The sequence below is a fragment of the Nuphar pumila genome, chromosome 15, assembly GCF_984573655.1.
Source record: "Nuphar pumila chromosome 15, dmNupPumi1.hap1.1, whole genome shotgun sequence".
Taxonomy (NCBI): Eukaryota; Viridiplantae; Streptophyta; class Magnoliopsida; order Nymphaeales; family Nymphaeaceae; genus Nuphar; species Nuphar pumila.
This window is the reverse complement of record NC_143263.1, coordinates 89,511,646-89,583,734: the sequence shown is the minus strand read 5'-3', so window position 1 is coordinate 89,583,734 and position 72,089 is coordinate 89,511,646. Positions and strand designations below refer to the sequence as shown.

Sequence of the window (72,089 nt, the reverse complement as noted above, 5' to 3'; positions counted from 1 at the left end):
TATAAAGAGAAGGGGTGCCCTAATTGGTGGGCCCCACTATCCACTCATTCCCATGGGCTCTCATATGCATGAAACCCATGTGACGGCTTCCATTGTGGGTCAAACCTAACACATTTCTCAATGGGTTGGTCCATTTAATTCACATTTCGAAAAGAGATGCAAGTGGGATTTTCTCCCAAGTGGATCCACTTGAACTGGGTCCAAAAACCCAAACTGTGTGGGTTGGCCATTTGGGGTCTCCACTAAGGTTTAGAACCAAAACCTTGTAAATCCAATTTGATTTTTAATCACTTGTGGATACTCATTTAAATTTATTATTTAATCTAAAAATAATTTAAGTGCTAATTAACCATAGTTTGCCAATTAATTATTAAATAACTAAAATTCACTAATATGGACCAAAAATAAGTAAATTCCACCATATTTCATTTAAATATTGCTCTGAAATTTACGAATATTACATTTTGTGATTAGACTCCATCAAGCTAGCTGCATCTATAAGTTATACAAAAGTATCATATTTTTTAGTAGAAAGGAGTCCCTTTAACGACTGGTTGAAGTTATTTATGATTAGAGTGATAGCATGTGACTTGGAAATTAGATCCTTCATACGATGGTTTATGGATTTCCATCGATTTATGAAGTCTTGTGCATCTTCATCCTTCTTTTGCCTAAGATCATATAGTTGATTGATCGTCGATAGAGCATCCACTTTGAATTTAAATCTTTCGATAAAGAGATTCATTAGAGTATGAAATTATCGGATTTGGTGGACATTCATGGTAGAGAACCAGGACAAAACTTCTCCTTCTAAACTTCTTGATAACCATCAAATCATAACTCAGTCATTGTTGGGACAATATGAGCAAGCATTCAAGAACAAGGTGATATGGGTCGGGGGGTTCCTAGTCCCATTGAATTTCATAAACTTTTGGGAGATCAGACCCATAGGTTTAGTGTCTTTAGGACAAAGTCATGAATCTTGTAGGTTTTTGCTCAATTTTGGTTCCATGCATTTGATGAGTCATATTTTTTTGCTCTTCTTTAATATTATGGACTCACTCCTCATACTCATTCGGTAGAAAATTTGTTTTCCTAGCAACTGGAATCACTGACAGTTTTGAGATTCAAATTGATTGAACCTTCATGGTCAACATCTGCAATTTGGCTATGTTTTTCAAGAATTGTTGCTATAGCCCCTGCATTATGGCCTTCAAAGCTGCATTGAAAATTTTAACTTCTCCCAAGATGGATTGATCCAAGAACTCTTCTACTATACCTTTTCTCTTATCTGTCGCTTCACCCTGGATATCTTCCTTGTCATCATCATCTTCTTTTGGTTTTGACTTGATGAGTTCGTTGATGGATATTCCACCAAATAGAAGTGCGCCCATATCTTGAAGCGGGACCCCGACTAACAAGGCTCTTAACTCCCGAGTGCTTCTAAGTAGTTTTCCCAGATTCCTGGATCGATTTTGGATCCCGGACTTAGTTTGATCAAGCGGGTTAGGGTTCATAAAAACTGCCCCAACTCAAATGTGAATTGGTTCCTTGAAGGATCTGTAGAATCCTTTTGTGAAGCTATGGTTTCAGATCTAAGACAAACAAAAGTCCAAACAAGTCAAGAAATACACAAATCAAGATTTTGAAAACAGGTTTCTTAATTCTCCTCCAATGCTCAACGAATATGTGAAGTATGCTCTAAATAAGATCTAATAGGACAAGCTTTTCTATGTGCCAGACCTTTCACAATATACTTGAACTAAGGTTTCTAGTATAATGATGGGGTTATTGGTCTCCTTGGTCTACAACCGATATACTCAAGCTGAAGGCTTATGGTACCAGTGGGGGGATCTGAAGATCCAAAATGATAGGTAGGTTGGGTTTTTTAAAAATTCAGAAAAAAAAGATTAGAGTCTCTACAATCAATGTCCTAAGAGAGATCATATAGAATTAAGAACATAGACGAACCATTAATTGTTTTTCAATCAAAGTGTTTTTCTAACTTGTTGGGGATTCAACATTTTCCTAGGAAAATCTAGATGACATGTAATTTTCCAACAAGTTTTTTCTATGTTATTTTTCTAAACTAAAGAAAAATTAAACACTTAGTCCACCTAGTGTTTTACCAAAGAAAAAAAAAGAAAAACACACAAGAAAATGCCAAGGTTTTATATCCAAAACAAATTTTTACGTGAAAAAATAAAAATGGATTAGATCTTTGGATTCAGGTATGGACCTTATCCAAAAGGTATATGATAATGCATGAAATACATGATAGTTTAGGCATTATATGCATGCATTTATCCATGTTTCTATAGTTTACAACCCATGTTTATGTTGTTCTAGATGTTAAGGAGCTATGTTTCAAATTTTGTCCAATTCAGAGTTAAAAGGGTGAAATTATAAATGCTTTCGTGTAACAGAGCAAATCCAGGAAAGATTCAGATCCAGACCCACCTAAACATTATCAAATCATGGATCGTGGACTAGACTAGAGGATGAAATCCAATCCAAGCTTCAAGACCCATCCTCAGTTGCAAGGGGGCGCCTAGGGCCTGTGAGCAAATTAGAGGAGTGTTTGAGATTCTTTGCAAATAATTTTGTAATAAGAGTATTTTTATAAATAAAATAATATTGAATAAAGAAATAGGGGACGTCCCCTAGGCGGAAGCTTTTGTCCAAGGTTGAGAGTTCTCCATTGTCATCTTCTTCCTCAAGCTCACACATTCTAGTCATCACACCCAGGAGTTTTCCAGGTGTTTTCCCATCGTGGAGTTTTTTGGGCTTCTTCCATCTTCTTCTCCCTTCCATCTTCTTAGTGTTTTGTCTTATTTTTGTGTCTAAGCTTCACTTGGTGATTGTATTTTTGCAGAAAACCAACAAGCTGTTGGGGAGGTTTCAATCGTGCCATAGAGTTTTACGGCATTTCTTTTTCTTTTATCTGTTATTTTCCCTTCCACCTTCTTGCTTCTCTAAGGCTGCTGGACGTGCAAGGATACATCCATCAAGGTGAAAGACGTGGGAGCATCCTCGAACCGTGGACCATCTTCGGACTGACCGGTAGGTCCGTTTCTTCCTTTTTTTTCTCTTTTTCTCTATCTTTAGTTTAGATCGAGTCCAGTTGGCATTAGATTTTATTTTTGCATTTCCGGACTTCATAGGTCTGATTTTATGCCATTTGGTGGTAGATTAGGTGTATATTTGGTGTTCTAGAATAGTTTTTTTTATAGTATATCACAATAGAATTTTTTTATTTTGCATTGTATTTAGCATAAAACCATTTTTTTTTTTAGATAGAGGGGGTTGTTGTCTTCTCCAAGTGAGACGACAGCCATTGTTGGGCTTTTGTGAGGTTTGCCATCTTAGTCGAGGGTGTTTTTGTCTTTAGAATTTAATATTTTAGTTATGACATATGGGCATTACTATATTTCATTTCATTTCATCTATTAGTTAAGGTTAGAGTTTACATTGTATTTCATAAGTTCTCACATTTTTCTTAATTTGGTTATTCATTAGATTAATTTTGCTAGCATATAGTTTGTCTAAGTTAAGTAATTTATTCTATGCATAGTATAGACTAGGGAGGTCGAATTTTGTAAGGATAATCTAGGCATTTAGGAATTTATCTATGGTGTTTTAGGAATTGTGTTTTGCTGCTATTTTAGTGGAGTCGAGATAGGAAAGTGGTGGCGTTTTCCTTGGAGACACCAGCCTTGAGAAGGATTTCTTCCTTTTGACTTAGATAGGATGATTTCAATTTAAATCACCTTCCTCATTTGTAACCATATAGGCTTTAGAAAATAGCATTTTTTTCCTTAATTTTTGGATCTAGCCAACAGTGTGGGCCCCAAGGACTGGCATGTTTTCTAGAAAATCCTATCCTCAAGGATGAGTTGTCATGGGCCCCACTTAGTTAGAGATAAGTTAAGTATTAGTTAATTTTCCTTCATTTCCATTAGTATAATATAGCATATTTGTAACTTAATTTGCATAGAGTATTTTCTAATTTAGGAAATAAGACTTGCATTGCATAGTAATTATTCAAATTAGTTTTTTTTATGTGAGTAGGTCCCACATAGAGGGACGACTTAGGCATATAGTGTCCTTGTTTTTAACTTCTTGCTTATAGTTAGCCTTTAAATTACTTTTATTTTCATTGTTTAGATTAGGATTATTTTTCAACAAGGCAGTGTTAAATTAACATTAGATTTGTCTAAGGTCAAGCATTAAGTTAGGGTTTATATTTATTTATTTTTATTTCTTGTATAGATTAGGGTTGGCTCCTTTATATTGTCATTGTTTGGTAATTATCAGTGTAATTTAGTTTATTCTTTTAATTTTATTTTTACATTAATTATTTTCTCTATTCTCTTTAGTTTAGCATCGATTTAGGATTGTCATTGTATATTTTTTAATTTAGTCTATAGTAATATAGTGTTTGAATTGATAAACTTTTTATCATTGGTGCATGATGTCTATCTTCTCATATATGATTGAGGATGTCATGAAGGTATTTATGGAAAAATTTTCAGTTTATGGCTCTTCATTTAAATATTGTCTCTTGAAGCTTGCTCATGTTCTTCAGAGATGTAGGGAGACAAATCTTGTGCTCAGTTGGGAGAAGAGCCACTTCATGGTTCAAGAAGGCATTATGCTCGGTCATATTGTTTTTGAGTATGGCATTGAGGTTGATCACCCAAAAGTAGAGTCAATTTCATGATTAGCTCCACTGACGACTGTGAAGCAGGTGTGGTCATTTCTAAAGCATGTTGGTTTTTGCAAGCGATTCATTAAGGACTTCAGCAAGATCTTGAGACCTCTTTGTGCGTTATTGGCAAAAGAGCAACCCTTTGTATTTGATGAGGATTGTCTTCAGACATTCAAGACTCTAAAGAATGCCCTCATTTTTGCTCTTATTCTTCGTTCTTCGGACTGGTCATTACCCTTTGAGATTATGCATGACACATTTGATTATGCCATTGGTGTTATTATGGGGCAACGGGTGGACAAAAATCCATATGTTATCTACTATGCGAGCAAGTCTGTGTCTGATGCTCATCTGAACTATACGACGACAGAGAAGGAGCTTATCATTGTAGTGTTTGCCCTAGAGAAGTTTTGCTCCTATCTGTTGGGTTTCAAGGTGGTCATTTACTTAGACTATGCAGCCTTGCTCTATCTTTTGAGTAAAAAAGACACCAAACCTGAACTCATCCTGTGGATTCTACTATTGCAAGAATTTGATCTCTAAATTTGAGACAAGAAAAGCAGTGAAAATGTAGTAGCAGACCATCTGTCAAGGCTAGTCATGGAGACATCTGCTGATCAGTTACCAATTAGTGACTCATTTCCTGATGACCAGATCATGGCAGTCAGAACATCACAATTACCTTGGTTTGTAGACATTGTTAATTATCTGGTGACTAGGTAGCTTCCTGCACATTGGTCTAAAAATGAAAGATATAAATTTCTATTGTGAGTCATTATTACTGGGATGAACCACAACTTTTTAAGTATTGTGCAGATCAGGTCATTCGAAGGTGTCTACCAGAAGAGGAGCATGAGTCCATCCTTTCATTCTATCATTCTCTGGCATGTGGAGGCCATTTTAGCAGTAGGAAGACTGTGGCCAAAGTCTTACAGTCTGGATTCTTTTGGCGAACCCTCCATAGAGATGCACATGATTTCTGCAAGCATTGCATTTGCTGCTAGAAGATAGGGAACATGTCAAGGCGTGATATGATGTCAATGCTTCCTATTTTAGTCATGGAGATCTTTGACGTCTGGGGCATCAATTTCATGGGCCTATTTTTGCCTTTGTTTGGCAATGTATATATTCTCGTGGCAGTTGATTATGTCTCTAAGTGGGTCGAGGCAATGGCCACAAAGACTAATGATCATAAGGTAGTGCTTAAGTTTATTAAACACAATATTTTCAGTCGCTTTGGTGTGTCACGTGTGATGATAAGTGATGGCGGAAAGCATTTTCGCAATATACAGGTGGCTTCTCTTTTATGAAAGTATTCTGTGCACTACAAGTTCGCCACACCTTATTACCCTCATACTAGTGGACAAGTTGAGGTCTCAAATAGGGAAATAAAGGGAATTCTGGAAAAAACAGTCCCACCGGATAGGAAAGACTGGTTGCAGTGCCTCGATGATGAAATGTGGGCTTATCAGACTGCATTTAAGACTCTCATTGGCATGTCTCCTTAGAGACTTGTTTTCGATAAGGCATGCCACCTCCCTGTCGAATTAGAATGTAGGGTGTACTGGGTGCTGAAGAAAATGAATTTCAATTTTGCCCAGGCTGGAGAAGAGAGACGTTTGCAGTTGTCTGAATTGGAGGAACTCAGGAATGAAGCCTACGAGAGTGCAAGAATTTATTAGGCTCGCACCAAAGCATTTCATGATAAACTTATCAATCAAAAGGTGTTTGAGACCATGCAACAAGTGTGGTTATTTAACTCTCGATCACAATTATTTTCAGGGAAGTTGAAGTCCAGGTGGGATGGCCCGTATGTGGTGAGAAATGCATTTCTCTCCGGAGCAGTGGAGATCGGAGATCCTCGCACCCACAAAGTGTTCAAAGTAAATGGGCAAAGATTACAACCTTACTTTTTTGGGGAGTCGCAATAGGGAGAGTGCGAGGAAATTACTTTCATTGAGCATTTGGATTGAGTTGGACATCTCTTCATATTATAGTTAGAGATAGATTAGTCGTAGAATGAGTGTTTTTGTTTATTTGGTTTTTTTTTTGTTGTATAATATTTGACATTTTATCTAATCTTTGGTGCTAGCATGGTGAGTACTTTTATAGGGCATTGGGATTTGGGATTTGTTCAGAAGTCTGATGTGAGCCAGTCAGCAGATTGACATGACAATGGTGCTGGAGTATGCAAAAAACCTTTCACCTAAATGTGCATGGTGGTGGTGTAGGGTGTAGCATGAAGACTTCATATCATTTCCCTTCATATCAGATTGTATTGTTCTTGTTTCCTTATTCTTTTTCCTATTTTTAGCATGCATGTTTTCCATGTAGTTATGCTTAAGCATGGGGGAGTGCTCCTAAGGACAACACCATTTAAGCATGGGGGAAGGGATAGAAAATAATTTTTTTTCACATGCATTATTTTTTTTAAAAATTCACAAAATTAGGTTATAACAATCAATTTTTGGCTTTGCATGGAGTGTCTTTTGTTGGATTTGGCATATGTTTAGAATTTTAAGCCTCGTGTGATTTTTTTTTTTTGAAAACTGATCTGAAAGGAGTGGTTGTTTGCATAGATTTTGATGAAATGAGAGCATGTGATTGTGTGATTCTTGACTGATTTGTTTGTATGATGATGCATAGTTATTTTATAAATAAAAGTAGTGAAGACATATATTGTAGATCCAGTGTAGTTGTTCTAAGTCTTCTAAGTTGTTACTCGAGTAGTGGGGACAAACACTAGTTGACATGTCTAATTTCTGTGAAAGGGGTCCTGAGTAATAGGGTCAGGTACTAGTTGACATGTTTGTATTTTACTAAAAGAGCAACTTGGGAGGTTGAACACTTTGCCTAGGCATCGCCAGTGTAGCCTATTGGGTTCAAGCAAGTAAGCCCAATGGGTGTTTTACACCTAGTGTCCTAAAGTCAACTGGTTTAAGAACCACCGGCTTAAAGCTTGCTACATGGACCCAGTAAAAAGCCTAATAGGCGATGACATTACACATGACAAAGGCTACATATACTACAAAAGTCTAGGACCTAGTAACTCGAGTTATTAAGGTTGAGGGATCTTTGTATCCGGTACGCTAAGGTCGTCTGACCCGGAAGATACCGCCCTAATGCTCACTACAAGGGTTATGAAGTCTGATGATGGATGTAGAGCTCAAATGAATCTCTCTCTCTCTCTCTCTCTCTCTCTCTCTCTCTCTCTATATATATATATATATATATATATATATATATATATATATATATATATATATATAAGAGTTTAAAGGAGAAAATTCACTATTGGGTATGAAAAAGAATTAAACTATGTAGAAATCATACAGGTGAGGAGAAAAGGATATTGACATGAAGGTGTTTGATTTTCTGAAAAGGACATGTGGATGATTGCGAATTTTAGAAAGGTTTGAGAGAATTTTTTTTTACTATGGGAGCATGGCTTCTTTTCATATGTCATTTCCTGCATTTGCATAAAATGTAAGTTAGAATTGACTAGCTAGCTAGTTAGTTTGCTTTGTCTTTAATCTTGATATTGCTCGAGGACTAGCAACATTCAAGCATGGGGGAATTTGATAATGCATAAAGTGCATGATAGTTTAGGCATCATATGCATGCATTTATCCATGTTTCTATACTTTATAACCCATGTTTAAGTTGTTCCTAGTGTTAAGGAGCTATGCTTCAAATTTTGTCCAATTCAGAGTTAAAAGGGTGAAATTATGAATATTTTTGTGTAATGGAGCAAATCCAGGAAAGATTCAGATCTAGACCCACCTAAAGCTTATCAAATCAGAGATCATGGACCAGATTAGAGCATAAAATCCAATCCAAGCTCCAAGATCCATCCTCAACTACGAGGGGCGCCTAGGGCCTGTGAGCAAATTAGAGGAGTATTTGAGGTTCTTTGAAAATAATTTTGCAATAAAAGTATTTTTAAAAATAAAATAACATTGAATAAAGAAATAGGGGACGTCCCCTAGGAGGAAGCTTTTGTCCAAGGTTGAGAGTTCTCCATTGTCATCTTCTTCCTCAAGCTCACACACTCTAGTCATCACACCGAGGAGCTTTTCATGTGTTTGCCCACCGTGGAGTTTTCTGGGCTTCTTCCATCTCCTTCTCCCTTACATCTTTTTAATGTTGTCTTATTTTTGTATCTAAGCTCACTTGGTGATTGTATTTTTGCAGAAAACCAGCAAGTCGTTGGAGAGGTTTCAATAGTGTTGTGGAGTTTTTCGGACATTTCTTTTTCTTTCATACGTCAATTTCCCTTCCACCCTCTTGCTTCTCTAAGGCTGCTGGATGTGCAAGGATACATCCATCAAGGTGAAAGACGTGAGAGCATCCTCAAACCGTGGACCATCTTTGGACTGACTGGTAGGTTCATTTCTTCTTCTTTTTTCTCTTTCTCTTTAACTTTAGTTTAGATTGAGTCAAGTTTGCATTAGATTTTGTTTCTGCATTTCCAGACTTCATAGGTCTGATTTTATGCCATTTAATGGTAGATTAGGTGTATATTTGGCGTTCTAGAATAGTTTTTCTGATAGTATAACACAATAGAATTTTTTTTATTTTGCATTGTATTTAGCATAGAACCGATTTTTTTTAGATGGAGGGGGCTGTTGTCTTGGACAAGTGGGACGGCAACCATTGTTGGGCTTTGGTGAGGTTTTCCATCTTAGTCGAGGGTGTTTTTGTCTTTAGAATTTAATATTTTAGTTAAGACATATGGGCTTTACTATATTTAATTTCATTTCATGTATTACTTAAGATTAGAGTTTATATTGTATTTCATAAGTTCTTCACATTTTTCTTAATTTCATTAGATTAATTTTGCTAGCTTATAGTTTGTCTAAGTTAAGTAATTTATTCTATGCACAATATAGACTAGAGAGGTCAAATTTTGTAAGGGTAATCTAGGCATTTAGGAATTTAGCTAGGGTGTTTTACGAATTATGTTTTGCTGCTATTTTAGTAGAGTCAAGATAGGAAAGAGGTGGCATTTTCCTTGGAGACGCCAGCCTTGAGAAGGATTTCTTCCCTTTGACTTAGATAGGATGATTTCAATTTAAATCACCTTTCTCATTTGTAACCATATAGGCTTTAGGAAATAACATTTTTTCCTTAATTTTTGGATCTAGCCAACCGTGTGGGCTCCAAGGGTTGGTGTGTTTTCTATAAAATCCTATCCTCAAGGATGAGTTGTCATGGGCCCCACTTAGTTAGAGATAAGTTAAGTATTAGTTAATTTTCCTTCATTTCCGTTAGGATAATATAGCATATGTGTAACTTAATTTACATAGAGCATTTTATAATTTAGGAAATAAGACTTGCATTGCATAATAATTATTCAAATTATTCTTTTTTTTATGTGAGTAGGTCCCACATAGAGGGACGACTTAGGCCGATAGTGTTCTTGTTTTTAACTTCTTGCTTATAGTTAGCCTTTAAATTACTTTTATTTTCATTGTTTAAATTAGGAATTAATTTGCTTTTGCTTAGAGTTATTTTCCAAAAAGGTATTTAGTGTTAAATTAACATTAGATTTGTCTAAGGTCAAGCAATAAGTTAGGGTTTATATTTATTTTTTTGATTTCTTGTATAGATTAGTGTTGGCTCCTTTATATTGTCATCATTTGGTAATTAACAACGTAATTTAGTTTGTTGTTTTAATTTTTTGTTTAGATTAATTAATTTCTCTATTCTCTTTAGTTTAGCATATATTTAGGATTGTCATTATCTAATTTTGAATTTAGAATATAGTAATATAGTGCTTGAATGGATAGACTTTTCATCATTGGCAAATTGATTTTGAACCAGACCAAAGTTTTGAAAATGGTTTTGAAAATTACTCGCCTCCGTTTTGAAAATTTGTGAGAAAATTCCATGAAATGAGATCCGCCTGTCGGTACGAGGTTCAACCATTCCTGACGCCTCTACCAGGGGTAATTGAACAAAAAATCAAGTGTGTGCTTTAACTAAGTTCAAATATCTAAATTATGCTCTATTTTCCTAAAATGCACAGAGAATCAGGCATGTTCTATGGAATTTTGAAAAAATACAGGTTTGAAAAATATGATGTTTGCTTAGGAAAATGCTTGGAAAAAGAATTCTTTGGAAAATCATAATTTTCATTGGAAATCAAGAATTGCATGGGAGAATGACTCTTGAAGGGAAAATTGATTCTCAGGAAAACTTGGACTTTGAGAAAATCGATTTTGAGATTGGAAATGTTGTTTCTGAGGAAATCAATTTCTGAATAGGTTTTGAGAATTTTGAGAAAATCAAGTTCATTGGAAAATGACTTTTGAATGAAAAATGTATTCTCATGAAAATGAGAACTTTGAGAAAATCGATTTTTGAACTTTAAAGTAATATTGAGAATGTTAAAACACTGGAAAATCATGATTTGAACTTGGAAAAATACATTGAAATATCATTTGAAAATTCAATGTTTTTAGAAAACCAGCTTTTGAGAAAAGACTTGAATTTTTTTTAGAAAATCGATTTCTCTAAAATAGAATTGAAAATGATTTAGAAAATGATGCAAATTGAATGAATGAATTTAAAAGAAATATTTTTGGGAATTGAGAGAATCCTTTTGTATTTTTTGAGAAATACAGTGCATTTTTTAAGTTAGCCTAAGAGTGTAGGTTGAATGTGGCTAATACGAAGATCACAAATTTGGGTTTCTTTTATATTCTGACTATGGCCATAAATACAAATTTCATCGAGTTTGTCAACTCCCTAAGAGCTTGTGCATGTGCCATTCATGTCAACCATAGTGGATTTAAAATAAATGCACATGAATCATACATCAAATATTGAAATTTGCCTAATTAAACTATATGCAATGCAACCCTATTCTATGCAGGAGATATAACTCTTATTCAAAATTATTATAGCTTGATATTACATTGAATTGAATAAAGGAAAATAAATAAAAGTCTTCTTCTTGAATGTTCCTACAAAACTAGAAAACATGTTAGCACAGAAATGTAGGTTCATCTGGATTTATCCAAAATTATTGGGAAATTATCAGATATTATATGAATATAAACCCAATTCATACCTCCCTGATATAAACATAAATGATGAAATTGGATCGGAAATATGAAAATGAGCTTTGGAAATTCGAAATTGGGGTCAAAATGATGAAAATATCCCGGATAGCAAGACTATGGCCTTGAAATCACAGTTTTCCAGAAAGATATTTTATAAAAAGGGGATTTTAAAATCCAAATGAAAATAAATCAAACACAATATGATATAATATGGTTGAAAATGTGAAAATAAAAGTTTGGAAATTCGAAATTGAGATAAAATGACCAAAATTCCCCTGATAGCAAGACTATGGCCTTGAAATCAGGGTTTTCTGAAATAAATTTTGTAAAAATGCAAACTTTGAAATTCCAATGAATGCAAATGATATGGAAATCAACTATAATATTATATGGAATGATGATAAACATATTTGAAACCCTGAAATGTAAAAATATCATAAAATTGTTGAATTTGACCTGAGTTTCGCTTTTAATTTTAAAAATCAACTAACACAAGAGGCAAATGAGTTTGGAATTGGCTCAAATTTGGCATGGACACCTAGACTAACCCTAAGAACAGAATGGAATCTGAAAATTAATACTTTTGATACTTTTCAATATAGAAATTCAAATAAAAACTATAAATTATGTTATTTTTGCCTAAAAATCTATTACTAGCCTAGTAAAAACTGAATTTTGGGTACTAACTCACCATAGAAATGCCCCAAATTTTATGGGGTGACAAAGGACAATTAGGCAAAGATTTTTTCCTTTTACATATTTTGGTTTTGACCTATGGTCGGAGATCTACAACTTCGGTCAGTCGGATCAGAATCCGGTGACTCTGGAATTTAGGGCAGACTGACAGGTTTTCACACAAATTCATGAAAAAATGGTAAACAGAGGCCAATACCTCTGAATTTTTGGAGGGTTACTATGACACACAGAGGAACAGTTCCTCTTTTGATAGTTTTTGCATTGGACATATGGATTGGATGGACATAGAGGTTTATCAGACCTCTAATTCTGATAAAATCTAATTAACAGGGATTTAGTTAGTGAATTTGTAAAATATGGAAAACTAAGAATCTGAACCCTAAAAATTCTGAAATTCTGGGAAATGTTAGAGGAGTTCATTAGGAACAACTCCATTGTTGATGGTTTTGACATACGACCTACGGATTGAAGCGCCACAGCCGATTAGGGTCGTTCTAGACCCTGACAAACAAAAAACTAGATTTTCACAGAGGTCTGAAAAATCTGATTTTTGGAAGAGACTAAATCTTTTTATAAAAAACCAAAAAAACAAAGAAAATTAATAGATTTAATCATGAATCTACTTTGTTTTTTTTGGATGAATCGGATCTCCCATGGGGGAGATCTTGGGTCTTCAAGTATGCTAAAATGGAATCTGGAATCTCCAGAGGGTTGAAAACCTAGTTTAGCCTTCTATTTATTCAATGAGGTTCCAAAACCCAAATGGACTCAAATTTTCGGTAGAAAATTAACAACAAGCAACCTTAACTAACATACAATTTTCGAAATTTAAAGATGAAAATTCGCACATGAAATAACGGTGATCCCATGCATATAAATTTAAATCTATGAATCCTAATTCAAAGGCTAATAAAATCTATATTCCATGAATGAAGAAATGATAAAACTAACTTAAATCAATATTTAAACATGATAGCTATATGAAATATGAAAATAAAAACAAAATCAACAGGAGAGCATGACTTACTTTGATGATGGCTCTAAAAAAAATGGGAGATTCAATCCAATCGATGGATGAATCCCATAATCCATATGGCCTCAATGGGTAAGATGAATATTTTACCATATTCACTTGATTTAAAACCAGATAAAGGGGGTTTTATGTGACTGTAAATCCACTTTTGATTTGATTCCATAGCATTTATACGAAATAAAACCTAAAGATCTCTAGCCAATGGATTCCATAGGTGACCATCATAGGGATTTTGGCAATAATTAATGAAAACCATGAAACAAAAGAGTAGTGATTTACCTTGGTGGTCTCGGCTGCAGCAAATGGAGTTGGAGCCAAAGGCTGGATATGGAGAGGAGATGATGCTGGAACCGACTAGAGGAGAAGGCTAGTTCAAGGCCTTAAAGGTGGTGAAGGAGGGGCTGAAGGTGTTGTGTGTGGTAGGAGAGTGTAGTTGCAAGGCTGACACCAATGGAGGAGGTTGTAGCAGGGTGGAGTCATGGAGGTAGGTTGTGGTGACTGCTGCAGCAGGCTGGAAGAAGATGGACGGTTGCCTTAGATGGAAGAAGACCTGCAGGTGGCTGGAATGGTTGCTGGACTTGAAGATGCTGCAAGGGGGAGCTGAGCGTTGGGGACCTTGCTGGGTGTGAAGAGAGAGAGAGAGAGAGAGAGAGAGAGAGAGAGAGAGAGAGAGAGACCCTTCAGCCGTATGGGTGTTGGGTTGATGACTTAGGGAAAAATAGAATGAATACTTAAGTTTTAATGAGAGATGGGTTTAATGAGAGAGGAGAGGTGTGCGTGAATGGGAAGAAAGAGAGGTCCTTGGGCTGAGAGAATGCTCCCACCGTATGAGTGTTGCTTAGGAGAAATAGAAAGGAAAGGGAGTAATAAGGAGAGGAAGAAAGGAGGGAAAGAAAAGAAAGGAAAGAAGGAAGAAAAGGGAAAAGGAAAGAAAGAAAAGAAGAGAAGAAAGAAAGAAAGAAAAGAAAAAAAAAAAAAATAAAGAAAAAGAAGAGGGAAAAGAAGAAAAAGGAAGGAAAATGGAAAAAGAAAAAGGAAAGTGGGGAGGGGGCTGGTCGACCCCTCTTGTGGGTCCCACATTTCATAAAAAATAAAAATAAAAATAAAAATAAAAATAAATATAATAAAGACAAATAAAAAGAAAAGCAAACAACAGGAAAAGATTTTTTTTAAAAAAAAAGGAAATGCAAATGGAGAAGCCCTCTTGGAGTGGGCTTTAATTTTGAAATTCATTTTGAAAGCCTCAGGGGTAAACTGATCTCTCAGAAAATTTTCGGACGAAATGGGCTATTTTTGGCAGTTTTTGAAACGAGCTCAAAATTTGAAGTTCTATACCTCGTTGCGAAGCAAATCCAGTTTAGAATTTGAAAAACCAAGTTTGAAAAGAATCCAGACTGTTTTCTCAAGAAAATATTTCCAAATTTAGAATCCTGGGGGTAAAAATGTTAATTTTGGAAACCCAGGGTTTGAAATTGATTTTTGAAAGCTTTAAAACTCGAATCTGGATTGAAATTTTCAAAACTGGAGTTTTGGATCTCGAAAATGAAATGAAATGTGATGAAATGTTATGAAATGATGAAAAATGATGAGAAATGATATGAAATGTCATGCAAAATGCAAACCCTGAATGAAGAAATTTGGATATCAGACCCCGATTGACAGTTATGTTAGTTCAAAAAGTGATAAAATCGATGGAAAATGGGCAAAATGGTTCAAGAAATGATTTTTTGGTCTCTATTGAGCAAGAGTGGCACTAAAAATTGAGGTTTGAGCTGGTTTGAACTTAAATGAACTGGATTAAGCTGGGTTCTAGAGTTTCAGAACTCAACTGGACTGACAAGACACTCACTCAACTGAAGTCCTGGATTGAATTTTCAGGAAAACTACCATTTTTAGAGAAATGGTCACTAGAGTGAAGTGAATTACGAACACGAGCTGGGGTTTGAGCTGGAACAAAGATCAGTAATACTGTCATGAACTAAAATTGAAGCTCAAACACTAGCTCAACTGACTAGACTCAGCTCAATTTCAGCTAAATGAGCTAAAATGGGCTCCTAGACACTTGAAAGTGGATTTGAACTGAAACTGAAGCACTTACACTCCTGGTGAGCTCAAACTAGACTCAGGGGAATATGATTGACTGAGAATGACTGACTCGGGGACAATTAGTTTGGACTTGAGCTAGAAATGAGCTCATTTCTGAAGGAATAATCTCATTTTGGCAAGAATGATCAGAAATGGAAATGGTTTGTTCATTGTGAGCTCAGGTGAGCTTGAAATGACTGGCATTCTAATTATTTCGAGCTTACAGATGAGCTTGGTTGACTCTGACTGACACGAGTCTAGGATGACCTAGGGGTAAAATGGTAGTTTTCCTAATGAACTCTTCCAGGACTTTTTGGGTCTCCTCTTCATTTAGGCATCTAAGAAGCTCAATAACCCTTCTTATAGAAGACACCACCAAGAAGATAATATCTTTGGGACAGTCTCTTAATGACCTTTGTCTCTAGGATGAACGTTTTCGGGAAAGGTTCTATTCTCTAGAAATTTTTTGATATCATAAAATCAAGGTTTTTCATCTTTTAAAGTTTGATAATTGACCTCTTCCGAGTTAGTTTTTTCTCTTGAATCTCATGTTGATTTTTCTAATCTTTTGAAAATGATGTTTTGTCTTGTTGCCACTGCGCCATTTTAACAATGGAAGCAAGGTTTGTCAGATTGTCGACAAATTGATGGTTATCTCTTCCAATATGAAAGGATTCAGATGGCTCAAACTTTTTTAACAACTCTAAGACCATTTCAGCATAGGAAGTCAACTTCTAGTGCTTAGTTTTCTACATTCATGTGACTTGTCAGATTACCAACAACGAATCACCTCAAATATGGACTTTCTTAACTCCCAATTCAATCAAACATTTTAATCCTTAGACCATAGCTTCATATTCTGCTATGTTATTTGTACACATGAAATCCAATTTGAAGGCACACATGATTTTTTCATCATCGAGAGTGATGATAACAAATCCGATCTCAAATTCGTTGATATTTTGAGTACCAAACTTGTTCTTTTCCTTCCATCGTCAGGATATTTTCATCAAAAAATTCACCATTTACTCCAGTTTCTCATCTATGGGTAGATCTGCTATGTGATCAACTATTGCTTGCCCCTTGATAAATTTCTAGAAAATGTATTTCAGATCAAATCCCATAAGTAGAACTTGATATCTTGCAATCCTCCTCGTCAAGGCTGATTTTTCAAAGACATACTTAATCATATCAAGCATAGATAAGATTCTTACGCCTAACATATAATGCCTCAACTTTTGAGTTACCCAAACAGGAGCTAGACATGTTTTCTCTAACCCATTATATTTTTTTCATAATCCACAAAAATTTTGCTGATATAATAGATGGCATATTCTGTTTTCTCATCGTCTTAATCAGGGAGAAAGCAGCCCATTTTCTGGTTGCTGTCAGTGCTATCATTTACAGAGCGCTGTTTGTGGGCGACCTCAACCTAAAACCCCAAGGGACACCCTGCCCACCGAGTCCTGTGCTTCAGCCTTACAGCAAGGAACACACTCCCCAGGTAGAGAACTCGTGACGTCTATTCAGTTTGAGGCATACGAGCTGATCCCTAGCCAGCAGTGTGGAGCCCTCGTGGGCTAAAATAGTTGGTTATTTTCAATAAAAAAAAGAACAAGGCAGTATCCCTGTTAGTAGTATGGTATCAAAAATCATTTTCATCCAAATAATTGCATTTCTCGAGCATCAAAGCTCATACAAGATCTAAAATACTTCTGCTGCTCCCATCTCAGGCTCAAGTATTTTCACTCCAGATCACTGGATTTAAAAATCCTGGCTAGTCCATTGAGAAGATATACACATGAAACTTTTATGGACTGTAACTACTTGTGTGTGTGTGTGTGTGTGTGTGGGGGGGGGGGGGGGGGGATAATCAGGGAGAAAGCAGCCCATTTTCTGGTTGCTGTCAGTGCTATCATTTACAGAGCGCTGTTTGTGGGTGACCTCAACCTAAAACCCCAAGGGACACCCTGCCCACCAAGTCCTGTGCTTCAGCCTTACAGCAAGGAACACACTCCCCAGGTAGAGAACTCGTGACGTCTCTTCAATTTGAGGCATACGAGGTGATCACTAGCCAGCAGTGTGGAGCCCTCGTGGGCTAAACTAGTTGGTTATTTTCAATAAAAAAAAAGGAACAAGGCAGTATCCCTGTTAGTAGTATGGTATCAAAAATCATTTTCATCCAAATAATTGCATTTCTCGAGCATCAAAGCTCATACAAGATCTAAAATACTTCTGCTGCTCCCATCTCAGGCTCAAGTATTTTCACTCCAGATCACTGGATTTAAAAATCCTGGCTAGTCCATTGAGAAGATATACACATGAAACTTTTATGGACTGTAACATCTCTGGTCATTTGAAGGAGAATACCAATTCCTTAAGCCATACGGACCTAGTTGCATTATGAATAATTAAAAAGATACATGAAATATACCATTTTGTTGCTGTCCCTTTTAGCTACCCTTGAAGGAGAGATGCTAAGCCTTGTTGGATATCATCTTTGGCCTGTTTATCTAATGCATCTTCCCCAATGTAAAGGTCAAATATTGAACGACACAAAAGTTGGCTCTGGATGCAGCCCACCTCCTTGCCACCAACTGCAACCCAATTGGTTGATGAGAAACAAATAAGAAAATTGAATAGCCATGTAACCAGAAGTCTATGCACAATCATCAAAATGAATAGCAGGAAACGGTTAATTAGAAATCCTCCCAGGCAATGAGAGGAAGCCCTCTCCTTAATGTAAAAGAAGATAGAGGGCAAAACTTTCCCACAATTCATTTACATCAGAGCAAAAGCATCAAAACAAGACGGAAAGCTTGTCCACATGCCCTACCAGTTTAACACTGAGCTGGCAAAACTTTAGACCCTTAACATAAAAAAAGAAAAGGACATTGAACAGTTTGACAATAATAAAACATCTTGCAAATAAAGCATTTCTGCATGTGAATAAATCTTACTTTTTGTACGAAGAAGATGTCCATTTTCTCTTGAAAGATCAATAATAGTTCCACGAGACAATTTTAGTTCATCCTTAAATTGAGAGGTGAATCTGCAGCATTAAGAATTTCTGGATGTCATGCCTCATAAGTTTAGAGAAAATAAACTCAAAAACTCGAAAAGGAAACTCAACTGACTGTATAATAGTATGTAGAAGGTCGTGTTGATGATGGTACACAAATGATAGTGTTAATAGCACATTCTTGTTCTACATCACCAAAATCCAATCCTACAGTAGACTGCATTTTCTTCTGACCTTTACTAACCTATAACATTCTTTTCAAAAGAATAAAACAAAAATTGCAACTATCATGCTATTCACACCATAAAAACATTAATGTTTTCAGCAGCATCCCCAGCTTGACTAAAAAAACATGACATTTATCCTGCATTAGTTTCACCTCATGGTGCACACACAGACATGTCAACGCGTGCAGAAAGGGGAACATAAAATGAAATGAGCAGTGACTAGCAGCTAGAGAATGAAGCGTCTTATACCTCGTAACTTCAACATAATTGAACTGCATTCAGAACATGGAAGCAAACTTGTCACTGTGTAGATGACTTCAGTCTATCACAAAGCACTTGACCTGTTTTAAAGTTTAAACAAAATGCAAGAAAGAATTTCTAGCTATTTTATTCCTTATCCATGTTATTGCTACATTATGGAAAATTAGATAACTGTTCAAACAAAGGTTGCCAAAACCGAGAATATTTCTACAGCTTTTGGTTTCATTTGCAGTTGCATTTTGCTTTTTGTTGTTAAACTTTATATATTATCATATATACATGAAAAAGAAAAGGTATTGCTCAACATTTTTGACATGCTGTTGCACTTATGGTACACTAATAAAGGGATTCAACTTATGCTATCAAAGACTGCCTACTAAAGGCTGAGCATGATGTATACTTTGCATTTGCAGTTAGCAGTTTGATCATTTTAAGGTTACATCTCAACTGAACATTTCAATAAACCACACAATCAGGTTTGACTAAGCACAAGAACTAAAAAGAACAAGAAAGTTACCTTCGAAGCAGCTCACTGTTTTCATCTGTGCTAAATTTGCGAAGTCTATTACCAACTGACTCTTCAAATGCACTTCTTACAGAACGAATGCTTAGCCTGCCATACACTATATTAAGTCTAACTGTCATACACAAATCATTCTCCACAACATCAGCACAGAATTGTTCTTTTCCTTTCAATTCGGTCGGTATAGTTCCATATTTCTCAGACAGCACCTGCTTTAGTGAGCTATCATCAGCGTAAACACCTGCAATGTGGGATCAACTTTGATCAGCCATTTGAAAAGATGTTATAGACAGATGATATTGCAGGAAGCAACTGGATTAGACCTTTGGTGTGGAGACAGTTTCTTCAATAGAAACTTGACACACCAAGGCCTTAGTGACTGGTGCATCCAATTTATAGTTTGATGGTTGGTCAACCATTCAACCAACAACCATTTCTAAATTCAAATGGTATCTGGGAGGCACCATGTGGTTCATCGGTAGTATGGTAGATAACACACAACAAACATATAGATGTCTTGCTTAGGGTAACTGACCATCTTTTACAATGCACAAGTCGGATGGTCTGTGGCCAATACATCCACTGATGGTCAGCAAGAACAATATTGCAGTCTCATAAGCCCATAGAGATAGATGGTTTGCTGACCTGATCGGATCAAAACTCACAATATATAAAGACATGATGGTGGGTCACCCGCCAGACCATTGTTTGACACTTTGACTTTGAATCAACATCCTAGAAGTAGGCTTCATTCACTAGCCAAATACAAATAGGGCCAAGGTTAATCGAAGCTGGGCTATCCGTCAAACTTATACTAGCCAACGTTGGTCCAAGATTAACTTTAGGCCAACTGGCTTTGAACAGGCTTTGGTATTTTTTCATCCATACACAAGTAGAGCATCTAGATCCACAAATCATTTGAATTTTAGGGATTGACCAGAGATGAATTTCAGTAGGTTTCCCTTCATGGTTAGAAACAGGCCAAAGCCTCAAGGCCAAGCCATAACGTGTACTTCTGAAAGGGTGTGATGCCCGTGTTGACATGGTATGATGTTTCATCATCTTCAGTATACTGTAAGATTCAGTTTCAAGATAAAGAAAAATAAAGGGCTCACATTTCATGAAGATGAAGGTGTTTTAAAAATAAATAACCCAAAACATCATATTAAAGACAATTTTAAATTTTAATACATGAAAATAGTGATTGAAACATGCCAAACAAGATCCAAAGGTTTTTGCTTTTAGAAATTGGATTTATGTAAATCAAGAATATAAGACCATAAGTTATGGTGGTTCATTACCACAATAGATGCACTCCCCTACATACTTCTAGAAATTTCCATGTTGACTTTACATACCCGCAACCAGACCCATACCTAGTTTGAATAGACCCAAAAGTCTTAGCTTGGACTAGCGAATGGACATGTCCTGGATTCAGTTTATTAAATAATTTTTATTTGAACTACTCTGGTTGAATCAATGCATGGTCAAATAACATATTATTTTCATTCATGACTGGGTGTGGAACAATTTAAATTAATTTGATGACTTTACTAACTGTCAGATAGGTTTTCATTCAAAAATTAGGACTAATGCAAAATGGATCTGATACAGGATCCACTTTTGCATTATGTGAGACTATTGGTATTATTATAATTTAATCATTTATTTAATGATTAAATATTCAGTTCATATTTATATATTGAACGTTGTGGTTCTAACCAATTTTGGTCCTTATACACTTGATGATTCATTAATTTTATCCTTTTGAACCTTAAGTCATTGAACCAATTGGAAAATTAAGTACTCTTTTTCTCTTATTCTAAGCCACCAATCTTACTATGACTTATGAAGGCCATTTTCAGATTTTGTGGGACTGGATGTGACATCATAGGGGAGATCAAGGCATAAACCACACTAGTTGTGACCAACACAGGTCGCATCTAGCTCCAGTCTTAATTGGGCCTGAGCTAAATAAGTCACACCTTTTATATAGAAATGTTGTTAGTTGTGGCCTTGATAGGTTGATGCAGTATGATAGCAACCAAATGAGTTCAACACCATCAACACTAGATGTGAGAAGAACCTGAACAATATGCCTAATCCCAACAAGCCATGGGAGGCCGAACAATAGTTACTGGAATCACTTATGGTAAGCGGGAATTCTGATTCCTGTGGAATCCTGACTCCCAATCATGGAAGTCCTGACTTTTAGTCATGGGAATATAACGAAAAAAGTGGAAAGCGAAAGTACAATGTGCACAAACACAAATATAAATCCACTAAGGGATAATACAAAAGCGCTAAGGCACTACACAAGTACAAAGTGCATACAAGGCTTTAAAGAGCCAAAAAGAGAAACACAAAGTTAAAAAAATAAATGTTTATTGGATAACAAAATGCTTTAGAGAAGCATTACAAAAGGAGGGGAAAAGAGGTCCCTTATATACAAGTAATGAGGCATAGGGAGCTCCTGTAGAGTCGTTGGGATGCTCCCAAATGATTCTATGGATAAAGACCATAGAGCCCTTGATCTTTAGTGAAAAGGCCAAGACAATAAAAATAAAATAAAAAACAAAAAAATTGACCCTAGAGGACAAAACCTATTACATGAGTGAAATGACCAAAATACTCCTGAGGGGCAATACAATTTAAATTTAAGATATATATATATATATATATATATATATATATATATATCACCGAAAGTTTGTTAAGAAGAAAGATAAACCGAGGTGCAGGAAGAGCCTTAGTGAAAAAATTTGACAATTGGTACTCGGATATGACATACAGTAACTCGATAGTTCCTTTCAGATATTCATCACGGATGTAATGGCAGTCTATCTCAATGTTCTTTGTACGCTCATAAAAGGTGTGATTACTTGCAATGTAGATTGCACTCTTATTATCGAAGGTTTGGAGATGACAACTCCCATGTATTTGAGAAGATTCCTTAGTCAGACTAGCTTCATTGTTGTCATAGTCATTGCATGATATTCAATTTCGGTAGAGGATAATGAGACCTTCTACTGCTTCTTGCATCTCCAGGAAATCAAAGAGCCACCTAAAAAGATAGGTAACCTAATGGTTGTGATCCTATCATTAGGATTTTCTCCCCAATCAACATCAGTATAAGCAAGTAAATCTGAGGAAGAGGATAAGAACAACTCCTCAGTTATTGAGTTATTAATGTATCTAACAATCTTTAACACTGCACTCATGGCACAATAGTTGGATCATGCTGAAATTGATTGGTTGCATGAACTGCATGGGCTATATTTGGTCTGCTAATGGACAAGTTGGTGAGGGATCCGATCAGTTGTCAATATGGAGTAGAATCTTCAAGTAATGTTTTATCTTCAAGTCTTAATTTTGAATTGATAACCTCGGGAGTCTCTGCTTTCTTGTCATAAAAAATCGTTGACTTAACATAAATGTAAGCGACAAGCTTCATTTGTGATAGAACATAACCTCTGAGTGAGTAAGACACTTTAATACCTAAAAAATACCTCAAAAAACTTAGATCAAACATATCAAAAATTTTCTTTAAAATAGTTTTAATTTTACTAACTCCCTTTTTGTCATTTACTGTAATTATCATATCATCTACATACAATAACAATAGAACAATATGTGTACTTATATTCTTGTAAAAAAAAAGCAGTGTCAGTCATAACAAGAGAGAAAACTTGAGTTAATCATAACAATACTAAACCTGCCACACTGAGCTTTAGGGGCTTGTTTAAAACCATATAAGGCTTTTCTTAATTTTAGAGTTTTTCCCTTTTCAATATCAACCCCCAATGAAGGATACATGTAAACTTCTTCACTAAGTTCTCCGTTGAGAAAAGCATTTTTCACATCTAATTGGTAAATAGGTCATTTTTAATGGATGCAACAACTATTAAGGTTCTAACACAAGTCATCCTAGCTACGGGTGTAAAGGTCACTTCATAATTAATTTTATACTATTGTGTGTAACCTTTAGCAACTAACTTAGTTTTGTATCTTTCTAGAATCCCATCACATTTAGTTTTAACCTTAAACACCCATCTACATCCTATAAGTTTCTTTCCTAAAGGTAAATTCACTCTCCCAAGTATGAGCCTTACGAAGAGCTTTTAATTCAACATTCCCAGTTAGGATGGTTTTTGGCTTCATTGTAATGAGAGGGCTCATGATAGGAATGAAGAGTTAGCAAGCAAGCTCTATAGTTTGGTAAAAAAGATTCATAGGACAAAAACCTACTTGGTGGAATGAAAATTCTATAAGAAGTGTTGTGTCCATTAAATCATGATGGGCTATTTCATCCAAGGATGTAAGTATCGTATCGTTACCTGTATCGGTCGAATCCAAAATAAGATACACATCGTATTGTAAAAAATCATAAATTTATAATAAAATTTTCTAAAAATTCAAAATAAATCAAAAAAATAGCAAAAATTAAAAAAAAAATCATAGCACATGGAACAATGATGAATTGCACAAAATACAACCATAAAATCCCATATGAAGCATTTATGTCTCTATGAGCAACATAAAACATCATAACAAGTTTTTCAAAACTAACACATGAAACGATAACCAAGTTTTTTAAAAATATACCAACAATGATCATCATCATTATCTTCTTCTTCTCCCCCTTCTTCGACATTCACATCATCCCTTTCACGTTTATTCATTGAATGCCATCTTTATTTAGAATGTTTGCTTCTTCTTGAACCCATGCATTGATTACATAAAAAAAATTCAAACTAATGGGATCAAATTGCTCTTTGTGCCTCCTTGATGATAAATTTTTTAATTGAATGAAATAATGACATGAAAAAAATTAAAATTAGTTGAGTTTTGTATGATATATAAAAACTTTAAATAAACACATGAAAATGACAAATAAACTTTATAAATTTATATATCTTTGCCTAAGCCGTAAGTAGTAGTGAATATAAATGAGGTCATTGAGCCTTTTGTACTCCAATCTATTTTTATGTTTTGTATGTATTTGCTCAAAGACGCTCCAATTTCTCTCACATCTACTTGCACTACATGTTTGCCTAAGAATGCAAATGGCAAAAGCTCTTAAGTTTGGAACATTACTTCCATACCTGGTCCACCACATGTTTGAAAAAAAACAAGAAAACAATAATACAATAACAAATACAATCATACAAAACATCATAACTAAATAACAATATGAAATTAAGATTGAAATAGACAAAATAAATTATTTGGACGTATCGTGGAATGGTTTTGCAATGTTGAAAGTCTCCCAATATCATACAATGCATTATCATAAATTTTCATTTCCTTATGAATTTGATCTTGAACGCCATAATCAGGGTTCGACCTTTCAATGCAATTCAAGAGTCCCTTGTTGACTTCCCTGCTAGATCTTGAGATATCACCAAAACCGATCTGCAGGAGAAAGAAGAAAATGCAGAGTTGTTTGGGGCTGAATAGGTCACGTCTTTCTCAATACATGTGTGACCTATCTCTTCTCATTTATACATAAATTACAATGATTTCATGGACATAACAGTCCTACAAAAAAAACAATATTACAAGTACACCCCAATAAACATGTCAATCACGCAATACACGATTGGGTCCGGATCAGATCCAAACTGATCCAACCCATTATCACGACACTTAATATCCTCCCTCAAGTTGTACATGGTATTGTACCATGGACAACTTGTCATTCAAAAACCAAAATCCGTTCTTCGTCAGTTCCTTTGTAAATAAATCTGCCACTTGGATTTCTGTAGAAATGAAGTGAGGCCCAATCTCTTTGTCTTCAACCTTTTGTCGGATGAAATGATAATCTATCTCAATATGCTTCATCCTACTGTGATAAATAGGATTAAAGGATATTTTGATGGTACTTTGATTGTCACATAATAAGGTTATTTCGAGATTGGTTCCCCCAACTCATTCAACAAATGCCTTGTCCAAGTAACTTCAACAGTTGTTGCAGTCATTGATCGATATTCAGCTTCAGTACTTGATCTGGCTAGTGCCTTTTGTTTTATACTGCTCCAAGACACCAAGTTTTCCTCATGAAAAATGCAATATCCCGTCATTGGGGTCTCCTGCCTAATCCGCATCACTGTAGACCGTGATGTCATGTATACCTTTACTTTTCCATTTTTTCTTATATACAAGCCCATCTCCAACTATACCTTTATTGAAGCATACCAACTATACTTCGATATCTTGTAGGATCTGTGTAGAGATCTCCATCTTGTGAACTGAGCTTTTGATATAGGACATTCGGTGTAGACAAAGGTTTGCAGTCTTTCATACCAGATTTCCTCAACAAATCCAATGTATACTTGTGTTGTGTTAGGGTTAAGCAATCACTCTTCCTGTCTACTTTGACTCTAAGAAAATATCGCAAATCTCCAAGGTCCTTCATCTTAAATCTCTGACTTAGAAGTCTCTTTTATTCTTCAATGTAATTTATTAAGTTCCCTGTGACAATAATATCATCAACATATATCAACGACAAGGTAATTGCACCTTCACTTTTGAAGATGAATAATGAGTGATACAAGAGAGATCGGTAGAACCCATGTTTTTGTATCTCTAAGGAGAAACTTTCAAACCACGAGCGTGAGGCCTGTTTCAAACCGTAGATGGCTCTTCTTAATCTGCATACATGCGTTCCAGGGTCTCCCTCAGCACATCCAGGGGGCTGCTCCATGTAAACTTCTTCCTTCAAATCTCCATGAAGAAATGCGTTCTTAACATCCAACTGACTCAATGTCCATTTATGTTCAACAACTAAAGATAATATAATTCTTATTGTTCCCATCTTGACCACAAGACTGAAGGTTTCATCATAGTCCTGACCATATTCCTGAGTAAACCCCTGTGCAACGAGTATAGCTTTGTATCGTTCTATGGTGCCATCAGATTTGTACTTAATTTTATAAACCCACTTGGAATCAACAACATTTTTATCAGCGGGTCTGAGAATAATTTCCCATGTTCGGCATTCATTTAGCGCTTCCACTTCTTCATTCATGGCCTCAGTCCATTTATTTGATTTCACAACTTCATGAAACCTCACAGGTTCATCATGCTTATCAACCTGAGATAAAAATAGTTGAAATCTATAGAAAAATTGTTGTAGCTGACTCACCTGTCAATAGTATGTCTGATTCTACCTGAACTTCTCATGTTGCCAACAGTCACATGATTATCTGGTTCTATGTGCTGGACAAGAGGAGGGTCTTTTTCTTTTCGCACATAGACATACCCTTTGAATTTATCAATATAAGGAGGTTGCGGGTCTGCACCTTCTTCAACATGTGAAGCTCTACCTTCCTGAACGCCGGGTTGAGATAAACATGTTTGGCATGAATCGATGTCATCCTGATGAACAGACTGTGTCTCTTGAGTGCATTGAGATGAACAATCACCATGAACACTTGCAAATAGATATGCATTCAACCATGGATGATAAACTTCTGCTCTGGAGATACTTTGGCAAATATTGAAAAATACATCGCCAAAATTGTTCTCATCAAACACAATGTAACACCCCAAAAATTTTAACCTTAATTATAGTTCAAATATTAAAAATTCGAGACCAAAATTTTTTTTGATAACTATAAGTAGATCAGATCTTTTAATGCAGAAACGATTTTTAAAAACGGTTAAGACCTTGGGCGCGGTTACACTAAAGATAACAATCAAATCAAAATGTACGGGATATACACATTTCACGTACAATATAAGACTGAAATATAAAGAGTTTTAATTTCATTTCAAATCAGAGTATGAAAACAATACTTCAGTCTCTACATGATCAAGTACTTAAAACGAAAAGATCATGAAGACCAAGATCGCAAGGTAAGAGTGGACCCTCGAGGATGCAGTTCGACCAGCCCTTTGCTCAAACTACTCATCATACTTTACCTGCATTACCTGTCCCCCATAAAATGAGGTCAGACTCGCTAAAGTCTGGTAAAGCAACCCAAACTCAAACTTAAAAAAAACATATCAAGCATTTAAAGGTAAAGATATATTATTCATCCATCGTCAAGTGATAGATGACGGAACAACGTCCTATGAGTCATTCATTTCAAGCATTCAAACATAAAACATTTAAAGTATTTTATCACTTAATATTCTATTCAACCTTAACTCACGTAATAAAGCATAATCTATATGCATTCAAGTCATACAAGTCATCGCATATATATATATATATATCCATCTAAGACATTCAGATCATTGCATTATTTTCATATGCATTCATAATTCTTATAAACAATAAGTCAAATCACATTTGACCATTCCAACGTGAAACACACGCACATACCTTATAAGTAATTTAGTTAGATATTCATGATACATAGGTGTGATATATTTACTCAAACAATCATTTACAATGAAACTATATAAGTGTGATGTATCATTCACCTAATAAGTCAAAAATAGTCATTTGTAGGTGTGATGTGTCATTCACCTATACGCTAACATAAGCATCACAATCACAACCTCATATACAACAACAACAACTACGCCTTCATCCCAAAACAATTGGGGTCGGCGATAAGAACCAAAAAAGAAAATCATTCTGGGTCTTCCACATGAATCCTTCTCCTCCAATCATTTCTATCCAATGCCATGTCCTCGGTGAGGTTCAAAGCATTCATATCCTTTCCTATCACCTCCATCCATGTCTTCCTAGGCCTACCCCGACCTCTTTTAACTAATATATTTTCCCATTTCTCCATCCTTCTAACAGGAGCATCATTAGGCCTTCATCGAATATATCCAAAGCACCGTAAACGATTCTCTCTCATCTTATTTTCAATGGGTGCAACGCCTACCTTCTTACATATCTCCTCGTTCCGATTCTTATCTTTTATTGTATTTCCACACATCCATCTCAGCATACGCATCTCAGCTACACTCATTTTTTGAATATGATGTCTCTTGGCAGCCCAACATTTTGTACCATATAGTAAAGCGGGCCTAATAGTCGTCCTATAAAACTTTCCCTTCAACCGCAATGGCATTCTACGATCGCACAACACTCCAGTTGCACTTTTCCATTTCATCCACCCAACCTTTATCCTATGATTTACATCTCCATCAATTTCTCCAGACTTTTGAATGATAGATCCCAAATATTTGAAACAATCATCCACCGGTATTTCTTGCTCACCAAGCTTCACTACACTCCCATCACTACTTTGTTGCTTACTAAACCGACATTCCATGTATTCTGTCTTACTCTTACTCAACTTAAAACCTCTTGCTTCCAATGTCTGTCTCCATAATTCTAACTTAGCATTAACCCCAGCTCTAGACTCATCAATCAAAACAATATCATCAGCAAACAACATACACCACGGCACATTTTCTTGAATTGATCTCGTAAGCTCATCCATCACTATAGCAAATAGGAAAAGGCTTAAAGCAGATCCTTGATTTAATCACAACCTCATATCAAGATCTAAAATCAATAAGGATCTGATTATCATATCTGAGTTCAATATATAATCATGCTATAATAGAAAAGCCAAATCTATAGATTCATAATTGGCTATCTCAATCAACTCAGAAAATCATCACAATTTATCATAACATTTCAATTATTCATAATAAAGATTTACAAAATCCACGCCGGATCACCTAGTCTGAGAAATGTACAACCTCATAAGGAGTTACCGCCCTAAACGGATGGTCTGCCTGGTCTTGGACAATGCACTTCCTCACAGGAATATACCGTCTTCGCGGGTTACCCGCTCTTCAACAATACACTTCCTCACAGAGACTTGATCTGATCATACACACCCTCATAGTATAAAAACCGTAAGTTTTTGCCATTAATTTTTTATAAAATGTTTAGAAACGTGCAATTTGGACCTAAGATCCATATTTCGGATCTAGGACCCATAAAGGGGTATTTATGCATAATTATTTGCGTTATACTAAAATAATATTAATATTACTAATAAAAGAGAAATATATATATAGAGAGAGAGAGATAGAGCGAACTCGAGGATCCACAGTTGGATCCAACTTGGGGATCCATATTGATGGTGGTAATGTGCACCGTATCTTGGGGTTGGTTTCGGGTCTCGGGTCCAGACCCGGGCCACACCCTGTGTACAAAACAAAAACAAAAACGTATAAGGTGTTAAAGGGGCAACCCGATAAAACCTGAAAAGAGTTAGGGTTCTCAGAGAGAACCCTAACTGAAGTCGCAGGAAAGAAAGGGGAGGAGGGGGCAGTTACAGAAGGTGTAACCGACCCCGCGTCTCGCAGAGAAGATGGGGGGGGGGGGGGGGGGGTGAGATAAAAGGAGGAGGTGGAGAGAGTTTCGCCCTCTTCTTGCCCCTCTCTCTCGTGCGCTCCCTGTCATACAACAGCCGTCGCCGCCGGTCGATCCGGAGCTATAGTCGCCGACGACCACCCACCTGTGTATCGGCACCACCCTCGACCCAAGCTTGATAACAGAGTGGAGCGACACCAGCCGGCACTGCCCTCACGACTGCAGCCTCCAATCACCGAAAAACTCATCGGAGAAAGGTACAGTGTTTCTCTAGAATCTAGGCGAGGGATCGAATGTGGGTTAGATCTCGTGTAATCCTTTGAGATGAGGGTCCATGGGAACCCTTTTTGCGTAATGCAGGAACTACTTGTATTCTTTGTAATTGTTTTTCTGTGTTTTTATGGTTTTTCAAAAAGAATTGATTTCCTCTTTGTTGAGACCACAATTTTTGTTTAAATTGATTTCATTGTTTCAAATTGGGCATCGTATTCTTGGAATTTTGTTCTTGGGTTTGGAATCGTGTTCTTGGATTAGATCCACATTCATTTATTGAAAAGGGGGTTCAAGCTAATTCTAGTTCCATCGATTGGTGGTTGGACGCGTACCTAAGTCGGACTACCATGACACACTCCAAATTGTTTTCTGTTTAGGATTTAAATTGGGCGTACCTATCAGGTGGGGCTGCATGTTTTCTTGTTGTTTTCTTGGACTGAGATCACATGTCTCTCCTGAACACCGAATCACGCTGAGTGAAGCTTAATTCGGGTGAATTGGCAATTCCGATCTTAAAGCAAGGTTGTTTTACACATTCAGAAGAGACACCATGGTTGGGATTTGTGTAATTGCTGCCAGACCCAGCCGACATGAATCAGCTGGGTATGGAATGGAATAGAAAAAAAAGAAGGGGAATAATATGAGTATATTTTCCACTTATACATGGTAAGCACATATGTTGATTCAAAATTCTGTCGTAGTGTCTCTTAACCTATATAGGTAAATTCTTCCCCTGTGTAGGTATGTAACTGTGTTTGTGGTGGTTGACTCTATGTTAATCTTTTTCATTCGTGATAGGTTGATAGTGGTGCTCATGCATGAAAGTTATCAGATTTGTATCATAGGATTTATGTATAAGCACCATGTGAAGGTTTCCCGAAACCCTAAGCTCTGGATAATGATCTGATTATGTAAGTCGGCCCTTGTGTGCATTAAGATAACTGTGCAACTATTCCATCTTGAATCAAGACAAGGAAAAAATTGTCCCAGTGCCAAACAGAAAATAAACTCTCTTTAGGGAACTGAAGGGATGTGTTGACCTCACTGAAGCTGTAACAGGCATAACAACAGTCCAACACGCATTGGTATACGCTCAATAAGTTACCTATGTTCGTCATGGTTGATGTTGTTCATAATGCTAATATTGTTCATCCATGTTAGGTTGACATATGTGTTCATGTACGAAAGTTATAAGTTCTGCCCAGCGATATGTATATGTGGTTAATCTTGCTAAGGAGTGGTTCATTGTCCTGGTTATGCTATCATTATTGTGAGCATGTGTTGTCATTTAACTACCAAGTTATTGATATTTTTGTAAGCATGTATGCTTGATGAGTATGTGCAATTTATGTGCACACTCACACTCAAAGGAGGTATGCATTGGTTAATACATGTATGTGATGTAGGTAACACACATAGTGAAAATGCATATGATTGATAAATAATATGCATATGGTTGGGTTATGATTGCATGAGTGCACATGCTTTTAGTACCATTGGCATAGTGTAATGAGTAAACACTAGGTTTTATTATGTGATGCATTGATGGCCTAATTAGACCATCATTGGCCTGGAGAGCCGTGGGTTTGGTTTCCTTTCATTTATGTTTTTAACTGCATCACTTAAACCACATAAGTTGGTATGTCACACTACTATACAGTTCTAGTTGTTTATACGTGCTGGAGTCCCAAATGGGTCCCCGCAAGGGAGGATGCGGGTTTTCACTTTACTTTTGCATATGGTGTTGCAAACTTAAAGAATTAACTTTAATAAAAATATAATAAGAACAGTGTAATATACGTTCTGGGATATCTCATCTGGAGTATGGGAATCTTGGAGATCCGGTCTTAGGAAGACTGTGAGGATACAAAAACTCTGTGTGCTGTAATTTTGTCCCCTGAACCTGATAATGAGGTTCTTTCTCCTGACTACGGTTTTAGGGAGAGTCCGCCACTTTACCTGGGAGTGGTGTGTTTGACACAACTGTTGTTTATGGTACCAAGTGGCACTTGTGGGCGTGGGGTGTCTCTTGTGTCCCCGACATTAGATGTGGAAGTCTAATGTTCCGAAGGTGATTCGGTCGAGGGCTAAGTTGGAACCCAGTAATAAAATATAAATTGTGTGTGAAGCTACCCTGAGAACTTACTTGACCTCGGAGATTGTACTCGTTTGGTGTATCCGCGGGCAACGGTAATTAAAAAGAGGAACTTAAAGTTGTGTGCATTTAATAAGGCATGCATATGGAAAGATGAAACTTAAATGAAAGATAACAAAAAAAGGAATCATGCATTGTATATAATCATGCATTTTCCTGCTATGCACTAGATCATACATAATTGAATTGTTCTATAAATCATGATAGAATGGTGGGTGTATGTTATTTACTTCCTAAGAAGCATGCTGAAAGATCTTATTACTTAGTTCTTGTCTATGCTCATGCCTTACTGTTTTTTTCTGCTTAGCATATGTAACTGGTTGCATGAAGGGTTATTTAGATTCTGCAAATTTTTTTGTATCTGCACTCACTCAAATCATTTCATGAACTCTTATCCATGTTCTTTGTCTCACCTTGTTTCTTTAGAAGTAGTTGTGCTCAGAATTTCGGTTCTGACACCCTACTTTGTTGTTTTTTCACAGGATATGATGAACAGTGAGGTTGGACTGGATACTGGGAAGGGATGAAAGTTATACTTGGGCTTGTCAGCTTCAGCAGGAGACATAGTGGCTCTTTCTTCAATCTTTCTTGCTTTTTCAGTTGTTACTTTACTTTCAGTCGAATAAAACATTGTCTCTACAATTTACTCTTACTCATAAATAAAGAAATTATTTTGGTTCTTATGGATGATGGTTGCAAGTTCGTTTATGGTGATTGGGCTATCCAATGGAAATTGGAACTGTGAGGACCCCAGATCTCTGAGAATGTTTCTGCATTGAAAAAAAAAATATTTCGCATTTTCAAAGGGTATAATTTGGGGTCGTTACACACAGAGAATCCTTTGGGAACAGTTCCTCAACGAGTACCATATCCGGTGAAAACTATTACGATACATGCATCAATACAATTGACCACTCTCAGGGTTGATAGCCATCAACACGGGCATAAGCATGTATACAATCAAAGCATCACATCATACATCACTTTATATGGCATTAAAATTATAAAATCACACATTTAACCAATAAGGTTTCATGAACCAAAGTTCACTATAGAACTTAAACATTTATCACATGCATGCATAATTTCATTTCATGTGGCATTTAAATCATATCATACATAAGCATATTATCCTACGCATTATATCATCGCCACAAAGAACATTGCACTTCATAAATTGAACATCGAAGCATGCGTAAACAAAACATGAATTTTATGCATGCATACATGAACATGCACATTTCATAACACGAAGCAACTAAACCTCAACATACATAACTCCTACGTAGTTTGAAATTTGCACACACGATAAAAGTCATATGCATTTTTCACCACATGAATCGATATATCACCTTAGATATAATTGTGTAGGGTTGGTCAAAATCGCATTGACCATCCTACCGTACATCATATGCATATATTTCTCAAGCAAACAAGACATACAAGTTCAAAACAATTTATAACATTCGCATGCTCTCTTCTATACAAGAATAAATGAATCCATCATATGACAAGACAATATATATAACATTCACAGTATGCATCGAACACGACTTATACATATCCATAGTAGTTATATGTGCACCATGTATCAAATTCATACAAACACACAAAGCAACATAGTATGCGCAAACCAAAGTACGATGACACACACATTGCATACATATTATACATTCATAAGTGCACAGGCATTCAAACCCACACATAGGTGTACCTATAGCAAACATACTTCATATTCTGCTAACTACAATCATGACAAGCAGGATCTCCGAACTACAATCACAAGAGTGTTAAATATCCACAACTAAGGAAAGTGTGTGAGCATAACTTGTATTTGCAATTCATTTAGATATTCAGTGCAACATCATGCTTACACAATTAGTGCCTAAACATGCTCTCTATAAGTTCAGTTAAGGTATTTTACCTTAATAATGTGAAGAACAATGAATCGAAACTCAAACGACCAAGGAGTTTCGAAGTCTGCAAAGATCGTTACCCAAGCAATACAACGAACCCTTCGTATGCAATCGCAAATGCCAAAAACTCAAAAAATATCAATTATAACAAGATTAGCCAAAAATAGCAAATTACCCTATAAGTCATTACCAAGAGCCAAATAACACACAAATACACTTCAATAATTTACAAACTCTATCAAAAATATATTTAAATATAATATATATAAGTAGTGACTTATGGCCTAAAATAGTTCTATAAATGCAAATTATACCCTGGTTGTCTTGAATGAACAAATGAATATGTAATAAATAAATAAATAAAATTCAAAAGCTAAAAACACATTTTTAATTTGGAGATAAAAAAAATGAAGTTCTTTTTTTATTAATAATCCTTAAAAATTACGGGTTTTACACACAACATTTCTTAAAATTTTAATGCGTCTAGTCACAGGATCATAACATTGATACCCTTTATAATCATCTGCATATCCCACAAATTTGCACTTGGAATGTAACGACCCCAACTCATACCCCTTGAAAATGCAGATTTTTTTTTATACGAAAAACTTTTCATAGACCCGGGGTCCTCACAGTTCCAATTCCAATTGGATAGTCAAACACCACAAAGGGACTTACATTTATCATCCACAAGAACCAAAGCAAACATCTTTATTTATGAATTAAAATCCAACCTCAAAGACAATATTCTACTCAACAGAAAATGAAGTAACAACTAACTGAAACAAAAGAACTGAAAGAAACAGCAAACTAAAAGAACAAAAATAGTCACTTTGTTCGCTAGTGAAACTGTCAAGAACCAAGTGTGACTCTCGTGTCATCCCAGTAGCTGTCAACTTCACTGATCACTTGTCCCTGTGAAAAACCAATAAAGTAGGGTGTCAAAATCGAAATCCTGAACACAACTAATTCTTTATGAAACAGGTAAGACAAAAGATTAAGATAAGATGACATGCAATAATTTGAAGAAAATACAAATATGATTATTTATAGCATTTAAAGAATTTTTCATGCAACAGCTATAGCAAAAACATTAAAGCAGTAGCAAGTAACAAACATTTAACATGCAATAGGAAGTAAATATCACACATTCACCATATGTAATGATTAAGAGAAAAATTGAAATATGCATGATCTAATGTATAGCAGAAAAATGCATGATTTATGTGCAATGCATGAGACCTTTTATTATCTTTCATTTAAGTTTTCCTTTTCTATATGCATGCCCTATTAAATGCATTCAACTTTAAGTTCTCCTTTTTAATTATCATTGCCCGCGGATACACCAAATAAGTACAATCCCTGAGGTCAAGTTAGGTTTTCAGGGTAACTTAGCACACAATTTGTATTTTATTACTGGGTTCCAAACTTAACCCTCGACCAATATCAGGAAACAACACCATCCATCGGAATATTAGACCTTCACATCTAATGTCGGGGACACCAGGAACACCCCACACCCATAAGTATCACTTTCTTGGTATACCAAAACAACAACTGTATCAAAACACACCACCCTCAGGTCAAGTGGTGGACTTTCCCTAAAACCGTGGTCAGGAGAAGGAACCTCAATATCAGGTTAAGGAGATAAAATAAAGCCCATGGAGTTTTTGTATCCTCACAGTCTCCCCAAGACCGGACCTCTAAGATCCTCATTCTTTCGATGAAAAATCCCAGAACGTATATTACATTGTTCTTAATTATTATTTTTTATTAACAGTCATTTATTGACATTTGTAATACCAGATGCATAAGTAAAGGCAAAAGCTCGCATCCACCCCTGCGAGGACCCTTACGGGACTCCGGCCCATGAGGAAAACAAGAACAGTGTAGTAGAGTGCAGTACCACCAAGTGTGATTCAAGTGATGCAATTAAGTCTATAAGAAAAAGCAACCAAGCTCATGGCTCCCCAGGCCGGCGATGGTCCACTTAAGCCATCGATGCATCACACACCAAAACCAAAGCAGTAACAAAGAGTCTCGTATTCCATATGCACACACACATGCAATGCTTTATCGAATATGCAAATAGACTATTCACAAGCATGTTATTTCTAAGGGTATATGCATCTTTGCTATGTGAAACCCTGCATTAACATACATGTATCTGTGCCAAAACATACTCCCTTGAGTGTGTGTGCACGTGAATAAACCCATCCATTGTACATGTTCATGTTAAATGAAACATCAACCATCTAGCAGTTGCATGACAACATATTTTGCATGTTTTATTGCGTAACCATATCACTGCTCATGTCAATAAAAAATCTGAATATATATAAATTCTCATTCTTCCTGTCAACACACGCAGTTCAACATATAATTGAGTTAAGGGTCGGGTATGTCGCCCCGGATCGGACAGCCTGCTGGCCAGCTAACCTCACCAATCCAAAATCACATGAGCATACATGATTGCAAATGCAAATTTGACTTATAAGTATACATCTGTATACTTTCTAGATTTTTTTTTTGAAGAACACACATCCAGCGGATCACTCGGTTGGGCCTGTTCAGCCCACACCCAACCGACCCTTCGGCTGGGTCTGACAGCATAAACACAGGCCCAATCCGGGCCTGTGTCTACTGTCAAACTGCACAGCACAACACAAGAAAAAAAATACTTTACACCATATACATATTTTTTTTTCTTATAGGACAAAATCAGCCCAGCCGACCCTGTCGGCTGGGTCCGTCAGCCTATGCACAGGCCCGATCCGGGCTTGTGTATGCTGTCAGGACCGAATAGGGTAACCATTAAACAAAAAAAAAACTATCTACCCCTCTTTTTTTTGTGTGTGTTGGTCCATACCATACCCAGACGACTGGCAGCATATGCACAGGCCCGATCCGAACCTGTGTATGCTGTCAAAACCCTATAGCAAAGTAAACAAATGTTTATAAATTTTTTTTTAAACAGTCCAGCCCAGCCGACCACTGTCGGCTGGGTCTGACAGCATATGCACAGGCCCGATCTGGGCCTGTGTATGCTGACAGGAACAACCAGCATAAGCATAAAAAAAAGCTATATATATATATTTTTGAAAGGTCACATGCCCAACTGATCGCTCGGCCGGGCCTACTGTCATGGGTATGGCCTGATAGGCCAACCGAACCGGGTTCGGTTGGTCTGTCAACCATCACCCGCACAATCTTGATGGTCATATATAAAAAAAAAATCTTGAGAAACAGTGGAAAAACACAGAAAATATATATATATATATATATATATATATATATATATATATATATATATATATATATATATATATATACAACAGTAGAAGTCATGGGTCCACTGTTTCACCATGGAGTTCCATCAAAAGCATGCATGGAATCCATCCCCACCCGATTCCTCAACCATTTCACATAAAAGTACCCGTACCTTGAAGGAGAACACGAAAATAATGGTGGAAGAGCTTGGGCTGAAGGTTAATGGCCTCCCTCTTCCTCTTCTTCCTCCTTCCTTCTCTCTCTCTATTTCTCCCTTTCTTTCTCTTTTTTCCTTTCTCTCGCTTTCTTCTTTTTTTTTCTTTAAATAATGGGTGGGAGAGGGGGTGACCTTCCCCCTTCTCCAGCCCTCTCTTATGAGAGTTTCCAAGAATATGGAACTCCTCTCTAGTTTCCAATTTTTTTGAAAAAACATCAAATGTTAACTTTTCTATTCCTAAGGCTTTCCAAACTTTCCGAAACTCTCTTAACCCCTCTTGGGTAAGAATAGAGACTCTTTTAGAGAGCCCCCACCCAGCCCACAATATAAACTCGGAATTAATATTAATTAAATATTAAATATTAATTAATTAAAAATATCTAAAAATTTTCAAAAATTACCAAATTAATCCAAGAGGCTCCCTAACTTTATTTAACCCCAAAATAAAGTTTGATACTCAGTTTAAAGTTACAAAAACGTTGGGTTTGGATTTGGATCCGGATCCAAGATCCAAACTCATACCCAAAACAAAAATTGGAGTAGAACCCCGATCAAGTCCAGATTTTCATAGGACCTAACTAGGACCCAAATCCATAAAAAATCGGAGCCTAGGCCTTAGATCCAATCCGATCCAACTCCAGATCCATCTCGACAAATTGCTAGAATTTCAGAAAAACGCGATTTTCGGGTCAACCGAAACTCGAATTGGGAAAAGTAAAATATCATCGCGCGCAGAATTCCGAGACGCATCCAACGATATATTACATGAATACCAAATTTCGAATTTTGCCTGAAAATAACCCAAATTTTGCTTGAATTTAAAAGTCAAAATTAAAACTCTTTCTCACACTTAGTTTGACTCTCCTTGACCTTGTCGATGAGATCTGAGTCAATCCCAGACTCAAAGGCTTCAGTCTAAAAATTGAGTCTCAAACAATTTTTCTCCCAGACTTAGCCAAATTTTCGTAAAAATCATAAAATGACTAAGTGTTAAACTATGAGGTATTACATGGAAGCCTTTGGCTGAAATTTATTTCTGAGGGAATCGTCAATATGAACATAACAAGTGCATCCAAAAGCACACAAAGCATTGTAATCAAGCTGAATACCAAAAAGAGAGAAATATGGGGAATTATTTTGTAAAACTGTCATGGGCAGACTATTTATAATATAAACCGCTGAATGAAATGCTTCTTTCCACAGGTTAATTGGGAGATTGTTATCATGCATCATACTCATAGCCGTTTCAACAATATGTTTATGCTTTCTCTCAGTAATCACATTTTGTTGAAGCGTGTGTGGACAAGACACTCTACGCTTTATTTCATTACTTTGAAGAAAATCAATAAAGTCCTTTGATACGTACTCACCACCTCCATCACATTGAAAATGCAAAATATTGGTAGAAAAGTAGTTTTGAACAAAAGCATGAAAGTTTCGAAATAGGTAAAAGGAAGTTCATGACTCTTACGTATTTGAAAACTTGGGCACTTTTTAACATTTCCCTCAAGAGTCAAACTTGACTTAAGAATTAATTCACTTGACACAAGTTTCTCAAAAAAAGAGTGACTATAATGACCAAGTCGACAATGTCAAAGACTTGACTTATTACATTTAGAAAGACTAAAAACAGACTCAGGATGACGAAGATGACTCAAACTGAAAAGACTTAGACTCTAATGAAGGCTTCAAGACAGGACTTGTACGTGCAAATGGATCTTCCTTGAAGATGTACATGTTACCTTGTCGCTCCCTTTCAACGAATGTCTCCCTCGTTTGAAGATCCTTCACACACAGAGAAGAGGGAGTGAATTCAACATAAGAATGTGTATTATTAACAAGTTTAGACACAGAAATAATATTTTTTTGATATTAGGGACATGGATGACACTTGACAAATTGAGAGATGATTTTGACAAAGGAATGATTGCATTTCCAACATGAGAGATATGATGGTGAGATCCATCTCCAGTAACGATACTATTTTTACCAAAGTAAGGAACTGAGCTTGAGAGCTTACCAACATCCCTCGTAACATGGGTTGTTGTCCCTGAGTCAACGTATCATAATCCTTGGTCATTCTGTTTCAAGTGCAACCCAGACAATGCAGCCAACGAAAGTTGCTTCACATCCCCGTCAGTTTTAGTAGCATTATCTTCTTTCTTGATCTCAGTGTTTAGAAACTTTCCTAGCAATTGGCCTTAATATATCCCTTCTTATTGCACAAATAACACGTTGGGACAACTCTTTGATTTTGGTTCTTCGCATTGGAATTAATTGACATATTAGGTGTAGGAAGCAAACCTGGACCTGCATATTTGCCCCGACCCCTTCCTCCTGGAAAGTTATTTCCTCCACTATCGTGACCAAAGGAAAACCCAGTAGCTAAAACATCATGAGAATCGAGTTGAGCACCAGAATCTTCAGCAATGCCTTTTAATGACATCTCATACTGTAGAAGTTTTGCCCGTAGGTCCTCAAATGTGGGCAGTATAGGTAAACACAGCAATGACGTCACCAGTACGTGATAATCTGGGCCCAAACCATTCAATGTCTATTGCACCTTATCCTTGTCTTGCATTTCACGTCCAATAATAGCTAGTTGATCCGTAATGGACTTCACCCTATTCACGTATTACATGATAGACAGGTTGCCTTTTCTGAGGAGTTGAAATTCACGCTTGAGAAACAAAACTCTGGCTTCAGATATCTGAGAATAAGTCTGCGTCAATCTGTTTCACAATTCCATTGTTGTGTAATTGTCAGGAATGACAATCAGCACCTCCTGTGATAAAGTAGAAGTGATATAGGCAATCAATGTTTGATCTTTCTTCATCCAAGAAACATAATCTGAATTTCGAACAATCTTGGAAGATGCAGCCCCTTGTGCGTATGTTTCCTCCTTTACGATGAATTCTGGTGGGGGCTGGAATTGATCCATCCAAATGACCAAAGAGATCTTGGCTCCTAATAAAAAATAGTCAAGAAATTTGGATTATTCAATTTTTCAGAAACAAGCTGACTAAGGAAGTTTGATGACAGTCAGGATTGAGTAGAAGAGGATTCCATGGTCACGAAGTAAGGAAATATAAAATAGAAATACTCGAAGAAGAAAAGCAAGTGGTTGATCAAACGTTGGCTCAATATGACTGTTTAGATTCAGTCCAAGAAGATAGTTAACCTGTCACAACTGAATTCAGATCTGCAACTGCAGTCAGTCTATCCTTTTTTTTTAAGACAGATATCAGATCATGTGACTATGTAGGTTATCACTTCAATGTGTATAAATTAAATCACTTCAATATGCAGCGTTTGATCGATGTCAATAAACTTAAAGAAAAGAAATATTTGTAACCAGATCACAACAAGAATCGTATTTCAGATGGATCAAGGATCAAATTTCAGATGAGAATATGAGAAAACAGACCGTATTTCAAACGTGAATACGATCACTATTTCAATAACAAAAAAACGATTAGAAATCGTATTTCATAAACCGATTTTAAGAGATACAATAGAAGTAAGAGAGAACATATTTTAAGCAATACGATCGAATCCGAGAAAACAGATATTAAGAAAATCGTATTTCAGATGCGAATATGATCAAGATACCGAGAAACGATTAAAAAATCATGTTTTAGATGAGAATACGAGAAGGCAGATTTCGAGAAAGAGGAAAACCGAGAAATAATTAGAGAAGAGAATATTTCCTAACTGAAATCAGATACTAATCTCTATGGTCATACCTTTTGGAGACAATACCAAAACCCTAGATCCAACCTTGTTCTAATACCATGTTAGTGTTAAATTGTAATCCATAAGACAATGTATTTTCTAATATATATTTTATATGTATAAAAGAAGATACATATACATATATATTTCATATATATGTACATGTATCCATCTACTTATATATATATATATATATATATAATTTATTTATTTCTTGTATTAGCTATAGGGGTATTTTAGTCATTTTATGTTATTCATGTCATTGAATATGATTGTAATTCTTCCTTTTAATTTTTCTTATTTTTGTAACTTTTTCTTTTTTATTTTATCTTTTTTTACGTACTATTTCTGTACACAAGTGTACAATAGTTCACAGTTAAGAATAAGAGACGTTGGGCTGACTCCCAACGGCTCTAATTAGAGCTGTTGGGAATCAGCCCAACAACTCATATGAGTTGCTAAGCTTATAAATAAGGGTTGTAAGCCCATTGTAAAGGGAAGTATTACAGTAAGGAGTTTTGCCTCTTTAAGCTTATAAACATTGTGCATTTATTGCACTTCTTTTGTGGTGTAAAGCTTATAAACATTGTGCATATATTTTGTGTCTTGAGTATTTGAAGTATCAAGTTATTTGAAAACTTGATTGTTTGCAAGGATTCTTCACATGGTATCAAAGCCGTTGAAAATTATTGAAGAAGATTGTGTGCCTTGAAAGGCGTGCACCTACCTTTCTCTTGATCCTTGACTTGGACACTCTTTGCAATATATATTGAAAGAATCATATCACATCAAGTAAGCTCTAAAAGACTCGTTTGTGGTAAGATCCTTTTCACTCTATATTTCTTTCTTCTCAAAATGGTGGAAAAAGATTCTCACTTCTTTCTTGGGTTCAAACTCAATGGCTCAAATTATCATGTTTGGGCCGGTAACATGGAAGCTCATATCAAAGGTAAAGGTGTAACGCCCCGAAATTTAACCCAAATTTTTAGGGATTTTTTTTTTTTCAAGCGGAAACAACTAATAATTCTCGGGTTAAGCATTTCAGAACGATACAGGAAGGTATAAGCAAACCACACCATTTATTTCCACTTCAATAATAATAAAATCCAACATCAGAGTTTTCACATTGAGTCTCAAAACAAAAATCTCAATCTGAAAGTAAGCAGAACCGCCAGGGAACAAATAGATCAAGTCTCGGTCAGCGCCTCATCCCGCATCGCTCATAGAACTACTCTTCTCCTGAAAATAATAGAAATTATAGGAATTAGACTACCACGTCTAAGTAGGAAAACTGTAATTATTCTTGCAAGTAGATCATGTGTCAAGTGTGATGTGGGTGTCGTGTTTGAATTACAGTCTAAACATAACCACATAAGGATTTCGATGCAATAGCAATCATAGACATATATCTGAATAGAAAGGTAGATTATGTAACAATTATACTTAAGCACAAGAAGCATTTTATGCAACTACAACAATTAAGTAAGGTATTAAGCAATTAAAGCAGAACTTACACTAACATGAACAACATCCATAATATGAATTCAATTAACTAATAAATACACAATTTAGGATGTCGTTTCATCATAAGCACCGAATATAAAACATGATGGAAGAGTAAGCAATTGTCTCTTTAATGACTCCCATACAGTGATACCTAACTGTTCTAGTTAGTGTTTATCTTTTCTTATCCCGCGGGTACACACGGGCCAAGGCAACCATCACAGAAGAGAATGTCCGGGGGTATATTATTCAGGGTTGTTTTATTAACCCGAACATTCTAACTGTGACTGAAATCCCAAGGGAGCGGCCAGTGACCGAGAGAAACTCCCAAAGGCCAAAACCAAACCAGGATGCATCCCTAACTTCTGCAGGAGAAACAAAAAACTACCACCTAGGACAAATTGGTAGTCTGGGTCCCCCAACTCCGAGGACTGGGGACCAACGAGTCACTTTAGCTCGAAACCAAAAATTATGTCCCCGGAGTTTTGTACCACTTACCCTCTCCAAGGTAAACCTGAATCTGAGTAAGTAAAACTTTTCATTTAGTTAACCTTTCAGGGTGTAGGGGCATTTTTTTTTTCAACCCCAATATTATCACTGTAGTAGATTCCCAACCTTAGTCATTTTACCCCAGTGTATGAATTAACCCCATCATTTTCCATATTGTTTTCATAAACTCACTCAGAGTGCTCCGGTGCCTTTAAACCGTTCAAGCACAGAAATTAATATTTAATTTTTCTTACCAGTATAATTAAATCAAATCACGTACCTACATTAGGTACCTAACCCGTATCGCCCATTGAGCAAGGTTTTCCAAACAACCCCCCTCCTACTAGAAAGGGATAACCATGACTTACTTAATCATTTACCTATTTAGGTTATCACTAGATTATTTCCTTTCTATTCACAATGCTCCAAGGAAAGAAATTCACATACTCGGAGTACGGGCAATATACAATATCAATACCTAACATTTCTTTGGTATGTCTTACTCATTTCCTACATGAAGAGATCAAGGAATTATCTTAAGAATTCACACTATCATTGGTGTACTGCTGCTACTCTAAGGTAGAAGTTGGAATGTAAGAGAACTTGCAGTTTTATGTGGAATCTAATAACAAAGACTGTAAAACCCATTCAACTTATTTCAGTAATACAAACACAAGAAAGTTCGTGCACAAAAGAAGTGACAACTAGATATCATTCAGCTAGCATACTGAAATTCTAAAATCCAACATACCAAAGCATAACCTTTTTATGTGTATCACCATATAGGTCAAAAGAAAAAAAAATAAAACTGTAAGCCCATTCTACCTATCTCAGTTACACATCCCAGGAAATTTCAATGTACTAGATCACCCAATTATTACAATGTATATTTTTTTTTTGAATAATTAAGTATAGTATAGCATGCTGAGTTACGCAATAGACCAATAACTCTAACTAGATACTGTTCAGCCATATTAATTTAAGTATCATTTAACATTACAGTTCACTAACACATAACATGTACAATAATTATTAGTTTAGCAAATTACTGTACTAAGTATAGCACAGCATGGGAAGTTACGCAAGAAACCACTAGATCCAACTAGACACCGTTCAGCCATATTCATTTAAGTATTATTTAACATTTATGCTCATTAAATACAATATGTTGTATTATGCTGAACAAAAAAAAAACTAACAACCAACAGCTAAACATTCCTCCATGGTGTGATTCAGATAACTCGGCTGGACCCAACAACAAAAGCAGCTATCGGTTAGGTTCTTCCACAAGTTAAATTAGAAAAAAATCAATAACTCCTACACATATCTGTACACACAGTAGTAAGATATTAATGCTACCCGTAAAGGAAAGTATTAATGGAAAGCATGCGGTATTCACTATTCAAGTATCCAAAATGATTTCAGCTATGATTTAATGCAATATCAGCCCTAAAATTGAAACAGTCATACACATTTTAGACTTGCACGGATTGCAAAAGACCCATCAGACTCTTAGTTAGAGTTTTCAATACCAAGGTCAAGAAAACCTGATTCAAACTAGGGTTTTCGATTAAAAAGAAGATAAATTTTTTTTTCCATCTAATTTCGGTCGAAGTAGCTAATCCGAGAATGAAGGGTAAATTTTTAAGCAGCACACCCAATCGGTTCAAAACAAAACAGGCTCCCCCAATCTCCGATCTTATTAACTGTCTGGCAACAAAACCCCCTTTATTTTAAATCAGTTGATTTGGGTTTTAGACAACCCACACCCCACTAACCCATGATTAACCTGAAAAAAATTACAGACCCTACCATTTTCCGGCGAAGTTGTTGCGGCAGCTACGAGAGAGGAGGTCGGTTGCGTCTCCTAACACGGCTTCAACAGCAGGCCGAGCTCGGGGGAGGGGAATCCGAGGGTTAGAGAGAGAAGAGAGAGAGAATGAGACCGCGAGAGAGGGAGAAGAAAGGGTTCGGGTCCCCCTTTGTAGATGGGTGACCTTCCAAAAAGGAAGGAAGCCCGGCGGCTTCGGCTTCCTTCCCCCCCCCCCCTTCCCATTTCCAAAATGTTAGGGTTCAAAAGAACCCTAACCAGCGACTTATCGGGGGGGTTTCCCCCCTTTATTTTTATCGGGCAGCCCCTGTATCCTTTTTACAGGGTGTGGGCCGGGTCCGGGTCCGAACCGCGACCCGCGACGCTGGACCCGGTAGCGATTTGGATCCGGGAAGAAAAAAAAATGTGGATCTGTGTCGTGTGAACAATAGTGGATCCATGGGTTGGATCCACTTGGGTCCAACGTTGGATTCGACCAGTTTATTTGCTATTATACCCATATTTTTTTTCTTTTTGGATTCGGGTAGCGGATCCTAGGCCCAAATCATGCTAAAAAAAATATGTATATACACAAATTTTCTAGGTAATTGTATAAAATTTGCGATTATTACAAAAGGGCTTTGAGGATATGTCCAAGGCTCAATACCGGAATCGGAACCAATGATTACCTTGGTAGAAAGAGGAGAAATAAAGATTCTTGAAGGTGAAGAGAGAATCAAAGCGCTTGAAGACTATCGTAAGAAGCATGAGAAATGGGATATGAAAAATTTTAAAATCCTATCATGGATCTTTTCATCCATTGAAACAAGAATTAATGCCAATATTATCAAATTCAAAAAGGCCTCTCAAGCATGGCAATATCTTGAAAAAATGTACACTTCAAGAGACATGTCCCACAAGTATTATTTTCAAAAAAAGGCCGACCCCCCAACAAGGCAAAATGACTATTAGAGAGTATTTCACGGAGTTATCCACTATTTGGGATGAAGTTGCCATGTTGGAGCCCAAATGGAGTGGTGAAGCCATTGAGCTTAGGCATAAACAATTAGAAGATAATCGCTTTTTCAACTTTTTAAATGGGCTTAGACCCGAATTTGAACAAATACGATCCTCTCTTCTATCCACCTTTACTTCCCCATCTCTTGAGGATGTAATTACTAAATTAAGTGGAGAAGAGACTCGTATGGGTATAAGCAAAAATAACCCAAGTATTCTTGCCACACCTTCCAACCAAGAAGAAGGTTAAGGTGTTAAAGTCATTTCAAGACCGGGAAACAATTTGAGAACCTACAAACCTCCCCACTTCAAAAATCAAAATCAAGGAACAAGGAAAAATAGTGGGCAAGGCAGAAAAAGAGATTATAGCAAAGTTGTGTGCCACTTTTGTAAGGAATTGGGGCACATCAAACCGGTTTGTCCAAAATTGAAGAAGTTACTAGTCATGGCTATCACATCTCAACCCCAAAAGGAAGAAAGTTAATCTTCTTCCAATGGAGCTCTTTCTTTGCATCAAATTATGGAAGCACTTCAACCTCTCCTCAACGAGCCGCCATGTCAACTTTCTCTCCTCCCGGTAAGACTTTTTTACTTTTAGATTTGGGTGCCTCCTTTCATATGTCTACAAGTATTTGTTCCTTTTCCGAATATTCAAAAAATTCCTCTTCATCCTTTGTTTCAACCGCGAGTGGAACTTCTCTTAAAATCAAAGGAATTGGAAATTTTGAAAAACAAAGTTTTTTTATCCCAAAATTTAGATTTATACCAAAATTAAACTTAAATTTGCTTTCAGTCGCTCAACTCTCGGACCATGGATGTGATATAAAATTCTCATCTAATAAATGTTGGATACAGTATCGTCAGTCTGAGAGGTTGAATGGGGAAGGCTCTAGGAAGGGAGATCTATACTATGTTGACTTCCTTCAAATTTCAAAAAACCCTTTTTGTAATGTTGTCCAACATAAAGATATTAATGTATGGCATAAAAGGCTTGAACATCCCAATATTGTTAAAATTTCTTACTTACCTTTTGTTAAACATCTTTGTAAAAGTGATTTCACATATAATGATTGTACTCTTGAAAAGATGAGAAGTTTACCTTTTAATCAAAGATCTATGTTTACAACAAGACCATTTGAAATTGTTCATTCGGACGTATGGGGACCGACACCTGTTTTATCAAAAAGGGGTTTTCGTATTATGTGATTTTTGTTGACGATTACACTAGATATTGTTGGATATTTTTTCTTAAGCACAAACATGAGGTTTTTACGACATTCAAAACATATCATATGTTGATCAAAAACCAATTTAATGGTAACTTGAAAATTCTTAGAACTGACTCTGGAGAAGAATACCTATCAAATGAATTCAAAAGATATCTTGAGAGTTATGGTATTCTCCATCAAAAATCTTGTCTGAAAACACCTCAACAAAATGGATTAGCCGAAAGAAAACATAGACATATCATTAAAACTACTTGAACCCTTCTAATTTCACATAACATACCAAAAAAATTATGGACCGAGGCAGCTCTCACATCTGTGTATCTCATAAATCGACTTTCATCCAAAAATTTAAACAAAAATTCGCCTTTTGAAATGTTTTACACAAAAGAACCTGATTATAATAGGTTAAGAATTTTTTGATGCAAATGTTTTGTTCTAACGGACAAGAATGACAAGCTTTCCCCAAAAGCTATCACATGTGCTTTTCTTGGTTACTCCGAAACTCAAAAGGGGTTTCAATGTTATGATATTAAAAACGACAAATTATGTGTTCAGAATGTGAGTTTTCTGAAAAAATGTTAGTAGTTTTGAAAAATGTGAACCTCATGAAGAAAATATGGATTATTCTTTTTTATTTGAGTTATTATCTAGAAATGATGATGCTAGTGATGATGAGTTCCCACATAATGACTCTAGTGATAATGAAGTTGAGGAAAATAACTCTTTACTACACCCATCTATCTATCAACATATTGATGAAGAAACAACTAGATATCCTATCACATATTCCCATAAAGATAAAAATAATTTTAGAAGTGCAATAGAAAAATATAACGAATCTAGTGAAACTACCTCTTCAAATGAGGAAAATCCACGAAGAACTGAGAGAAATAGAAAAGCCGCTTCTAGGTTCATTTCTTATGATTCATTCACACATAAACATAGAGCTTGCCTTAGTGTCATTCACTCATATGTAGAACCAAAAAACTTTAAAGAAGCCAAAAAAATATTGAATGGATAGAAGCTATGGAGAATGAACTTAGAGCTCTCAGAAAAGCGAAGACCTGGGAAATTCAAAATCTTCCTAAGGGTAAGAAAATCATAGGGTATAGATGGGTGTTTAAAGTCAAAACAAAGAGCGATGGATCTCTAGAAAGATATAAATATCATCTAGTAGCCAAAGGATATACTCAAGAATACGGGATTGACTATGAAGAAACATTTGCCCATGTTGCACGAATGGTTATTGTCAAATGCCTTATTACCATCGCTTCTATTAAAAAATGGAACATCTACCAAATGAATGTTAAAAACACTTTTTTAAATAGCGATCTTAATGAAGAAGTGTATATGGATGATCCTCCAGGAATGGAGACTCCTAAAGAAAAAGTATTTCGTCTCCATAAAGCACTTTATGGACTAAAACAAGCCCCTAAGGCTTGGTATGACAGATTTAACTCTGTAATGTTGAAAAATGGTTTCTCCTCATGTTTTACTGACACCGCTTTATTTGTCAAAAAATCCAACGCAGGCATAGTAATATTGCTTTTATATGTCGATGATATGCTAATAACTGAAAGTGATTCTAAAGGAATTAAGAGCATAAAATCTATTTTAAAAGATAAATTTGAAAAGTCTGACCTAGGATTTCTGACCTACTTTCTGGGAATTGAAGTTGCATATTCACATAGAGGTTATTTTCTATCTCAAACTAAACTTGCTTCTGAGATTCTTGATTGGTCAGGTATTATAGATGATAAAATTTGTGAAACTCCTGCTATAGTAGGAACCAAAATGAAAATTGATGATAGAATTCTTCTCAAAGACCCCACTCCTTATAGACAGCTTGTAGGCTCCTTGATGTATCTAAGTATTACTAGACCAGATATTTCACATGCAGTTCATACTGCCAGTCAATTTCAACATGCACCAACATTCATTTATATTGTAATAACCTCAATTTTTGACAACTAATTATTTAAGCTTATTAGAAAATAACGGGTGTTTTTCTAAATTTGGGCATCGGATCCGTTACCAGATCCATAAAAGAATGCGTAAATAACCCACAATGGGGCGTTAAATTATATTTATAATAGTAATTTTTAATTAAAACAAATAATTAATAATATTTATAAAAAAATAAAAATAAATAAAGTTTAGTATAGAGGGTCGGACCCACAATTGGATCCACGGATCCAACTGAGGATCTGTCACTCGTAGGCGAAACCAGGTCCATTATTAAAATGGACCCAGCGTCGCGGGTCACGGGCTCGGACCCGGACCCGATTTCACTTATTAAGGGGGGCGTGAAACAGAAGCCCGATTCTTGTTTTCAAGAATGGGGAAACAGAAGGGGGAGGGGGGTTACGCAGGGCGTAACCAACCCCGCGTCCTGCCGATAAAGGGGGGAGTGGAGAGAGGGTTTTGCCCTCTCCACTCAGTCTCTCTCTCTTTCTTTCACTCGATCTCTCTCTCCCTCTCTCTCTCTATGTCGAGTTGGGTGTGCATTGGAGGGGAGGAGGTCGCCGGCGAGCTGCGGCAACCAGCAGCCATCAGGCCACGACGAGGACTTCCTGTCACGGCAGCAGCAAGGAGCGTCAGCCGCGGCCTTACCCATGTGATTTCAGCCTCTGATCGCCGGAAAAGCTCCAAAAAGGTACGGGTCTTCTTGGAAATGAGGTGAGGGATCGAACATGGGTTCGATTCCATGTGGGGTTTGAGGGAAGGATTTGGGGTTTATGTCAACCCTAAACCTAAAACCCCAAATCTATGATTTGGGGGTTTCGGGTACTTTCCAGATGAGGGGTGTTTTCCTTTGTTTTTAGTTTGGGGTCTAAATTTTTGTCGGTTAAGGGTTTTAGATTTGGGGATTCTCAGTGTTCCTGATAGAAGGGGAGGTACGATGTTTGTTGATCCCTGTTTGGGGATCTCGGTTGGGGTAAAAATCTCAAACCTAGAATCAGGTAAGTCATTACTGCAAATTTGTCACCATGCTACTCGGCTCCTAGAGATGATTTTTTTTATGTATCGTAACTTGGGTGCAAATATTAACTGTTAGTCCATTCTTGATTTTATATTTTTCCTAAAAATCCATGAAGCTAATGTGAAACTGTGCAGCTAATGATAGATGCATATATATACATCGATCGACTGACACGATGATGGCCTCTTGTTGGGTTATCGAGTAAAATCCTTTTTGGTTTTTTAGAAAATTAAAAATAAGTAAGAAATCTGTAATGTATAGTTACAAGTGTAGCTTCTTGTAATGTCTAAATGTTTTAAGTCCAGCTTGTTATAAGAATACACCGTATAATGAGTGTAAATTTCAGTATATTAGCACATCCAGATATACTTGTTTATGTCGATAACATGAAATACTTACATTCTCTTGTTCTGAGGAAATGGCATTAGTACCCATTTTGGATTTTTTTTTTTCATTGTTGCATCACAACATCGATTGTCAGATGTATGGGTTGTACACAACCTAATGAAGAACGAGTTCAATGACAGTTAATGGAATTCTGCTCTATATTTCAGAATACATTTATTTTCAGTGTTAAGCATAAAGATGTTCAAAGTAATTACATATTGTACATTAACTTCTGTTTATAGTTTTAAGTCCATTGATAATGTTTGATTTTTTGGGGTATTAAATAAAATCAATTGTTGCTATATACTCACGGATATGGAGACTTTTCTGTAAGTATAAGACAACCAAATTTGGTTTAATAACACAAAATTGTGGCTCGGTATGGAACTTGTACATGGAAAACAGAAAATTTTCCAGTAAGTGTAAATGAAATTGCATATCAGAACTATGTATTGTATATTTTCCTGAAATTTTATTTCCAGATTAAAGCATGAATAGTGTAATACACTGCTGCTAGGTTCATGAACTGTTAAAGTCCGACAGAATCTTGCATGCATTACCTAATGTGGTGTTGTAGGTTGTCTATTGGCATAAGATGGTGCTTGAGTGTGGTTAAGCTCAAAGTTTGTAAGATGTAGCGTGGGATCATTGAAACATAAACTGAAAATTTTCAGTTGTATATAATAGTGCTCATGTTACACTGTTTAGGGAGGAAGGATACATAAAACTGAAATTATATATGGAATGTATCTTGCTTGGATGTCTCTAGCTGAACATTATATTTTTGTCTAAAGTCCATGTGTTATTTAAAAGCTTGTGTATTGGATTGTATGAAAACACTTGTCGTGGAGGTTTATGCTTTCACTTGACTGTTATGATTATGGTACGCATGAATGTGAGCATGATTCAATCATTAGTAATTCTTCTTGAACATGTACGCTTGATTATTGTGTGAAATGGTACATGTACACTCACACACTCAAAAGAATACATGGATTTGGTTAATGCCCATATGTGATGTAGGTAACACACACATATTGAAAATGCATATGAATGAATTATGACATGCATATGTTTGGGTTTATGATTTCATAAGTGCACATGCTTTTGACACTTTGGCCTAGTGTTATGAATGAAACACTGATTTGGTTTTATTATGTGGTGCATTGATGGCCTAAATGGACATCATCGGCCTGGAGAGTCGTGGGTTTGGTTTGCTTTCACATATGTTTTAACTGCATCACTTGAACCACATAAGATGGTTTGGCACATTACTACATTGTTCTAGTGGTTTATACGGGCTGGAGTCCCGAATGGGTCCCCGCAAGGGAGGATGCGGGCTTTTACTTTACTTTTGCATATGGTGTTGCAAACTTAAAGAATTAACTTTACTAAAGATATAATAAGAACAGTGTAATATACATTTTGGGATATCTCATCTGGAGTATGAGAATCTTGGATATCCGGTCTTGGGGAGACTGTGAGGATACAAAAACTTTGTGTGCTGTAATTTGGTCCCCTGAACCCGATATTGAGGTTCTTTCTCCTGGCCACGGTTTTAGGGAAAGTCTGTCACTTTACCCGGGAGTGGTGTGTTTTGACACAGCTGTTGTTTATTGTACCAAGGAAGTGGCACTCGTGGGCGTGGGGTGTCCCTTGTGTCCCCGACATTAGATGTGGAGGTCTAATGTTCCGATGGATGGTGTTGTTTCCTGATATCGGTCGAGGGCTAAGTTGGAACCCAGTAATAAAATACAAATTGTGTGTTAAGCTAACCTGAGAACCTACTTGACCTCGGGGTTTGTACCCGTTTGGTGTATCCGCGGGCAACTGTAATTAAAAAGAGGAACTTAAGGATGTGTGTATCTAATAGGGCATGCATATGGAAAGATGAAACTTAAATGAAAGATAACAGAATAAATCATGCATTGCGCATAATCATGCATTTTCCTGTTATGCATTAGATCATGCATGTTTGAATCATTCTTGATATCATGACATGATTTGGTGGTAGCATATGAGTTACTTCTTGAAATCATGCTGCAAGGTTTGGCTATTTAGTTCCTGATATATGGTATTGTTTTACTATTCTTGACTGGTGAGCATATGCAATTGTTGGTAGTCATGGATATTAGGATTTTGCAAACTTTATATCTGCACTCACTCAAATCACTGCATGAAATCTTATCCATGATCTTTCTCTCACCTGGTTTCTTTAGAAGTAGTTGTGCTCAGAATTTCGGTTCTGACACCCTACTTTGTTGGTTTTTCACAGGATATGGTGAACAGTGAAGTTGGACATGCATCTGAGGATGGATGAGAGTCATACTTGAGCCTGACGGCTTCAACAGAGGACAGAGTGGCTCTTTCTTAAATTCTTCTTGCTTCTTTCCAGTTGTCGCTTTATTTTCAGTTGAATAAAACCTTGTCTTTGAAATTTTCTTACGCATTAATAAAAGAGTTTTAGTTGGTTGATATGCATGATGATTGCAACTTCGTTTGTGGTGGTTGGGCTATCCAATGGAAAGTGGAACTGTGAGGACCCTAGATCTCTGGGAAGGTTTCTGCAACTCTTAGAAAAAAAAATATTCCGCATTTTAAAAGGCTATGGATTGGGGTCGTTACATATATGAGTGTAATTCTGCGGATCATCAGATACATAAAGGGATCATTGAATAAAGGAGTATTTTTATCATCTTCTAAATTAAATTTAATAGCTTATACTGAATCTGATTGGGGAGGTGATCCAAATAACCGTCACTCCACCACTAGTTTTTGTGTGTTTTTAGGAGACTCACTAATCTCATGGAGATGTAAGAAACAACAAAAGGTATCGTTATCCTCTACCGAAGTTGAATACTGAGTCATGACAACTACTACCATGGAGATTGTATGGATTCATCAGCTACTAGAAGATATAGGGATTAATGTAGAAAGGTCCACCAAGCTATGTTGTGATAACAATAGTGCAATTTATATTGGCAAAAACCACACATTTCATGAGCGGACCAAACACATCGAGATGGACTGCCACTATGTCCGAGAAGCATCTCTGAAAGGAGTCATAGATCTTTCATATGTAACTTCAGAATATCAGCTGGCAGATTTCTTCACCAAATCGTTGTGCTCTCCGCGATTCAACTTCCTTCTTGGCAAACTTTCGGTCATTATGCCCTAAGTTTGAGGGGGGGTGTTAAATTGTAATTCATAAGACAATGTATTTTCTAATATATATTTTATATGTATAAAAGAAGATACATATACATATATATTTCATATATATGTACATGTATCCATCTACTTATACATATATATATATATATAATATTTCTTTCTTGTATTAGCTATAGGGCTATTTTAATCATTTTACGCATATTCATGTCATTGAATATGATTGTAATTCTTCCTTTTAATTTTTCTTATTTTTGTAACTTTTCCTTTTTATTTTATCTTTTTTTATGTACTATTTTTTGTACACAGACTGTGTACAGTGTACAATAGTTAAGAATAAGAGATGTTGGGTTGACTCCCAACGGCTCTAATTAGAGTTGTTGGGAATCAGCCCAACAACTCTTATGAGTTGCTAAGCTTATAAATAAGAGTTGTAAGCCCATTGTAAAGGGAAGTATTACAGTAAGGAGTTTTGTCTCCTTAAGCTTATAAACACTGCACTTCTTTTGTGGTGTAAAGCTTATAAACACTGTGCATTTATTTTGTGTCTTGAGTATTTGAAGTATAAACTTTATTGTTTGCAAGGATTTTTCCTAGTTAGATCTTGAGATATCACCAAAACCGATCTGCAAGAGGAAGAAGAAAATGCAGAGTTGTTTGGGACTTAATAGGTCACGTCTTTCTCAATACATGCGTGACCTATCTCTTCTCATTTATACATAAGTTACAATGATTTCATGAACATAACAGTCCTACAACAAAAACAATATTACAAGTATACCCCAATAAACATGTCAATGATGCAATACACGATTGGGTATGGATCAGATATAAACTAATCCAACCCATTATCATGACACTTAATATTTCCTATCTATTTTAAATGTAAAAGAGTATCTAAATGCATGATTTAAATAATAATGCTACAGCATAAAGAAGTTGATGAAGTTGCCTAGTCCACCTATGATCAATGATGATCCATATAGGGATGTACAATTTTTTCTTCTCATTTAAATTATTTTGAATGACCACTTTTGCCTTATCCATGGCCTCATAGAGATAACCCACAATTGGTCTGTCTTCATTGTCAACCAATAGAAGCACCTTCACCAAAGGTATACTGATTCTCAGCAACTTCATGCATGAATCCCAAAATTAACTTCTAAATACAATATCTACAAATTTTCTTGACTTTTTGTGCATGGGGATATGCATTCCACTCATCTGATAAAAACAATTTTTAGTGTAGTTCTATTATTTACTAGAGTTTACACTATCAAAAAAATTGTAACAAATCTAATAACTGCCCTACGAATCAACTAACACCATTAATGTACCTTCTCATCAAATTCAAAATTCATGCATGATTATAAATAAATTTAGTAACTTCTTGGCAGCATGCAACTGTGTGTTTTATCTCATCTATGTTGTTGATGTCCTCAAGCATGATGTTTATGCAATGGGCAGCACACGGGGTCCAAAAGAGTGACCCATAATTTTCTGCCAATTCTTTACTTGCTGCCCTATAATTTGTTGCATTATCAATAATGAATTAAACAATATTTTGAAGTTGAACTTTTTCTACAACCTGATCAAATACCCCCTGAGCAATGCATATGTTGTCTTGGGCGTATCAAACAGATCAATTGACTTAAAAAACATAGTACCTTTAGAGCAATAGACAAGAAAATTTATCAAGGTCCTTGACTTTCTGTCTGTCCACCCATCTACCATGATGCTACACCTAATTTCTCTCCATGTCTAGCTCATCTCATCACAATATGACTTAACTTCATTCACACTAGTATCTAAATTTGTTTTCTCAACACATTTTATATCCAAGCCCGATATTGGTTATGGCATCAGTCGTAGCCTGAAAATTAAAAGAATTTGACGCATTAAAAGGAATGCAGGCATCATAGAACCATCTCCCAACCACGACATTCACATGCTCGACTAAATGTTGAGTCATAGCAGTACAAATGTCGGGTTGGCCCCAAGGCAATCCTAGGAAGGAAAAATCTCTTAATAGAGCTTCTAACTCTACCTTTTTCTCGAAAAACTCCCTCCTCCTCTTTCCCCTCTTATTTTTATACCCGCAACACTACTACTACTAGCACCTGCCACACCTTTTCCCTTCGTTGCAAACTCTCTTACTTCTAATGCTATGCTAAGGATTGTAGGATCAGAAGTATGGAGTTGATCTTCATCCTCCCAGAGTTATGCATATGTTACAGTCTTAGATCTAGAGAACTCATCAGGATCCACGCTCCAAGATCTAGACACCACCTCAGTAGTAGGTTTTTCAGGTCAAGGTGAGGCCCAGGAGGATGATGTGGCAGTTGATGTATCCTCTTCACATGTGAAAAAGTCAATAGACACGTCATTTAAAGAAAAAAGAGGATCATGACACGTGCCCCAGCCAGAGCCAGGGCGAGACAACAAGTAGGGTCCACAAGGGGGTGATAATTGTAAGAAAATTGATATGTAAATGTTTTGGATCAGGTCTAGACAAACCCAGTCCATTCTATAAAACATTATGTAAGATCTGTTTATATTAAGGGTATTCTGGTAAAATACTGAACCCTAATGTTTCATATAAATACTAATGAAATATGAGGCAGCCACACACAGCAAAATCATGGACTGCTCCTTTATTCCAGCTGTGTCTTCTTCTTCCTTTTCTCACACCTTACCGCAAGATTTCAAAAGGGTCCAGATTTCTCACATGGTATAAGAGCAATTAGGTTATTCATCCAGCTAAATCCTAATCGGATCTGATATTCCTTCTAATCCCCTTATTCTCGATCTCTCTCCTTTCTTTTGATCTTTCTGAAATGGGGATCCACTCTTGATCTTTTCTCAAAAGCCCATGTTTTCTCCATTATTGTTACCTTCTTCCATAAAAGATCTATTCCTTTAGGTCTTTCTCTCTTTGATCTCTCTATCCTTTAACCTATTTCTCTTTAGATTTTTCTGAAAAAGATTCATTCTTTTAGATCTCTTTATTCTCCCCTTTTTAGTTCCTTTCAAAAATATATATTCCTTGGAACTTCCAGATCCACGTTCCCTTTCACGATTGCGCTTCTTTAGCGCCTTACATGATTCTCGAAGAGGTGCTTGTTCAACACTTCATGAGCAACTCAAACTCGAATGTGAGTTTGAAAAAAAATCCAAATGCTAGAAGGTAATGGCAGTTGCGACAACTCCCGACTGTGCTCAGCAACCACCACGGATCAGATGGGATCCTCGATCATGAACATGAACAGAGGCGAACGACTTCAACGAACAAGTTCTCGAATCTCGAACGTTTCAACAACAGGCTGATCAAAGAAGGGAAACGGGGCGATGGGATTGGGGTCATGCCCAACACATCACGCACCAGCAACAACTTCTCAGGACTCCCTTGACAACTTCTCAAGCTCACACTCAAGGTACAGTCACAACAACAAGTTCACAAGATTCACCAATGGTTGTCTTCTCCACAAAACACCAATCAAGACCAGCAAGGAACGAGTTTGGGGTAGACAGCCCACCTTCCTCCAGTGCCTCTCATGCCCACACACGCTTTCTTCACCTAGGTTTGGACAACCCTCACAAGGATCTCCTCTCCCCCTACTATCCACGTTTTTTTTTCGTTCAAGAAATGGGTTTCAAAAATTTAGAAGTCAACACTTCCTTCCCTTTAATTCGAATTTGGGTTATGTATGAGCCTAGGAAGAGGAGTTGGCTTCTATTGGTCAAAATGGAGGTAACTTGGGGACTTGGGAATGCTATTAAGTCCATTTCTTCATGGCCCAATGAAATTGCATATGGGGAAGGAACCACCTTCCGTTTGAAATGAAATGGGGATCTTCGAAACACGAGCTTAGATTCACAGGGGCAAGTGTCAAGAATGACACTAAAGCATAACCCTTAAAAAGGGTATAATTGGAAACGAAATAAAAATAAAAATGTATTCTTTATTGATATGAAAAACCAATTGCTTAAGAAGCATTGGAATTAAATACAAGAGGGGCTACACCCCTTTATATACACAGCTGAAAGAGGACTCAATAGAGTTGTTGGAATGTGCCAGTCCAACAGCTCTATTGCTAGTCAAGTCTGGACAGGACTTGACTAGCAACAGTCATTCTAGTTCAAACTGAACTAGATGATATAAAGACAAAAAATAAAAATAAAGGAAAAAAATACAGAAAATAAATAAATGAAAAATGTATTTATTTATATATATATATAATATTATTATATATATACAGTTTTACATTTTAACACTCCCCCTCAAACTTACGGTACAATGAGCGAAAGTTTGTCTAAGAGAAAGTGAAATATGGCAGATCAATTATCCCGTGTAGATATTACTCTCTGACGTAATGACAATCCATTTCGATGTGTTTGGTGCGTTCGTAGAATGTTCTGTTATTGGCAATATAGATCGCACTTTTGTTGTCATAACACATTTGTGAAGCCTTTGTTGCTTCAGCTCCCATGTCAGCAAGCAGTCGTCGGAGCCAAACTACTTCCATGGTCGTGGTTGCCATGGCGTTGTATTCAGCTTCGGTGGATGAGAGAAATACCTTCTGCTGCTTTTTACACCTCCACGAGATCAATGATTCTCCTAAAAAGACACAAAAGCCAGTGGTTGAGTGTCTGTTATTGGGACCATCTCTCCAATCAGCATCAGTATATGCAATTAAATCAAGAGAAGAGGAGGAAGATAAGAAAAGTCCTCGTGAAAGAGAGGACTTGATGTATCTGATAATATGCATGACTGCTCTCATATGAACAGAAGTAGGAGCATGTTGAAATTGACTTGCTGTGTGAACAACATGTGTTATATTTGGTCTGGTAATGGATAGATAGGAAAGTGCCCCGACAAGCTGTCTGTAAGGAGTAGGGTCTGCAAGAAGTTCTCCATCATCAATCTTCATTTTAACATTAACAACTTCTGGAGTGTCAACTTTCTTATCATCAGTAATGTCAGACCTGAAAATAATATCAAAAACAAATTTAGTCTGAGATAATAAATATTCTCTAGGAGAATAAGCAACTTCAATGCCTAAAAAATATCTCAACAAGCCCAAATCAGTTATTTCAAAATGAGATTTAAGAAGTGTTTTGATTGTTTCAACTCCCTGTTTATCGCTTCCGGTGATGATCATATCATCCACATAGAGAAGAAGCACAATGATCCCTGCATCAGAATTCCTAATAAACAAAGCAGTGTCAGTTAAACAGAATTGAAAACCAATATCAATCATAACACGACTAAACCTATTATACCAAGCTTTTTGTGCTTGTTTAAGTCCATAAAGAGCTTTTTCTAAGCGAAGGACTTTACTCTTAGGAATACTTAGACCAAAAGGGGGTTCCATGTATACTTCTTCAACTAGCTTTCCATTTAAAAAAATATTTTTGACATCCATTTGAAAAATAAATCATTTTTTGATAGAAGCTAAGGCAATTAAGGTTCGGACAGTTGTCATACGAGCCACCGGAGCAAAGGATCTTCATAATCAATCTCATATTCTTAGGCATAACCTTTGGCTACTAAACGAGCTTTATATCTTTCAAGAGTACCATCACTCTTGGTTTTAATTTTATAAACCCATCGACATCCTAGAGTTTCCTTCCCTGGAGGAAGATCTTGAATATTCCATGTAGAAGCCTTTTCAAGTGCATCTAATTCAGCTTTCATGTCTTCTATCCATTTGATATCATTTTTTGCTTGAAAATATGTGGATGGTTCTTCATATGAGTGAATTAATGCAGATACAAACTTTCCTGGAAGCCTCGAGACTCGGAATGATTGTCTAGTTGGAATGTTAGAATATTTTTCAAGTGCACATGGAAGATTAGACTCTTGTCGCCTGGAATATTGAATACTAGTATCTCTATGAACTTCTTCATTTTCAACATTAAGATCAATAATTTTTTTATCATCATCAAAGTTACAGTCAAGGTCATATTCATCAGATGTTGATGTTAGATCTAGCAAAAAGGAGTACTCAGTGACGTCTTTTAATTTTCTAAAATCAAAGAAGCTCTCCTTTTCAAAAAAAGAAACATTTCTAGACACATATAGTTTATTATTTTTTAAGTCAAAATATCTATAACCTTTTTAGTTTTCAGCATATCCTAAAAAGGCACAGGGAATCGCACGAGGGAAAAGTTTATCATTTTTGTCAGTAAATATGAAACATTTGCACCCAAATATTCTTAGTCTAGAGTAGTCTGGAGAAATGTTCATAAGTTTTTCAATGGGAGTGATATTTTGTAACGAAGAAGATGGCATCCTATTAATGAGATAGGTGGCAGTTAAGGCAGCTTCTGCCCAAAAGTCTTTCGGGACTTGATTTGCTATTAATAAAGTCCTAGTGGTTTCTATAATATGGCGATGTTTTCGTTCCGCCAGTCCATTTTGTTGAGGTGTATAAGGACAAGATCTTTGATGTGTGATGCCATGCAATTTAAGATAATTTTGAAAATCTGTGGATAAAAACTCTCTCCCTGAATCTATGCAAAAAATAGTAATATCATTTTGAAACTTGTTTTTAACCATATTATGAAAAGTTTGAAAGTATGAAAATACTTCAGACTTATGTTTGAGAAAGTGCATCCACGTATATCAGAAGAAACATCCGAGTGTATTAATTCAAGTGGTCTTAAAGAGAAAAAGGTTCTGTTCTGAAATGGTAATCTTTTCATTTTGCCGAGAATACAATATTTACAATCAAATGATTCAGAGTTACAAAATTTCTCTAGATTTGGAAAATGTTGGATTTTGGCTATATGTGGGTGACCAAGTCTCTTATGCCACAGTTCCAACTCTATTTTTTGAATATTATAACAAAAAGCTTTCTTCGGCATTTCCAAAAAATCCATGTAATAGGGTTTTCCTTCTCTATGGCCTTCCCCAATCAGTTTGCCTGACAGGTGATCCTGTACCCAACAACCATGAGAAGAAAAAGAAATATTACACCCATAATCAGAAATTTGAGATACATATAAAAGATTTAAATTTAATTTGGGAACATGCCTAATTTCTAGAATAAAAAAATTTTTTGTTTTATAAATCTTTTCAAAATTTCATATTCCTTCTATTTCAAGAGAAGTCCCATCAGCAGTAAAGACCTTTGACACACTTGTTTTATTTTTAACACATTTGGATAGACTTTGATTATTTGGGGTCATATGAAAAGATGCACCAGAGTCAAGGAGCCAAGAAATTTTACCTAGATCAGAAAAAGATGAGTCTGCTGCGCCGGTTGAAGCTTCAGATGAGGAAGAGGCACCTTTGATGAGAGGTTGAAGAATCTTCATTAGTTGGGCTAGGGAAACTGGTGCATCCTGATTTTTAGGCTCCGATCCAGCAATTGCAGCTCTTTTTTCTCTCAGCTCCTTAAGTTTAGGACATTGTGGCTTGTAGTGTCCCGGTTCATAACAGTGATGACAAATAACTTTTTTCTTATCATAGTCACCATTTTGTCGGTTAAAGTGAGGAAGCCTATATGATCGAACATGATTCCCTGGTCAAGATACGGCTAAAACGGAATCATCTTCAATTTTTAAAGAACTTTTCCGTAGATGATTTTCTTCAATTGTTAACTCTTCAATAGTTTCAACAATAAAAGGAATTTTCCCTCGGTGAAGTAGGGCCGATTTAGTGGTTTCAAATTCCGGCCTTAATCCAATGATAAACAGGTAAAAATGTTCAGCATCGAGTTGTTTCTAACGAAGCTCGATGTCTTCGGCACAATGCCACTTTGGTTCTAAAAGGGAAAGTTTTTCCCAAAGTTCGGGCAACCCATTGTAATATTCACGAATAGTTTTGTCTTCTTGTATCATCATTCGAACTTTTTCTTGGAGGTTGCACACGTGTGCAATATCTTTAAGGGAATACATATTCTTAAGGTATTCTCATTCATTATCAGCATGATCAAATTTGGCAAGACTTGAGCATTTTTTAATGTCAACGCTATTGATAAGCTATGACATTATCTTCGCATGAGATATTCTTCATTCTTTCCATTTCTTCTTGTATGAGGCAATAGCCTTGATTTTCTCTTCTTCCGATAGAGGGCCCTCTTTATCTCCCTCTTTTTTAGTAAGAGATAGCCTAGGTTCCGAATCGGAACCATCCACAATCCCCCATAAGCCTTTTCCCCATATATGGTGCTTCATGATTGAAGACCATGTTACATAATTCGTATCGCTTAGTTTCATAGGCATGATGGTAACTTTATCATTGTCATCCATCGATTACAAGGAGAGAAAGAATAGGGATAGAAGAGAAACAAGAAGGAAAACGAAAAAGAAAGAAGAAAAAAAACAATACAATAAGATGTGAAATCTTCCCCAATGAAGTGATAAAACACTTCTCTTCAAGTGGTGAACACTTTTGCAAACGGGCACGAAAACCGAGGCAGCTTTTCCTCGAGATTTAGTACTTCCGCGGCTCTGATACCATGAAATGAAATAGGGATCTTCGAAACACGAGCTTAGATTCACAAGGGAAAGTGTCAAGAATGACACTAAAGCATAACCCTTAAAAAGGGTATAACTCAAAACAAAATAAAAATAAAAATGTATTCTTTATTGATATAAAAACCAATTGCTTGAGAAGCATTGGAATTAAATACAAGAGGGGTTGCACCCCTTTATATACACAACTGAAAGAGGACTCAATAGAGCTGTTGGACACAGCCCAACAGCTCTATTTAGAGTTGTTGTTGGAATGTGTCATTCCAACAGCTCTATTGCTAGTCAAGTCTGGACAGGACTTGACTAGCAACAGTCATTCTAGTTCAAATTGAACTAGATGACATAAAGACAAAAAATAAAAATAAAGAAAAAAAATTACAGAAAAGAAAGAAATGAAAAATGTATTTATATATATATATATATGTACAGTTTTACATTTTAACACCGTTGAGTCAATGAGGTGCCACGTCTTCTTGGCCTAACGAGGGGTCACCTTTTACTACACCAATGGAGTGCTTTCTTTTTTAATGGATTGGATCCTATGTCACAGGGATTCGGCCAACCAGGTGCCGCATCCACATCGATGCGATGCGACGAGGGTGAGCATGCAGGTAAGGCACCCGGTGCGGTCAACCCAACCTTGGGTGCGGTCAACGCACCCAAGGTTATAAATGTCTAAATTTTAGACTTTAACAAAAATAATAAGAGCCCGATGAAATGGGCTGAGAGAAGGATTAGGGCAAAAAAAAAATCTTCTCCTCCCGACTACGATGTTGTGACCCGTCTCCCAACCCCGACGTCGGCGACGACTACGAGCTACCACCATCCGGCGACGCTTCCTCTCCGTCTCCAACCCAGGTACGCATTCTCTCTCTCTCTCTCTCATTCTCTCCTTCAATCTTTCTTCTCGGCTACCTCTCTCTCTATCTCTCTCAATCTGTTTCCAGTTTTCCCTTTTTCTTCTCTCTCTATCTCTCTCAATCTGTTTCCAGTTTTCCCTTTTTCTTCTGTTACTGTATACCTCTCTCTCTCTTAACTCAATCTATTTCCCCTTATTGTGTACCTCTCTCTCTCTCAATCTCGGCTAAACACCGTTGTTGCCCATTTTTTTAAAAATATTTACCCATTTTAAGGAAAACTCAATTTGGCTTGTTAAGGGTTGATCACGAGCTAGCTCATTTTCTCAAAAAACTATCTTTTAAGAGTTTTTACATGTAAAACATATGTAATATAAACATCATACATAATATACATTTAAACATTATACATAATATATCTGTTGGGATGTTGCAATTCGAATCCCAATGGTATGGCATAACTGGTAGGGGTCTGTCAAAAAATATTTTTTATTCTAATTGTTGAAGCTACAAGGATTTAAGACCTAAGAACCTTTGGAACTGTCATTATTTTTGCTGCCTTAGTGTTACTGTTAAAACTTAAAAATTATATATATATATATATACCCTCACGCACCCCCGCACCCAAGTTTTTTTAAAGTGCCCCACCCGCACCCATGTGACATAGATTGGATCTCTACACTAAGACCCCAAACGAATCTTGACCCGAAACCATTGCTGGAACAAAATTCAAAATTCTACTCATATTACCCCTTACACCCTCTAGTACCACAAACGGATCATAACGAGCACTAGAACTATCTGGATCCATAGAATCCGACTCCTACCAAAAATAAAATAAAAATACAACTTTCAAAATTCACGTACTTTTCTGAGGTGTGTGATAAAAAATCTTAGAAAATTCAAAATATAAATGACAAAATTGCCCTTGGCCCCTTTTAGATCCAAATGGATCATTTTGGCTTAGGGGGGCGCAGGGATGCCTTGCGCATCGGGTCCTGCTCCTCGCGTACGTCCGGATTGATCTAGATGTGCTACATCACTTTCCCTTTAAAATCTTTTTTTGATTTTATAGTGATAATATCACGATATTTTGAAAATATTAGCGATATCTATGACTATGCTTTATTTACATCCTTAAAAAGTGTAACTACTAAAACTAATGAAAATATTTCTTTTAACTAAAACACCACCTTAAGCTTGGGTTGAGCTTGTGCCAAGAAAAGTGTAAGAACCCTGCATTTTCTCCCTTTATTTTCATCCTTAAAAGTATATTAAAACTCATAAAATATTTCTGTTAAGTGTTAACTAAGCACCATCTTAAGTTTGGCTTGAATTTGCACCAACAAAGTCCATGCCCAAGCTCGAACTGATTGTAAGCCTGAACATGGGTAGCTCATTTTGTCCAGATCATGGTGAGCTACCAATTTGTGCACTCACTTGAAGCAACAAGAATACAGAATGCGTGTGTGATGTAGCCAAGGTGCATATGTTATGATTGGTTTCTAGAATGACAAGGAAGGTCACACCTTTATTTTCCATTCGGTTCACCTCACAAGAGAGGAACCAACTATGTCACAAAGATACATGAACACAAGGGCACACAACGTGGGTTTGACTTGCAAGCACAAAATTTTATCGGAAAATAGGATGCAGTGACAAAGAATTTTTTAATGTTTCAATCAATAAAAACTATTTTTAGAATGTCAAATTCAACTTGGTTTCATTATTTGATATTCCTAATTATAGTGATTTAGAATTGTTGTTTTATACACACACTCACACACATACTTACATCTATCTGTGTACGGCCGTGTCACAGTGTCCTAATTTTTAAAAATTAGCCTATCATACCAAGCATGTCCGAATCGTGTCCCGATCCCGCATATGTATCCATGTGACATAGGCTGCAGCTAAGTTAACCTGAGTCACTTTTATTCTTCAAGACATTGAGCTATACTTAGCTAAATCACCTAAGTTATTTTGTAATAACATTTCTGCTTTACAAGTTACCATTAAACCAGATTTTCACTCCCGGATGAAGCACGTGGGGAATGACTATCACCTTGTTGGGTAGAAGGCAGAATTGGGAAATTTTCTTACCACATGTGTCATCCAAGAATCAGGTGGTAGACATCCTTACCAAGGTGTTGCCAGGTCAAGTTGTGAAGATTTACGGATCAGACATGGACTTTGAAAATCCCCCAGGTCCAGTTGGAGGGAGCATGTTGTATCAACTGAATCAGAGGCGAAGAAGGTGACTGGATCCAGAATGCAGTCAAATGATCTCTCTTATCCTAATGAGACTCATGGCGCCAAATGTAGGTTGGATCAGACGTGTAAACAGCTACAAAAAAATAAGAATTCTCCTAAGAAAGTTTTTCTTCCCTAAAATGGTGCTTGGATTTAGGAGATCAGATAGGAAAGTGGTTAAAATCATATCTCATCCTTTTCTTGTAAGGCACTCTAATTTATACTTGGTGGAAACTTCCACGCGAGCATAGTGTGAGAGAACCTGTCATGGATGTAGGTGATTCCTCACCGAACCATGTAAACTTGAGTGCTAGTGTGCGAGTTTTGTCTTTGAGCTCGTGGTGTTTGCAAAACCATGTTAAGTTGTGCTAGGCAGTACCATCAATAATCCGCAGGACAACAGAAAATTGAGCTACAGCAGGTTATTGGCCACATTTTGGCTCCCAAAGGCCAGGCCTCGTTGCCTACAGGTAGGGCCATCCAATCTCGCGAGCACCCTTACTACCCAAATGGTTCACTATCCTAGAGATGTCACTGCTACTTCATCAACACTTCATACTCTACATGACCCAAACCCACAATCTCGACCTTTTGTCATGAGTTACGACGATTTCCTACTTCAAAGCAAAGTTTCAGAGTGGCTTACGATGCGTAGTCCAACCCCAGCATGGTGAAACAATTGACCGTATCTGATGCCACGATTGGCAAGAGCCACAACAACAATCTAGAACGTCCATTTTCAAACCGCGCCCACATTGAAAACAAAAATCTGTTTTTGGTGTTTAGGGTTTAGCGTTGGCAATCTACCGTAAATGAATGATTAATTTCAGTTTTAGCATATTCCTCAAGAAAAAAGAAAAGGAAAAACAACAATGTAGAAGAAATTAAGATGATCGAAGAAAAAGTTGCTTAAAATACAAAACAGCCAACAGAAATCCAGCGCGAGAGACCTCACCGAAAGCATAGACATTGATGTTCTTGATCCCTATGATGCTCTTCTTACGCAACCCAATGCCGACGAGCCTCTGGCAACCGGCCAAAACTGGAGGAAACTCCGCCCCGGTGCACGATTCGACCACGGAATTCTCCGGATCGGCAACTCCGGTGGTCAAGGACAAGGAACCCCACAAGGGGGAGGGGAATTCCCTAGGATTCACATTGAAGAGACCACGGATCGTGAGAAGATGGTCGCAGAGCCCGTCGGTCACGCCCGAGACGGCGAGGCCGGCGCCGAGCCCGATAATGCCGGCCACAGAGAGGGCGAGGCGAGGGGACGAAGAGGTGGGGCGAGAGGGAGGGGAATGTTTGGGAGGGCGATGGAAGAAGGAGAAGGGGAAGCGAAGGGATACCATGGCGGGGAATCGCGGAGAGAATCGGAGAAAGTGGCGCAAAAATTTGAGGGTCGAATACAGAGGAATCCAGATAAACTAAAAATTTATAAGTTATTATAACGATAGATATTTAACGGCTCAACCGGGGCTCCGCTTGTCTGGTAGGCGCTTGTTTGCAGGTTCAAAACCCAATGGTACACTTGTACCCTCCACCATCCCCAAACGAGTGCCCCTTGTAAAAGCTTGTGGGTCCTGTGTGTAGGCATCACTTAGCATCATAATCTGGTGTAATTGCAAAGATTTAACTAGCTTTTTTTGTCATTCTTGTCATGAAACGATGGTTCGAAAAAAAGATAAAAATGTCTTTCATCAAAAAAAGTTAAAGAGCGCTTCTAAAAAAGTGAAACGTTGGTTCGAGAATGATGTTAACTCTTCAAAGTTCAAACATTCTGTTTTCGCCCTAAGTAGTAATCTTTTGCACCATCTGTTGTAACAAGAGCTCTCTTTGTCGTCGTATGCTCTCACCGGACTCTCCTTTGTTGTCGTTTGTTGTCGCTGGAACACCCTTTGCCATAGTCTGTTGCCGTTGGAGCACCATTTGCCGTTGGAGCACCATTTGCCGTCGTATGCTACCGTTGGAGCAACCTTTGCCTTCGTTTGCTGCCGTCAGAGCATCATTTGTCGTCGTCTGCGTAGTGGTAGCATTGTTGCCACCATCGGATGTGTCTACCTTCTAGGTGTTTCTCCTTCACTGTCGGATTACCAAAACTTGTATCATTTCGTTGAGTTTCGTGTAAAATTTCGTATGCAAACAAATCAATTTGTAAATATGAATGTTAAATCTTACAACTGGTTTTACTATTCGTGCTAAATAACACTTATTTTCATACTGAAACAAATCAATTTGTACATATCCACCATCTGGGCATCGAAAAACAGTTAGCACGATTTGTTTTTATGAAACAACAATAATTTATACGTCTGAAGCAGTAACGATTTAATAAAATTATGATGATTTATACTTAAGTTTGATAAATCGTACAGCAATGTTTACGTATGAAGCCCAAACGTTACAATAATATGTACTTATGAAGGTTGTGATTTCTACAACGATTTGTAAGTTTGAAGCAACAACGATTTATACATTTAAAACAGTAGCAATGTGTATTTATGAAGTTACCTCGATTTGTACTTAAGTTTGTTAAATCTTACAACGATGTTTACTTATGAAGCCAACTATTGCGACGATTTGTAATGTTGGTGATTGTTTAAAGAATGAGATAATTTGTAATATTATATACTTGGAGAGGCGGTTATAACATATAATGACGTGGTTAAATTTATGTGTTGTGCAGGTTAGCAATGTCTAAAGCTCATGAGACAAGAAATTCATCATCATCTTATGGGATGACTATTAGAGAAGTTATCCGTCAGTCCCATCTATATGAGCATTATGAAATGTATCAAAATATAATGAAGATTGAGAATGATAAAGACAGAGACAAAACGTTGGAATTATATTATGCGAAGGATTATCCATCAGATATTGAGGCTGAAGAGTAAAGAAAGAATGAGGAAGAAATAAAGATAAAGAAGAAGAAAAAAGATTGCGAAGAGAAGAAAAAACAAAGAAGAATGAGGAGGAGAATGAAAAGCAAATGCAAATGAAGGAGAAGAGGGAAAGGCAAAGAAAGAAGACAGAGGAGATAAGAAGGCAAAGGAAGAAGAAGGAGGAGAATGAAAAGCAAAGGAAGAAAAGGCAAATAAAGAAGGAAGAGGAGGGGAGGGAAAGGCAAAAAAAGAATAAGGAGGAGGCGGAGGAGAGGGAAAGGCAATTGAAAAAGAAGGAGTTGGATAGAGAAAGGCAAATGATAAAGCAAAAATATTTTAAAAAGCAAAGAAAAATAATGCAAATTAAGAAGGAGGTAGAGAAGAGAGAAAGGCAAAAAAAAAAAAATAAGGAGGAGGAGAGGGAAAGGCAATTGAAGAAGAAGAAGGAAAAGAAAGAGAATGAAAAGCAAATGATAAAGATGGAAGAGAAAGGGCAAATGAAGAAACATCAGGATGAGGAAGAGAAGGAAAAGGCAAAAGAAGGAGAAGGAGGACGTGGAAGAGAAGAAAAGGCAAATGAAAGAGAAGGAGAACGAGGAAGATAAGGGAAGCGAAAGGAAAAAATAGGAGGAAGAGAAGGAAAGGAAAAAGAAAAAGCAGGAGGAAGAAGAGAATGAAAGGGAAAGAAAGAAGCAGGATAAGGAAGAGAAGGAAATGAAAATGAATAAAGTAATTGAAAAGCAAAGGAAGGAGGCGAATGAGCAAAGGAAAAAGGAAGTAGAAAAGCAGAGGGAAGCGGCGGAGCAACAAGAAAGTCAGATGGTGGAGGGAGGCAATGGAGAAGAGAAAAGTGTGACCAAGGTACGTAAATCAATCTTGTCTGTCGCGATTTACCGTGATAGGTATTATTATGATAGTGATTACTATGTATAACGATTAATGTGATAGCGATTACTATGAATGATTTACTGTGATATGTATTATTATGCATGGCGATTACTGTGATAGTGATTAATGTGATAGCGACTACTGTGAACGATTTACTGTGATAGGTATTATTATGTATAGTGATTACTATGATAACAATTACTATGTATAGCGATTTACTGTTATAGGTATAATTTTGTATAGTGATTACTATGATAGAAGTAGAAATGAGACTAATTTATAATTGATATGAATAATATCTATTTTGTTTTACAGGGAGGTCAGAAAAGAAGTAGAGCACCAAGTGAAAAGCTCAGAGGCTGGTGTTAGTGGCCTATAATTCTGTCGTGGTATGGATAATTGAGTGAATATCAAAATGATCGATTACAAAATATGTACTTCAGCGGCCTTCTAGACCAGCATTATTTTGAAACGTGCTGGAATACCATGACCCACCTAGTAAATAAGTGGAATCATAAGACAAACACATTTCAGTTTGATTCTTTTGAGATCACCATGACCCTAGAAGATGTGGCACTGATTACGGGTCTTAAGTACCATAGAGTGTTGTCTTATTACGAGATTCAAACTATAATGCAAGAGACAAGTGCACGACCCTTCTAGGAATGTCGATAGAGGACTACGATCAATGTATTTATGGTGAAAGCAATTTCATATCGATGAAAGTTTCTTCTTTTCGTAATAAATGGGAAGGTCGGTCCGCTACATGTGCATCTGAAAGAGCTGACCAAGAGTTGCGCATCTTCATTCTTTATTTTTTTTGTCTTACTTTATTTTCTGATTTGTCTAGTTTGAGGATAAGTTACATGTGGCTATAATTCTTGGAAGACTTAGAAGAAGTTAACAGCTATGCATGGGGTGTTGCTACGTTCGCACACTTATACAGTCAACTTTACCGTGCAAGTAATGGTACAAAAACAGTCGCAGGGTTTTGGACATTTGTCCAGGTAATTATTTATTACATATTTGGTAGTTGTAGACTAAGACCGTTGAAGGTTATAGTTTTACTAATATATTGATTTTGTACGCGTGGGAGCATATTGTCGCATTGTGTCCTTAGTGTGGCCATGTGATTTGTGGTTTTTCAAAGATCGGTCGGTGGGCTAGAATAAATGTCAAGGAGGATAATGCTAAGTTCATTTTAGATGGTCTGCAATTAAATAAGGTAAATGGTTTAATGATCGTTGTAGGATTTTGTATTCCTTAGTACAAATCGTTATCACTTTAGCATTTAACTTTCATTAGTGTAAATCATTGTAATTGTTTGCATTCTTAAGTAATGATCATTCCAGGATTTTGTATTTCTTAGTATAAATCGTTATCCCTTGAGCACTTAACTTTTGTTAGTGTAAGTCGTTTAATCGTTAGCATTCTTAGTAACAGTCATTGTAATATATTTAGCACTCGTTATTATAAATCATTTTAATATTTAGCATTCATTAGCATAAATAATTGTCTATACCTAAACCATAATCTCTAATGTACAGGTTGTGTGGAGACCGTGTAGAGATGGGGAGGAAGAGGACAAAGAAGTTGTTGTTGTGGCTGCAAGACTGACTGCAATATTTGATTGTTTAGCAATTATGAAACCGAGTTGCAGCATGGTAGTCGAGTTCTCCTATAATCTGGCTTGGGACACTTTACCCCAAAGAAGCATGTGAAAGTGAGAAAGAATATGAATAGTGGTGGGGCCAAGAACGTGAATTTGCATGAACGCTACAGGGAACAATTGGATAACTAGAACAAAGAAGGTGTTTGTGCCATAGTGTATGATTATAAAGAATGACAATATGATCTCAACTATTTCCAAAAATATTGGGAACCCATGTGTCTAAATCTGAAGATTGAGAATATTGAGAACCTATGCCTCTCTCTTGTCCTCCATCATGTCATCTCCCATCATAGAAAACACATTCATCGTCTCCCACTGACTACAACAACGATTACCTCAGTTGCAGTACACTATGCGGAGCGAACATAACTCATAAAAGAGAAGGTAGTTCCCACCACAAGGTTTGAGATGTTGGAGAGGGAGAATAAGGACTTACGGGAGCATGTGAGAAATTTGGAGAGTCAAATACGGTCACAATTTGATACACTAATAGAGATGATGACCAGTTTTTATAATAAGATCACGAGAACCAAGAGACCACCGAGGATAGAGAGTCTACCAAGAAAAAGAAAAAGATGATTTGTATGACATAGTCCATCCGAGTCATCAAGTGTCACTGAATAAATGATAGCGATTCTTTTTGTCCTGATAATTATTTATTGCAATTCTATAATTCTTTGTTGTAATTCTATAATTCTTTTTTGTAACATGACATTCTTTAATTCTTTAATCATTTTTTTAATAACTGTATCATACAAGTGCCACTGAACAAATCGTTGTAATGTTCATCCTTCATAAATAAAAGTGATCACGATTTATTTTTGATAGAAGGTGTTCTATCACGATGTGTACAACCATCTCACCTAAACCCATAAAATAATCGAACCAAATCTGTTTGAATATCCTATTATGATTTTCCATTACGAGCATTATCCTAGCGAACGACATGTTCCATCGCGATTTACACAATGAC

General features: G+C 36.5%; 1 protein-coding gene across 1 annotated transcript; it reads right to left on the bottom strand.

Moving 5' to 3' along the window:
* Positions 1-17,755: 17,755 nt before the first annotated feature.
* FAP1 (Chalcone-flavanone isomerase family protein) lies at positions 17,756-67,090 on the bottom strand. Its single transcript, XM_089989441.1, has 4 exons — positions 66,630-67,090; positions 19,623-19,869; positions 18,556-18,647; positions 17,756-18,192 (listed from the first exon to the last, which is right to left on the bottom strand). Exons 1-4 carry the CDS (start codon positions 67,024-67,026, stop codon positions 18,053-18,055), a joined length of 876 nt encoding a protein of 291 aa, XP_089845567.1. The 5' UTR covers positions 67,027-67,090; the 3' UTR covers positions 17,756-18,052.
* Positions 67,091-72,089: the final 4,999 nt, after the last annotated feature.

Excerpts from the sequence above, each read along its gene's own strand:
- FAP1 (XM_089989441.1), bottom strand. The coding sequence starts at position 67,026 with ATGGTATCCCTTCGCTTCCCCTTCTCCTTCTTCCATCGCCCTCCCAAA. Across the intron at positions 19,870-66,629 it reads CATCAATGTCTATGCTTTCG|GTGTTTACGCTGATGATAGC; the intron begins GTGAGGTCTCTC and ends CCCACATTGCAG. Across the intron at positions 18,648-19,622 it reads AACAGTGAGCTGCTTCGAAG|ATTCACCTCTCAATTTAAGG; the intron begins GTAACTTTCTTG and ends TTAATGCTGCAG.